The sequence below is a fragment of the Rhinolophus sinicus genome, linkage group LG14 (assembly GCF_036562045.2).
Source record: "Rhinolophus sinicus isolate RSC01 linkage group LG14, ASM3656204v1, whole genome shotgun sequence".
NCBI lineage: Eukaryota > Metazoa > Chordata > Mammalia > Chiroptera > Rhinolophidae > Rhinolophus > Rhinolophus sinicus.
Window position 1 is genome coordinate 2,107,596 of NC_133763.1, and position 63,282 is coordinate 2,170,877.

Sequence of the window (63,282 nt, forward strand, 5' to 3'; positions counted from 1 at the left end):
TATATTGATTGATTTTTATATGTTGAAACAACCTTGCATCCTAGAATAAATCCTACTTAGTCATGGAATATAATCCTTTTTCTTTTTAATGTTGTTGGATTCCATTTACTAGTAACTCAATGAACCAATACTTTCCAAATGGCAAAAGATAATATTACAAAATCATGCCTGGGTAAACAACCTATTTAAAGTACAAGATAGGCCATTTATTTTAATGTAACAAAGTGTGAAAAACTTATAAGTATACTTTTAGATTCTACATTTAAGCTAATCTTTAAAAATCTGTTGAGTTTAAGGGTAATATTAAAAAGTAACCATAATTATATGAAAAGGCTATTAAAATGTGGACAGTTCTGTTTTAACATGTTTTGAAAGGTACCACATGCATTATCGTATTTATTCATTCCTTAATCATTTAACTGTGTAAAACAATGCTACCAATTTTATTAGATTCCTATCTGTCTTTTAAATTAGATTCCTACTTGCTTTTTATGTGTCACTGGGAAATTTATGAGTATTCCATCCTTAACCTTATTTTCCTAACAGCCTTGTGGTCATTAACATTAAGGTAAAGTTCACCTAACATAAAATTAATTGTTTTAACCATTTTAAAGTATACAATCAAGTGCTTTTTAGTCCATTCACCGCTATGTAATTCCAGAACATTCTCACCATCTTCAAAAGAAACTCAATACCTACGAAGCAGTCACTGCCCATGGCCCCACCCCACCAGCACTGGCAATCACTAATCTGCTTTCTCTGGATTTGCCTGTTCTGGACACTTCATATAAATGGAATCATATAACATGTGGCCTTCTGGGTCTGGCTGCTTTCACTAAGCATGATGTTCTCAGGTTTGTCCATGTTGCAGCGTGTGTCAACCCTTTACTCCCTTTGATGACAGAATAATAATCTATTGTATGAATATATGACATTGTGTTTATCCACTGTTGTCCATCAGTTGATGGACATTTGGGTTGTTTCCATTCTTTGGCTATTATGAATAATTCTGTAGTAAACACTGAGTTTCTTTTTTCAGTTCTCTTGGGTTCTCTATACCTACGAGTAGGCTTGCTGGGTCACATGGTAATTCTGTTTAACTTTTGAGGATTAGCCCTATAATTGTTCTCACAACAAAATCAAGAGCCAGACCTTAACATCCCCATGTGACAAATGATGCACTGCGGTCTGGAAAGGTTAGTCACTTACTCCAGGTCACAGAGCTACAGACCGGCAAAACTTGGACTCAAAACTGGCCTGAAGACCAGAGTCTGCCATTCCAGCACTTCCCGCAATAAGAGGACTCAAAGTTGGCGCCTCCCAAACGGTATAGAAATCCAAACCATAAAAGGGGACTAGCCAAACCAAGAATGGTTGAGTCACATTCAATCTGTAAAGTGCCCAAGGACAGTTCACTGAAGAACCATCAATTTGCATGAAAAATCGATGCATGGTTTGTGACATGAAAAGAGAACAGAAGCCCCAGATCCATGCCCCTCCTTCTATACAAAACAGAAAAGGTTTTATCCAATACCTTATAAAAGTCTCTTTAGAACTTTTATTTGCAGCATATTTTAGGAAGCATGACACAAATAGGCAAGTGTGAAATAGCACAGTGGTGAAAATTCAAGATGGGTGTGTGAATTTTCATCCAGGTGCAGTGTAGTGAGGGGGTGTCACTCCTTCCCTTTGCCAGGGTGCTAATGTCACGCCACTCCTGAGGCCAGCGTCCCCCCTGGTTAGTGAAGGGAGTGATGGTCCCTGGGGACAAGGTCTCCACACAGAAGAGTCAGCTCTGCTCTGAGAGAAACTTAGTTGCACAACCACAAACAACACTTGAACTTGGCCAGACATCATTAAAGTTCACATCCCTTCATCAATAAAGGGATTATGAAAGAGAGTGCGGGTGACCTGGAACCCACAAAAAGCATCTGTTGGAAAAAAACAGCCTACTTGCCCGGGTTTAAACGAGGAGCTGTCATTCGTGGAAGTAAAGTACAGTAACCACACAATTTATCACCCAAACTGGTGCTCCTTGAGGGAGGTGTTGACAAATACTCTGGGATAAGGGGCATGAACTGGCCTCCTACACTTTAGCTATGAGCATTGTCTCTGTCAGAAGAAGACAGATGTCTAGAGTGTACACACACACACCATGTGGTGTCGCCCGCTCTCCGGGACCATTTTGGCTGAAGGAAGTCTTTCTATGTATCAGCACCAACTACAAACATGGCCGATCGTCTGGTAACAGAGATCCATGTGGACAGAGAGCAAGAGGTGTGTTCTGCTTCACCTTTTGTCCCAAGAGCATGAGCTCTGAGACAAGAAGGTGAGGATACAGACTTTGCCCTCTCTCCTGTGGTCTCCTAGCATTTTCTTCACATCTACACACTAGCACTTAGCAAGACCTGTGGCCCTTTCACACCAGCACCTCCCTCTGCCAGCACCTCCAGAATAAATCTCACATCTCCCCATCTCTGGGGCCCAGCCTTAAAGCACAGAGCTGCACAGTCTTCCGTAAATGTCAAGTGAGGTGAACGGAAGTGGTAGGATCGAGGCTCATAACCACAGGGCTTACTGCATGGGCGAACATCAAGCTTAAGAAATGAATTTTCCCTCTTGGTTATTGAAAACAAAACCGATTGAGTTTCAGGAAGAGCCTCCCATGAAAATCTGAGTGCTGGTAACCTTTGTTTCTACTTTGCTTTCCTTTCATATGCAAATGTGAGAGTGGAAGTAAAATAGACCTTTTTAGGTTTGCTCCAACATTAACAAAGGCTGAAAAGCAGCTCTGGCTTGGCGGGTACACGCTGGTCCCTGCAGGGCCTTCTTGGTTACTTCGGCTCTGTTCCACCCACAGGCCAGCAGCGTTACCAGGCTATTTCTGTGCCCGCTGAGCAGAAACCATGGCAGTGTTTCCTAAGATGACCGGAATGGTAAATATTCTTTTTGAACTTGTTCTGCCTGCCATACCTTTCTTTCTTCTCAGCCACCATGGAATCAGAGTGCTAAATAAAGAGCTTACATGTGGCTTTCAGCAGCCAAATCCACTGTTTATTTCAACTCCAGGAATATTCTTTGGCTAGAGGCTCTGGGAGTGCATGGGCTGGTAGCTCACCTACGACAGATAACGACACACTTGCAGGATGGTCTGTGGACAGGATTCCACTGGCGCTGGGATGCATTCTTTTTAGGACACATATACCTGTGTTTTTGAGAACAACTATGGGAGAGTTGAGGCATCATGTTGTTTTTGGAATGAGGTGGGATATAAATAAACAGAAAACCATGCAGAGTTCCATCTCAGATATTTGTTTACAAGGAACAATCTGATGCCTCCAATCCATCCCCCTCATTGCTGCCAGCGTTATTTTCCTAAAGGGAGACACTGACCCTCTCGCTGCGACACCCGCCAATTCTCTCCTGTCCATCAGTTCACATTTCTTACCTCCATTTCCCAGGCCTGGGACACAGTTCTCACCACTCTGTGACATGCTCTTTCCAGTACTATACAGTGACATAGACTAATGACAAATGTGGCCCCAATTCCCTCCCCTCCACACTCTGTTACGTGCTGGGAGGCATCGACCAATGTCCCCACTCCATCGATCTGCACTGGCCTGTGACTGGCTTTGCCTTGGGGAATGTGATGGTGTGCTTGTCCCACGTACAGTGCTCAGGAGACCTGCATGCTTCTGCTCTCTCTTAGAACTCTGCTTCTGCCCTGAAAACCAGCTCAGACCAGTTTGGTGAAAGACAAGATTTCACACAGAGCAAAAACAAGTCGTGCCAGCTGAGGCCATCGCAGACCAGCCAGCTCCCAGCCACAAGCCAGTTGATCACAGATGCATGAGTGAACCCTGCTCAGATGGGCAAAATGCCACCATGTCCATGAATGCCACCCAGTTATCCACAGATTCATGATACGTAGTAAATGAGGGTTGTCTACACCACTGGATTGGGGGTGATTTGTTACACAGCTTTAGTGTGGCCAAAGATAACTGATACTCAACCCAACAGTCTTTAAAAAACATTCCTTCACTGTTTTTTAAAGATGCTGTTTTCTCTGCTTAGACTAAGTCTCAATTCGGTCCATCATCATTAATACGTCACCCACATTCCTCACCATTCATGTCCCTCGTCAGCCAGAGACAATCCTATTTACTTTTCAACGTGCCCCTGCCAAACTCAACAGTGGGGTGAAGGATGGAAATCTCCCTTCTCTCGTACCTCTCAAACTTACTCACTCGCTCCTCATGTTTCTTAGTACTTTGCAACTATCCATTTACCAGTGGTCATGTTACACTGCGTTTATTCTTTTTTGTCTCCTTTACTAGAATGTAAGCTCCTTGAGAGGAGAGACCATGCCATTCCCTTTACGGCAGCCCGGGCCCTAAGTCAAGACTACACGTTTTAGTTGCACATCTGTATTAATTTTCTACTAAGAGTTTGTTTCTTATCAGTGAATCTCTACATTCATAAAATAAAGATATGGAAATATGACACAATGCAAGTGAGGACCATATTTAAGTTTCTTTTCCGTCATGTATTAGCACTCAGCCCAGCATTGAGAAAACAAAAAGCAGGCCCTAATTCAACCTATAAAAGAGATGGGTTAAGGGCTTCATAAAGATCTATGGGATAGGTAACCCCCAAGTGATCAAATTGACCAAATTCTGACTTCATTCAAAAACCAGAAAGTATATTCTTATTAGAGTGAGGAGTACATTGAAGGAGGAGGATATGGGGGAAAAGGGTGGGGAAGGGTTCATCGTATAGTAATTCTGTCTTGGCAAACGTGTTTGATTACTACCGTGTTTCTCCGCAAATAAGGCCTAGCCAGGCAATCAGCTCTAATGTGTCTTTTGGAGCAAAAATTAATATAAGATCCAGTATTATATTATATTATATTATATTATATTATATTATATTATATTATATTATATTATATTATATTATATTATATTATATTATATTATATTATATTATATTATATTATATTATAGTAAAGACCCAGTCTTATATCATAGCAAAATAAGACTGGGTCTTATATTAATTTTTGCTCCAAAAGACGCAGTAGAGGTGATTGTCTTGTTAGGTCTTATTTTTGGGAAACACGGTATATACTCACAGAGCACAGTTTTGACCAGGAGAGATGACTTGATAAGTTCACGAAGTGGACTGAATTTGTTTGAATGTCACAATGTGCTCGCTCCTTTTTCATGGCACCCATGTTAAGCAAGTGCTTTTGGGTGCATGGAATAAAGACAAAGACTCCATCAAGACAGCTCAAGTGATGGCGGATGGTTGTAAAGACATGAAGGGAAGGCCAACCGGATCCTTATTTGAAACACTCTGAGGGCAGGAACCCCTGGACAGCAGCGTCACAGAGCAGGGACCCGGGAGGGAGACGACCATGTGACCTGTCCGGCCCACTGGAGGAGCCCACGTGTTCTGCCCTCAGCTCCAGTCTAGCATCCTGGTACTGTCCTCTCCTACCTACTCCACCTTCCCTGCCCCGAGACCTCTGCTCACACCCACGTCACATGCTCAAGACCCTGGCCTGCCTCCCTCGTGGCCTTTCTCAGATGGCCCGTCAGCTTCTGCTCCCCCGTCCGAGTATTGTCCAGCTTCACATTCCTGAATTCCAATTGCTGAGAGAAAGAGCTGATTTTTGGCTAGGGCTTCCCACAGCAGGTCTCCCAGCAGCGATGGGTCAGCCCTGAGACTGGCTACCTCAGTCCCCTGCAAAGAGATGCTGTGCCAGCATAACATCAAAGAATGACACGTCTCCTCTGGGGTCTTAACTGGTCATCATTAGCTTAGACTTTGTTTCAAAGAGAAGAACAGGAACAAAATTTTAAGATTGTTAACTTTAAACAAAAATGGACTTTTTTTTTTTTTACAGCAATTTTAGGTTCACAGCAAAATTGAGCAGAAAGTAGAGTCCCATGTGTCCTCTGCCCCAGACACAAAGTCTCTCTCACTATCCACGTCCCTCTCCAAAGTGGTACATTTGTAATAATCAACGAAACTTGACAGCTCATTTCTTCTCAGGGCTGAGTACTAGTCCATTGCCTGGATGGCCCACAGTTTACCCATCACCTACCGAAGGGCATCTTGGTAGCCTCTGAATTTTGGCAATTCTGAATAAAGCTGCTATGAACATCTGTGTGCAGACTTTTGTGTAGACGTGTTTTCAATTCATCTGGGTAAATACCAAGGCATTGCTAGGTCATATATAAGAGTATGCTTAGTTTTGTAAAAAACTACCAAACCGTCTTCCAGTTGGTGGGCTTTGAAACTTTCTCCTCTCAAAGTGATGACACTGTCTTCTCTGAAGCACGGCATTCACAATCATGTAAAATGACTCCGCTGTGCTCTTGTCAGTCTATGCAAATCCTCTTCCACTGCCATTCTTGCTCTTTCTCTTGTTCTTCACAGCAATCTCGCTGTCTCCATACCTTGCCCACCACCATCAACCACGCAAGAGTGACTTCACAGAAAACGAGGATATCGGGCTCCACCCTCTTTGACTACTTGGCCCTTCCTAGCTGCAAAGTTATCTGTCCCCGTCCATCTTTTTGTCACACACACAAAAAGACTAAATGTAACCCACTGCTAGATTCTACACCCTGTGCTGGAACTTTAAAACATGATAGTATTTAAGCCTCACAAGTGTCCCCTGCAGTTGGTGCTTATCACCACTGTTTTACAGATAAAGGAACTAGACCTGAGATGTTGGAGACTGGTTCACGCCATCATGGTGGGACCCATTCCTCTGGAAGGTGACTTACCTTCGCACAGCAGGGTCCTAATAATTAATACCTGCCAACACGTTATCAGCGCATGACACAAATAAAGTAACTAACAATGTAAAGTTATACACACAGAAGAGGGCATTGCTCTGACAATATTACCTTAGATTGTGTTAGCTCATCATTTACCTTCCAATGGATTTGGCTGGCCTTTTTTCACCTGTCTCTCTTTGGTCAGAAGCAAACTCAGCGTTATATAAATATACGATCACATTTCCCACAAGACAAGGTGGTCAGAGAAAGCCAGGGGTGATGATATGATACTGGACATTAAATAAGCCTGAAGCCAGACTTAAATTTCAAGTGGAGCCATGTCTCCTCTGAGACAAATGGCATCATGGCCCATAGGGCTTTTTAGACTCTGGGTTCAGTCCTGAATCCTGAGTGATGGCTCCAAATGGCCACTTAGAAGTCCAAGACCAGAAAGAGCTTCTCTGAATTCTAGAGTCATGGCACTGAATCTAAGACCACAATTGATGGATTGTGCGTTTGCTGACTTGGCCATTTTCGCAATGATGATTTAGGGTGATCAACTTTCCACTCTTCCTTTCCTCTGAGATTTATGGAGAATATTTTTATTTGGGGAGAGTTTCCTCACTTAAAGAGAAATGACGCCTAGCTTTAGTGCCACTGACCTCAGGACTGGTTCAGAAACACACCACAGAGTTTAATATTTTTTCCATGATAATCATATTAAAAGTATCGCAACCAAAAAAATGTAGAATAAATTGCCCCTAATATATTCATAACTAATTCTAAACTAAAGTGAAAGCTGAATACAGAATTTACAAATTATCTAAATTCTGTGTCTCCCTATTGTTTTTATTTGGCTATTATCCAGTTACTCAAAACTGCACAAAGAATGAAGAAATAGGGGGGGAAATTTTGCATATGCTTTTCAAAAAGAAAAGAACTTGAAATTAAGATGACTGCATTCCAGTTAGTTCTGCATTAAAATTTTCATCTTTGTTCTTTATTCCTGTTACCCTCTGGTAAAGGAGCTTAGAGGGGTTTCTTTCTTTTAGTATATATCTAAGTTTGTGTTCTAAAATTTAAATCAAGTCATATAAAGATGGATTTCAGTGGGCACACAGTTTCCCTTTACAAAATTAAAAAAAATGAAATGACAAAAAATATAGAGAAATCATTGGAATGATTCAGAATTCTTATTTTCATTTTTGGTGATAAGATCAGTAATCTACCTAATTTGTCACAAAGGAGATTTCAGTCTGTACATGAGTAAGTAAATTTGGAACTACACTTTCACCCCTTTGCTGACACCTAGTTACTTGGCCTTGAACCCTTGCCCTTGGAGTTCTGCCTCAGTTCCAGGCCATTGCGTGGCCATCATGCCTGAGTACAGCAGTTGTCTATGGCTTTCAAACATTGCCCAGGTCAGATTCTCTCTGCCCCGCTACGCGTCCCCTCCAGTGACCTTCAGCCAGCCTGGTCCTGGCATTTACATAAGAACAGGATATTCAAACAACCCTGAGCATGTTTGAAGTTGACGCTCAGTGCCCAGTTACTTCGGGCACTTTGTAGAACTGCTCCATCTTTAAAGTGTCAGACAGGTGTCATGGACAGACCATCCAAGAGTGTCAGGAGCCATTCAAGTATTATTTGCAAAGTCAAAGCCCTTTAGTGATGTTATTCATGGAACACAATCCCCAAGCTTGCAGGTCATCTGGTCCAACTCTCTCTAATTCAAGAATCCCTTCTCCATCATTTGTGGATGGAAGGAAGAGAGGGAAGAGCATGGAATTCGTGGAATCAGAAGACCTGGGCCTGAGTCCTGACTCCAGCTCATTCAACTCTTATGTCGCCTTTGATCTTGGGCAAAGTGCAAACCATCAGAAGCTCAATTACAAGTAGGTGGGTACATAGTAGGTGCTTAGTAAGTAATCCTGACTGAGTGAGCATGACCATCTCTCAGAGTGGCACTTGCAGTTTCCAAGTCATTCTCTTCATCTCAGCTAGGCTCTCCGACACTCGGTGCTGTGTGTCTGGGATTCCCTTAGGATCTCTCTCACCATTTCACTTGATTAACTTGTACCTGTCTAAGGAAAGCTCTCCTGTTGAGAGCCCTCCACCACAGCCGCCTGTAGTCTAAGGAACCACTTTTAACCCACCTGTGCTTATGTCCATCACTGAACCGACTGTGGTGCAATCATGTCTCCACGTACATCTGCCTGCTACTCTGTGAGTTCCCTGAGGATCAGGACTGTGTTTTATCCCTTCAGTCCCATACAAGTGTGTGACTAATGACATGGCTGAGTCCCGTTTGAAAAGCCCATCAGGCTTGAGTGACTTTCCAGGTATTGCACGTTGCTTCCTGCACAACCCAGCTCAGCTTTGTGATACCTGTAAAGCTCTAAGCTCTACCCTCATGATTGTAATTCAATCCTATACCATGTTAAGCCCCTGTGGAACCAAGGCCAGAGTCTCCACAGTGCTTCCAAGATTCAGGATGCTGCTAACAGCATCACCTCTCCTGCCTGAGGGCTAACCTTACTGTGGTACCCACCCGTGTGCTCTCCTGGGAGAAGTCTGCTGACCTCCCAACACTCAAACCATTCCTCCCCTCTCTGCTCTTCCCCATCCCCTCCTCATTTGTCAGTACCCACCTCAGACTCTCCTATCCTAACCATCTCTACTCCTCTTGTCCTGCAACAGACTACCAGGCAAGTTAAATTGCCCCAGCCCCTCGGATATTTAGACAGACATCTAATATGTGCATACATCTGACTGGAGTGGCCTGTCATGCACTGACTACCTGCAACTGTTGGACTTGCCATCAGCCTGCTTCCATGTATCCCACACCGCATATTTATCCAGGTGATATCTGGTCCAGAAAAGGGAAATATTGGGACATTAACACCTACTCCAAGTGGCCATCTCCCCTGGGGCGCCCCCTTGTGGCAAGTGGCAACTGCTCCCCTATTTCCTGTAGAGTCCCACAAGGAACGCACAAGGGGTTCTAATTTCTCCCCACCATCCTCAGCACTTGTTATTTTCTGGGGTTTTTTGTTTTGTTTTGCTTTGCTTTTAATAATAGCCGTCGAGTGGGTGTGAAGTGTATATTTTTTCAAAGAGGGCCCCGAAACGTGGGTCTCCCCTGGAGTTCAACAGTTCCTTGGTGCAGAACTGAAAGTCCACATCGGAGCGCTGCTGCTCGGAAATTCCCTGTGTGCAATTATGGTCTTATCAGTATAGTAAACTCCCGACTGTTCTCTTTGTCTAATGCTCACTCATGCTCAGCAAGTGATTTCATGGTCTCGTAAAGCTGTAAGTCAAAGAAAGTCTCTGGATATTGCTTTAGACAAATATCTGTATTAAATGGATTCTCTCTACTGCTGACAAGATCGTGGTGCCCCAAAGGGTAAGAGTGAATTGATGGCCTGTGTTTTAGGGTGCTGCCTTCTCCGGGCTGGTTTCTGCTTGGGTGTGCTTCAGAGAACATTCAAGCCTGCAATATTTGGGATCCTGTTCCTTGGTGGGCCTTAGGGTTCATAGAAAGTCTAAAACTGTACCTGAAATGTGTGCGTGCGTGCGTGCGTGCGTGTGTGTGTGTGTGTGTGTCTGAGAATACATGCGTTTTCAAGGGACACAGCACAACTTCTATCAGAATCTCAGAGGAGTCCATGACTGAAAAAGAATTAAGAATGACAGATCTGGAAGGCTGGAGGCACCAGAGCCATTATTAAGCTAGAGTTTTCAGTTTGGGAAAAGAAATAGATTTTTTAAGAAATACAAATTGTGATATAAGTTCAGGACTTAGGCATGCCAGAAGCCCAATTACTAACACGAAGCTACAGAGTCAGCTAAGCAGCTCTAAGTGTCACTGAGCCTGGCAGGAGAATTGAAATCTCCTTTAAAGCCCCTCTGCCTGACACTGGGTTGAGCCAGGGCCTGTGGCTCAATCTTAGGGGTGGCAGTAACGTCCTAACAGCTGGGGCTACACCAAGAGGCACGGGGGTCACTGTACTGAGTCACTGTGTACATGGGGGTCACATCTCCCATGTGAGATGCAGACACCAAAGCTGACAGGAGAACCAGGACGTCTAATTAAAAATTCCCAAAGGACCTGGAATAACGTGAAAACAGGAAAGTAACCTCAAAGATCCATTTAAACACAACAAATGTGCCATGTCTGCTTGCACTTATTTTTGTGTCTTGCCCGGATAAAATAAAATTTTAAATTATGCCCCTTCCCTAGAAGACAGAAAAAAAAAAATCCTGACAAAAGATAAGAAATAAATATTGTCTAAGAAAAGAAAGAAAACCCAAGACCCAAATGAAAAACAGTTTATCTGGTCATATTGTAGAGAGAGGATTTATCATTTTCAAAAAGTTGAAGTGGCTTTCCATTTAGTCTGTATAAATAAAAAGCATTTCTACTTTTATAAGCATGCCCAGTCAGGAGGAACTGAGAGATGGTTACTGAGTTCCGCACTATAGAAATGCACTAGGATATTTCACTCCCTAGCTACAATAAAATCGCCCAAGGTCACCACAAGGATCCCATTTCCTGTATTCAAACAATTTTTAAAAAATAGAAAAAAATGTAAATAAATTTAGAGATTTTTAAAGAACCTCTGAGTTTGGTTTTTGTTGTTGTTGTTGTTTTTGTCCTGGGAGGGAATTTCTAAGTCTGGAGGGCTTTCATTTGGATTCCTCTGAGTTTCCCTGTCCCCATGACAACCACTGTCACCACCATTCTTGTCCCCAGAAGTGTGAACAAGCCTGAACAAAGCCTACTTCTATTTAGTCCCCTTGAAGAGCTGCGATAGGCTAGGATTTTCAAGCAGAAGAGAAAACAATGCAAATAAACACAGAACACACAAAGCAGAGCTCCTGATGGGCTTATAAGTTACAGATTTTACATACAACCATCCCTAGAGCAGTCTCCACCCCTCTGTACACCATCCAGTCCTAAGGAAGTGGTGCCGCTTCACACATATAGTCAGGACGCCTTCCCTTTCAGTTCCCAGCCTGGTTGCAAAGGGTCAGTGCACATTACTCCCCGCCACACAGGAAATGGACACCTTAACCTCTATGCAGCCAAAGCCCAGAGGTCGTAACTCAGATGGTCATATGTAGTTGGCTACTTTACTGAACAGTAATCCTACCCTCTATATACAGACTATAGCAATTTCTTAACCTTAAGGAAACACAACTTCTAATCAATAAGAAATAGATTAATGTGAGTAACAAGTGGGTGGTGGATGGAGGCCATTGAGATCAATCCATCATCATGCCAGGGTGCCCATTTATTTCCCTTTCAAGTAAAGAATGAGAGTATGCTTTAAAAAAATAAATAAACACAGCTCATTTTTTCCCTGTTAAGCATAATTCATGCAACATCTCAAGTTTGAGTACCTATGTCATGCGAGGGACCCTCAGAAACTGCTCTGGCCAAAAATCTCTCCTTCGCTAGTCTGTACTAGCCGGTGACTTTCCATGGATGGAAAAACCTCCCTTCATTCATGGCCCTTTGAGTTTAAAATTGCCATATAAAACACAGATGTGACTGAAAGACATTAACATATTAAACCATTTCCTGCCATTAATTCACTGATGCTACTTGGTTTCAAAATGGCTAACTAGCCAAGGTTAGACAAACTTGGGTAAGGGTTTTTTGGGTCACAATTTCATCATTTTATATGCAAAATCAGAACCCTATTAGGCTGTTGCTCTGCAATTCCCTTTTTACCCTTAAAATATCATAACAGCCGTGGCCTAGTATCGTTATTTCATCCATCCATTTTGAAATGCCTGCTCTTATAAACTCTGATTCAATTAGCATCTTTGTACATACATTTCAAATTGCTCTTGTTACTTTTTCAGTAGCCATGACTTGCAAAAATGATAATTTGGGGCCCAATTCTACGTCCATTAATAATTCAAGTAAGTACTATAAACAAATGCTTATAGCACATTGTGTCTCCATAAATCGTATTGTCAATGTTCTGAATTTTGCCCCCATCCCTATGGTTCCTCATTGCTTTGGTTTTCATTTTCCTTCACGATGGTCCTCTAGAGCATCTTTCACACTCTATTGGCCACACTAAAAAGCCACCTTTTGGAGGCAAAGGGGAGAAGGTGACCTCTCTATGTTCCACATGAGAAAAGACACAGAGGGCTTCTCCCCTCCTCAACTGTGTGGATTAACGAGTTCTGCTCAAAGCTGCAATTCTTCCCCGGAGTTGCTAGAAGCAGGCTGCCCGCTGGACACTGGCCCTGCCCATTCTACTGGCTGAATCCTGCCAGCAGGGGCCTAGCAAGGATAGAGGGTCAAGCCCGTTCAGTCAGATTGTCGCCTTTCCCAGTCTCTCGTGTTTTCTTTGTCTGTGTGCCCCGAGATGATGGCCACCGTTGTTCTCCATGAATTTAAGAATAAATGGACAAGTCCAGACTATATCAAAGGGAAAAGGGAGGAAGTTTTTTGCTTTAACTATTACAAGTGGATTGGGACAGAGCTGGTTGGGATGAATGGCGGAGGGATGGAGACCACTGTGGGTGGCGAGGCCACCGTGGGCAGCAGCGACAAGAGGAGGGATGTGCTAGGGACTATGTGCTCGCCAGCACACCTCATTATCAAGGGCCTTGGAGGAATTCAGTCACGGCTTTTACATCACAGACCAGTTATTCAAGGCGAAACCTGTTATTTTGTGAAAGAATTAGAAGAAAAACGTGGCCTTTGAGAATTGCGAGTTCTTGAAAATTTGAGGAACATGATCCATGAAAGAAATGAACACACTCTTCCCAAATGTAGAGAAACAATGCAAGACAATTTAAACCAAGTTCTCCACAGATGGCAAGCAGCTACTGACTCAGTCTGTAGACTTCAAGAGCAGGAGAAGGAACGGAAAAAGATTTATAATGACCGTTTACTAGCTAATGAAAAACAGTGTATCATCCAGTGGGAGGGTTTCATGAAAGAATAACACAACAAACAGGCTGAAATGGATGAAGAGCGCAGAACAGCTATGAAGAGGCTTAAAGAACAATATGCCGAAATGGAGAAGGTCCTAGCAAAATTTTCAACCTTGTGAGAACTTGAACCACAGCAACCGTGTTTCCCCTAAAATAAGACCTAGCTGGACCATCAGCTCTAATGCATCTTTTGGAGCAAAATTAATATAAGACCCGGTATTATATTATATTATATTATATTATATTATATTATATTATACCCGGTCTTATATTATAGTAAAATAAGACCGGGTCTTATATTAATTTTTGCTCCAAAAGATGTATTAGAGCTGATGGTCCAGCTAGGTCTTATTTTCGGGGCAATGGAGAATGACAAACTGATGAGAAAACATTGACTTCCCCCAAAAAACGATTCCCACCAAACCATTTAGCTTCTGTTTCAAGCTTAGCAGTATATTCAGTGGCACTCATATCAGAAGAAAGGAACTTCTACTGGAGTCTTCATTAAATGTTTAACAGCAGAAGAGTGCTATATTTTTTCAGTTTTAAGTGCCTACATATGATGATTTGAACAGAGAGGAGTAGGAGGAAAAATCAGATAAATATACTCTTGGTTAATCAGAACTGGTCTTCTTTTCCATTGGTTGTCTCAGAGAACTGTAGCATAGAGTTCTTAGAGAGGGAAATAATGCATTCTTGTATAGCACTAATACTAGTTTATTATTGTGGCTTAGAAGGCAGAGGAAATACCTGTCTGTCATAGCCTCCCTGGCTATTGGAAGAATGTCTAAAGTGTTATTCCATGAGTAATGTAGACCAAAACAACTGTTCTCAGAGCAGAGATCACATCTGAGAGGGGAGAGAGTCAGAACCTTGTCTGCTACGGCAAAGACAGCCTTGGTTTTAGAGCTGTCTGTTGGGAAAGGTTACAGATTTCTCAGTGCTGCAGAATGCTATGTTTCACGGGATGACAACACAGACTTGTGAAGTTTTGTGGCCTTCGGCACTTAATGTTGTCAGCTTTTAGAAGTGGGCTTAGAAGGGAAAGCTTACCAAAAATATAGTTGACTTAGCCTTTCCAAGAACCATAATCTTGCCCATAGTATTTACCTCATTTTTGTATCTGTTTTGCTGGGGGTAAGCTTTGTAAGATAAATAACGTCTATACATGGTTAACTGTGTAGTGAGTAGTCAGCAAAATCTGCCGAGGAGTCCCTCTGGAACCATGTAAAGATTGTGGTTCTGAATATACCCAAGTATTTGCCCACATGGTGAATGATCCATGTTAAATATAAATCCTTTTTAGTGTTTAACGTCTATTCTCATAAGCAGGTGTATTATGATGAAACGTGTACCAATTCTGTCATCACTGTGATTTTTAAAAATCTGCACTGAACCCTCTAATTGAGGAAGTAAGCTGATTTTTTATTTGCCACAAATGAAGCAAAATCAAATGCAATAATTTCAAGAGATTTATGGCAAATGAATTTGATGTATGGATAAATCTTTCAAATATTTTTTTATTGCTCTTCAGTAAAGAAAGGTACAAGAAAGAAAATACCCAACTCCCTCATGTTATCTCAGTGTTGCTAGTGCAGAACACGGACAATGCTTGCTTGTGTGAATTTATGGCTGACTGTCAAAGCTTCATTCGTGGCTGCATGTTGAAAATGTGATTAAAGTTAATAGAGGAGATGAAAAAATATATATTAGAAGTGGATCAACCTCTTTATAGATTCATTTACCACAAGCAGAATCTACTAAGTGATCTGCCAATTCTCCTAAATGCCAATCTTCAAGTGAGAGTCCTGTGTTTGGATGGTGACAGAACCCGGAGACATGACCGCCATATTTGGCTTCCCGGCCTGCAATGTGAGAAATTCCTTTTACCATAATAATATTAGAGAGGCTCTATCCAGCCAAGCAGGGTTCACTTTCTTAAGTCATAAAGGTTTATCGGGTCGGGCAAAGTTGCAGAATCATTTAATCTCACCTTTCATCATTCATTATGGTGGAGCAGAAGCTATCGACCTCCAGATTTATGTGCCTGTAATTTTTTCATATCGCTCTGAAATGAGGCGCCTGTCTGTTTACTCCGCAGATAATCCTGTGTTTCAGGAATATGGAAGTAATCCTTTCTCATAGCTGATGTAATATATTATATCTCAATTCAGACATCTTCCCCATTTTATAGATTGATGGTGATCTAACTAATCATCCTGCTTCCTACAGCCCAGCTCATCTCTGAAGCCAGAGTCTACCTCCTAAGCCCCATCTGCCCCTCCACTTCCCCATCTCAGCTTGAAACTCTGAGCTGGTGGATTTTCTCATCCATCCCTTGGCCGTAGCGGGAGGGCAGAGGGCTGCCTTCAGACCCAAGTAGCAGCTGCTGCTGCCAGTAAAAGGAGCAGAAGTTGAGCACCCACCCCTCCCCAGCCTCCAGCAGCCCTCTCTCCACATGCCCCTCGGCTGGCACTGCCAGTGGCTAATGCTCAGGCTAATTCGATACTCCCAGCTCCATCACAGTTCATGATCTACTCAACATTGAAACTTATTTATTCTCTAGTTAAGAAGGTTCAGGTTTCTGGTACTAAGATTAGACCCAAGTCTTAGGTAAAGGTATCTCTTTCCTGAAACTGGTGTACTAAGATTCTGGTACATTTTCCAGAGATGAGAGGTTTCACAGCTTAGTGTGCATTAGAGCTGTCTTACTTGATTGAAGATTCAATCAAGTGTGGTCTTACTCTTGTGGGATCAGATTGCTTATTCACAGCACCACCAACTTCCCAAGTAAATAAATGAACAAATTCAAGTCACTTGTTTACCCATTTCGACACTTTCTTATGATACTCCTCGTATTCAAACCTTGCTTCTATTTTTGCATATACTTGTCTCTCCACTAGATGATAAGATTCTAGGAATGCTCCACTGTCCTTACCAGATAATCTTACCATTTAATGGAGAGACAAGTATATGCAAAAATATAAGTAAGGTTTGAATATGAGGTGTATCATAAGAAAGATGCAAAACAAATTCTCTGGCCACACAGAGATCTCTTCCAACTTGGGAGAGTATAGATTCCATGAAAGACTCATTAAGGAAATACTTATCATCTGAGATGCACTTTGAGTAACACGTAGATTTTTCACAAGTAGGTGTGCGTATTTAAATGGGAATCTGGGTGTCCCCATGACAGAGTATGGGGCAAAGACTGTCAGTGGAGAGAGACACAGAATAAGTTTGGGGATAACATACAGCCCTGTTTTCCTGAAACATAAATGATATCAAGGGAACTAGCAAGATCTAAGGCTGGGAACGTGGATTTGAGGCCCTTGAGTACGAGGCAGTGGTTTTCACCTTTTACTCAAAGCAGTGGGAAACTGCTGAAAGTTAATGGACCGATGGTGTTGGGTTTAAGACGGGGCATAGGAAGACCCCGAGCTCACTTCTCCCACAGATACAACAAATGTACAGCTGCCTATGGAATAATTCTCCTCTGAAACGGATCTGAGCGCTAGATGAACATCGCCCCCACAACAAACTATAGAAGAGATGCATCGAGATGGGCAGGAAAGCAGAGACAGGATATAGCCTAGGACCCTACCCTAGGTGCGGTGACCCACAACCAGGAGGGATAAAACCAATACAGAACTCTCCCTTGAGGAGTGAAGGGGCTGTGCCCCACATCAGGCACCCCAACGCTTGGGTCCAGCGGAAAGATAAACAACCCAAATGCCTGATTTTGACAATCCATGGGGAGCAAGTCCAGGAGAGCCCCAGCTCTGCAGGTAAGGGGGAGCTGCTCTTAGGGCTCATGCACAGACAGACCCATCCTCCCTGAGGTCAAGCACAAGAGCAGCAGATTGGAAACACCTAAACCGTAAGTCAGGCAGACATACTTGCTAATCTTCCTGTGACTGCCGGGGAGACAGGAACCCGCAGGCATTCTCTGGGGATGGAAGTGCTGGCAGGGGCCATTTTTGCAATTCCCTTATAACTGGCTGGTAACTAAGCGGGCTGATGCCATTTTGGGTGCCCTCCCTCTAGCCTACTGCCACGGGAAAGCATTCTCCACCCACCCCACCCTGCACCAGGCTCAGTGAGCTCCCCGATCCCGCCCACACCACATCGCAGCCATGCCGCAATTGGCTAGGGGAGCACACCATGTCCTGTCCCCGTACAGCAGCCATGCCACAAGCAAGCAGGACGAACAAACACCCTGCACTCACCAAACCCAGCAGGAGAATGGACAAACATGACGATCACTTCAACGGACAGATAGAAAATGTAGTCAAGTACCGAGCAGAAGGTGTAATTGAGCTGACAAGTACACTAGCGGGCTTCACCAGCAGACTGGGTGACGTACAAATGAGTGAACTGGGGGACAAAACAACGGAACATACCAAGACAGAGCAGCCAAATAAAACAAGAATTTTAAAAAGTGATGGTGCCCTAAGGGACGTCTGGGACAACAGCAAGTGGAATGACATTTATATTATAAGGGTCCCAGAAAGAGAAGAGAGAGCGAATGTGCCATAAAAGTTATTCTAAGGAGTAATGGCTGAAAATTACCCGAATCTGGGAAAAGAAACAGATAGCCAGTCCCAGGAAACCCCTAAGAGTTCCAGGGGCCCACACCTCCGATTGGCTATTGGTACCCGCTCTCTGGGGGATACCACTCTGCCTCTGAGGCCCAGCTCTCAGTTTGGGGGGTGGGTTGTTTTGATTTTCATGGGAGAGGGTATATTTCCTGGAGAGATCAATTGCCTCTTGCATGACCAACATTTTCTCCAAAGATGTGACCTGTCCAGCACTGGTGTCTCTACAAAAGAGAAACGAGGTGGAAGAGGATATTCCTGTGAAGTTGGGAAAGTAGATGGAATTAAAGTATATTGAGGAGGAAGAATTGTTCATGTTGCTTGTGATTGGATAGGTAGGTTTCATGAAAGGAAATTTTCAGAGGACTTCCAGAGTTCCTCCCCAAGGAGTAGGGACGATGGTGATGGTGGTGCCACTTACAGAGGGCGTCCTGGGAGGAAGAGTTGTCGGAGCTGGGAGACAAGTTACGTCTTGGATGTGTTAACTCTGCTAGCTTCTGCTTTCATTCTCAAAAAGCGTTCATGTTGAATGCCAAGACCAATACTTAATTTTTACCACGTAGATTGATGAGAAAATGTCAGTAGTGTCTTTAGAACACACACATGCCCGTGTTCAGAGAACACTGGTATTTTACCTTATAAGTAAAATCTGGTTGGCTTGATTTTCTATTTAAAACATGAAGAGTTAGTGAATATTTCAAGCAAGTAGGGTTAAAGGAGATAAAAGAATGTAAAATCTCATATTTTTAAATCTTTCTGGAAGGATTGATAGAAAATGGGCTATAAAATTTGTCCCCAAAGACTGGCTGACAAGGACTTAAAGGGGCTAAAACTGTTCTTTCTGTAGCTTTATCTTCTTGTTTTGCTTTTTAATTTCTTTTTTTAACCAAATGCTACAACCAGGAAACATAATCTGTGTAGAACATCAGTACATGCTCTGCACGTTCCTCCAAGAAATGTAGTCTCCTCATTGGCACATCATCTGCACCAGCTGTGTTTGCCTTAGGACTCGGTTTTCAGAGAATCTGGACGTCCCAGGATGTCTGAAGGAGACCAGAGCTCAGAGATAACGGTCTGTGCCCACATTTTCATAGGCTGTGGTGGGATGTGCTTTGCTGTGGCCCCATCCCCCCCACTAAGTTGTCAGCAAGATGTGGGGTGCCATTGCTAGCAGTTTCCATGGGTTCTTGCACAGATGAAGAGGAACAGGAAACAACCCTTGACCAAACTGGTCTTCTGTTTCTCCAGCGTCCCTTTCTGCACAGGGAAGTAGGGGTGGCGGGTTGGGGGTGGGGGGTTGTTCTACTGGTTTCGTCTGGACTCACTCAAGCAGCCTGTTTAACCAGAAGCCAGCAGAAGGCTAAATTCAGCTGGGACTATGGGATAATCCAGCCTTGCTCTCCCAGTGGTATTTCCTTTTGGTGGAGGCAGGAGCCAGGTGGGGCTTTTCCCCCTGGCTCACCTGTGTTCTCAACAAGCATGTATGAAGCCTCTGTTTGTGCTGTTTGTTGATGCCCCATTGATCAAAAAAGTCACATGGTCAAACCCACAGTCAGTATGTAAGGGGGCTCCATGAGGGCAGGATTCCAGGAGGCAGGATCCATTGGGGGGCATTAGTGTGACCCAATCCAGGGGATTGATTTGATTTCCCAGAATGCACCAAGCTTTTTTTTTTTTTTTTGCCTTTGCATAGTCTGTGCCTTTATTCATTCAACCAATATTTAGAAACCCCCCGGTACTGGACAAAATGCTCAGGGCTCTTTCCTTCTAGTGGGGGGAAGCACACAATTAGCAAGTGCAGAAATAAACATGGTAATTTAAGATGGTGAGAAGAGCTCTGAAGAAATAAATCGGGGTAGTGGGTAGAAACCTCCTGGCAAGGTGGAGAAGCGAAGTTACGTGAGGTCAGGAAGGTCTTCTGAGGAGATGACACTGGAGCCCAAGTCTGAATGATGAGAAGGAGCCAGCCATGTGGCCTGAGAGGTGGTGTGTTCCAGGCGGAAGGCACAGCTCAAGCACCCCATCCACTGCTCTCACTGACCGGCCGCTCCGCTGTCTTCTTTGCACAGTCCGTGGCTTCTCATCTTGGCCTCACGGTCACTTCTTTGTATCAGCTTTCTCTGTCCACCCAACCTAGAGTGGTCCATCCTGCTCTCACCACCTACTTTACTCGTTTAGAGAACTTACCATGGTGTTTAGTGATTTGCTTATGGTTTACTTGTTTACGTCCCCGATAAACTCTAGTGCCCGTGAAGATAGGGCTGGGTTTGGATGTTTCTTGAATATTTTCACTGAACTATGATTATTCAACATTCAAAAATAATTGCTAAATGAATGAATGAGGGAATTCACAGCGGTACTCCACCAGCTGAACGTGTGATCACAAGACGAGCTGACGGCTATCCTCTCTCAAGGCTGGGATGGACCCTGCAGGCATCCTTGCAATTTCTCTGACTCTACGCTTAGGTCAGCACTGCCCTGTCCAGCCCAACAGGATTCAATAAACTTAAATCCCAGAGAGAAAGCTTTCGGATCTTGGTCCTTTTTCCTTAGGGGACTCTCCTGGGATTATTATACAAAATTCCTACCTCTTTCTCCTGCTACCTTCACATTCTTCATGAAAAACAAAATGATTTAATTCTATTTCATTACGCATAATTCCATTTCAACCACTTTCCATGAACAGTGATAGCAGTTGTCAATCCCAGTGTGCTTACCGGGTACCAGACACCTGACGCCTATCATCACTAACCCTCGCTGCAATCCTGTGAGGAAGGAATTCTTTCCTTCATTTTTCAGGTGAGAAAGCAGAGGCGTCCAGAAATCAAGCAACTTCCACAATGCCGTCCAAGGAGGTAAGTGGGGTGTCAGGGCTTCAGGCCCACCAGTCTAGAGCTGCCGCTCTTCCTGCCACCCACACGGCTATTGTGTTGACCCACTCAGCATTTCCAACTCTGAAATCCAAAACTTTCTACAAGCCAAAAGCTCTTTCACAAAAACCTGACCTGACTTGACCTGAACTCATTTGTGAGCAAAGCCTGGGGGGAAGGGGGGATGCAAAGCTCTTTATAGTACTAGTTGATTCCACTTCATATGACAATGTATACATTCTGCTGGAAAAAAAAATAGTAATGTGTTAAATTACAGGAGATCTCCAGCCCCTCCACAACGGCCTTACTTACATAATACCAGCCTTTTATAGGACCTGAAAAGTCCTGAGTTCTGAAGCACATGTGGCCCCAGAGGTTCAGATGAGCGACTGGGAATCCGTAATAAGTTGTTCGTGAATGACTATGGTTCACAAAGCTTTTTAAGAGCTGGAGAAATTTTATTTTATTTTGCTGTCGTGCATAAAAAAAATAATTTAGGGGATTTTTTTTTTCCCATGTGCCTGATTTTTTTTTTTTACTTTTCTACAAAGCAGTTTCATTTCCTGATTCCAGGGTATTGACCATACTTAATCCCAAGGGAAGTTTTGGGTTATTTTTTCATGAGAAAGACATTCAGTTTTAAAGAAAATGGAAAAAGGGGAAAGCACTTTTAAGAGGCATGGAGATTTATTTCTGTTAAATTAACTTTTAAATTTTAATTCCCTAAAGTAATGGCTTAGAAGAACTTTAAAGTGAAGGTACTAAATGGATCCAACTATTAAGATGTATTAAAAAATGATTAAATATTGGAAACCATAAGAAAATAATTATAAGAGTGCCTTGCATTTACATATCAATTAGTTCACTAAACATTTCCAACATGGGTGGGTGTTGTGTGGGAGGTTCCCACACCACCAGGCACTGCGCCCACACCAGGGGGGTGTCCTGCAATTCAGCTTGTTGACTGGCCAAAATAACTCTCCAGAAAATCCACCAAAAGAGCAGTTTATTCAGGAACAGAAAACAAAACAAAACCACCACAACAGTGTAAAACGCACACCTCTGTCCAGAGCTCCAACGGGCGGCACATGTGCAAAATGCAAGAGAGAACCTCCCCAAGCTGGCCTCTCTCTATATATGAATTCCTCCCCTGGAGGTTACCATAAAGTTTTAACAGGAAGTCAGGACTAGAGAGTTAACAAGGGGCCCAGCTCCGCCCAGAGTCCTCCCAGCTCCATGGTTAGTCACCTTAAGATGCCAGTTCACTTTGATCAAACTCAATTCCGACACCATCTATCTGCAGATAGCGCCAGATCCCACAGGTTAAAGGTTCAGTCTCACAAGACTGTCCCCACCAGGTGCCAGTCGCAAGCCCAAGTTGTATATCACCTGTGCTTCTGACTCACTCACTATAGATGATGGGAGGTTGCCACGACCCCCTTTTCGGGTTCAGTTTATCTGCTAGAGTGCTCACAGAACTCAGAAACATTTTACTTACTAGATCACTGGTTTATTAGACAGGATAGAATTAGGAACAGCCAGATGGAGGAGACGTACAAGGCAAGGCATGAGGGAAGGTGTGAGAGGCTTCCATGCCCTCTCTAGACCTCATTCTCCCCAAATCTCCACATGTCCACCAACTCAGAAGCTCTCTGAACACCATCCTTTTGGAGTTTTATGGAGGCTTTCTTACATCGTCATGACCGATTAAGTCATTGTCCTGGCGATTCATCTCCAATCCCTCTCCCCTCCCCACAGGTCCAACCCTCTAGTCACAGGGTTGGTTCTCTTGGCAACCAGCCCCCATCCTTAGGTGGGGGTCCAAATATTACCTCATTAACATAACAAAAGACACCTTTACTGCGCTCGGTACTTAGAAAAATTCCAAGCATTTTAGGAGCTCTGTGCCAGAAAAGGGATAAAGACCAAATATATATTTCTTATTATAAATCCCAGTATCACACTACCTTACAAGGCAGATTTCTTCTCTATTGTCTCAGTGACTCCCCTGGGCCACTCTAACTTGAATCTGCCCTTGCTAATATACACATAATCCTTCTCCTACAAGCTCTTTTCTTTCTTTGGCTTCCTAAGTATGTGGGGAAGCAGATGCTTTTTAAAAAGAACCCTGAAAGTGGAAAATTGTCTCAATAAGATTTTTGTCTGAGCACCTGCACCAGAAGCAAAAGTGGAATTCACCAAAACGTGGTATTCTGGGGGTATCAGAAAGATGACTTGCCATCTGTCCATCTTTCTCATTAAAGTAAGCTGCCACCTTCACTAATTCTGTGTGTGTTTTCCCTCACGTTAAAAAAAAAAAAATACATGCACATATCACCGTCCCCTCCACGTAAGGATCGCTATTAGAATCTTAGTAAGACACAGGTGAGACATTGAAAAGAACCAACAGCTATGCGTTTATAAGGCAGTATATCCTCACACCTTTTCCTTTATCCAATAGTGCTCCTCTCGGTCAGAGAAATATGCCGTGAATTTCAACGTTGTGTATAATGCCCAGAAATGATTGAAAGCCCACACGGAAAGGGGCTGGGGGAGGGGGGGTGTGTGGTGGCTAAAGAAGCAGTGGCCATCCATACAGCAGAATACTGTGAAGTCTCCCAAAAGCGTTCTTTATATACTGATATGGCTGTATTTCAACAGGTGAAAGGGGGAAAGTAAGAGCCCAAAAGTCTTTCTAGCATTTGTATTTTTAAAACAAGAAATGCATGCACTTATTGTCATGCTGTGCATCAAACACCTAGAGAAGAGTGTGAAAGAAATTCATGGCTTGGTTCTCTCCGGGGAAAGAAGATGGCAGAAAGATTCTTTTGTTTTGTACCCTGTTATACCTTTGAATTTAGAGCCCAATGAACAGATCACCCATGAAAAGTGCAAGTTATAAATGAAAACACCATAAATGATGGAGGGACTCCTCGCGCCACCGCGCCCCAGGCCAGCAGAGTCAGTGCGCAGCCTCACGCTGATTTGCCAACTGTGCACATAATGGCTCCTGCTCTTCTTACTTTCAGTTCATTCTTGTTTAGGTTTTTCCTTACGTTTCAGCCACTGGAGAGCACACAGCACCCTTTACTCCTGCCTCATGGGGGCCTGTGCTGTCCCCCTGCGCTTGGGTTCTTCCTAAACTCTCAGCCTCTGGTCCAAGTGGTCATCTGCGCCTGAATTCAACTAATGGTCAGTATTATGTCACAGAACAGGGTGGGACCAGAAGACCCTGGACTAGAAGCAGGGCTGGGCTGGCGGGCAGCAGTCAGGGTCTGTACTAGAAGCCTACCCACGCCAAAGTCAAGGTCAGAGTCCAGCAGGGAGGCCTGGCTGAGGTCCAGAGAGCAAAGCTGCTCAGATGGCGCCGGACAGGACTGACCCTGGGGCTCAGGTTTATGTTTGCCATTCAACCTGGGCACTAGAAGCAGAGGTCAACTTCCAGAAAAGATGGGTTCACAGATGTGCACCCCAGAATGAACAAGGATGTACCCCCTGGACTGGCCTTAAGCACTTTTCAGGCTGAGGACAAATAAGAGAGAGAGACAGGATCCTGCAAGGGCGCTTGAAATGTAGTGGGGTCAATGGGACTCTTGTGCTTTTACATTCAGTAAGTCTAGCCCCAATTTTATCCCCTAAGAAGCCATGGGTCACTGTGACCTCCACAAACTTTTATGGCTATTCCCTGCAGTAGGTTGAATGACTTTGGGGGCCGTCCTGATGGTTCAGGAGGCAGGCGGGTGACACCGGTGGCAGTGTGTGAGCAACTGTGTCACAAGATAAAGCCACGGTTCATTTGAACAACCAGAAGCTGTGGGGCCTCAGGCATTGCCCAAATGCCACGGCACCATTTGTTTTGTTCCTTGTTCTTATTATGATGAAGGGATTAAGCTGTGCTCGATTTAGCTTCATCTGGACACAAGTGCTTGTCAGGAGCAGCGTTTCCATCCCCCAGAATGTAGTGGCAGTGCTCAAAATCCCCAGGCACGTCACTGATTTACGACCTTTACATTGGCTCAGCAGCAGCCTGCCAAGGGACAAGCTTTCTCGGGTCCCACCTCCAGGTTCCTCGCAGAGGGAGGGAAGAAGGCTGGCTTTTCAAGCTCACTTTGGAAGAGGCAAGAGGAAGGAGACTGAATGCAGAACATAAATCAGTTGCTTTAGGCAGGACACCTGCCCCGTCAGTCTCAGCTCCATCCAAATGGAAAAACTGGTGGTCTAGGATTACCCTCGGGCCGCCCGTGGTCATGGCCCTGAAAGGTCATGTCTATTACCACTGGCATTTCTCCCCCCTGGGCTGTTTTCTGCGTGGATGTCATGCTCATCTCATGCAGAAGGCATGTTCTTTATGTCACACCATTGCTGCTAATATTTGATCTGCTAAAAGACACCCTAGCTTTCTTTTTTTCTAATGTTGTCTCACTGCTAACTGACGATTCCTTTTTTCCTCTCCACTCCAGCTTTGTGTTTTAAGGACTTGAGTCCTTAAGCAAAGTTTTATTTGCCTCCTCTTAAAGTTAAAAGGATCCTTTTAAAACTATTATAGTAACCAAAGTATATGGCACTGTCAGCCCCATACGCAGAAGTGGTCGATGCTCTTTCGGAAGAAGCCGCTGGCCTTTCTGAATCATATCATGTTCAGCACCAAGCGATTTGGCACTACATGTGTAATATCAGAAGTTGGGGTGGGGAGGGCTCGAAACACAATCTTAACCAAAACACAAAATCAAGATAGAAAAGTGTAGCGACAGCTGGTGCCAGCTGCAAGCACCCCACAGTAGAATCGCATCCAGCTCCGCAGGGGGTCTGGGAGAACTTCTGGAGCCTGGGGCAGGAGCACAAAAGACCACTGTGAGAACGGCAGACATGAACCCGGCTAGCGAGCCGCCCAGGAACTACCAACAGAAGGACTAGATAACATTGCCCGGAATTGACCTTCCCCAGACCAAATCATTGCGTACAATCGGCTCTCTTTGTTCTGGGACATTCACATTCAGGGTCATTGCGAGGGGAGTGTGGGGTGTGGCTCGCTCTTGAAGGACCCCTTTGGACTCCGTGGGTCTCCATTTTAAAAGCATTATTGGCATGAACCTGGGAAGTGTTTTTCCTGGAGTTCTTTCTCACCAGACTGGTTCCGGCTGCCTCCTGGGTGATGATGGAAAACTAAGGCGCTTGCCAACATGTCATTCTCCCATTTTGTAATCCTCAGGCAATGGCACAGAGGTTATATGGCGCTTTCCCAACCAATTAAAGGCAGCGTCTAGGGCAGTCTTAAAGGATTTAGGGATATTCCTGGAATGTCCAAGTATTGCATACAGAGAAACTCTACCCCAGGGCCATATAAACTAGGTGTAAGGGGATGTGGTCAGGAGGCTTGCACTCAACTCTTTTCACTCTAAATCCTGGAGTTTTGAAACCCAAGGCCTTTCAAGTCCCAGTTGAGAATCATTGCCTAAGTAGCCTCTCCAAAGTTTTTTTGATTCCAGAAGTTAAAGGAGCTAAGAAACCCCAGGAGAAGACCCTGAGCACTGTTCCTATGTGTGTTGTTGCTAACGGAAGTACTATCTTACCAGAGATCTTTAAGAATCCTTAAAATTCTTCACTTACTTATAGCCAAACCCACCTCAGAGATCAGCTCAGTACAAGATACAGTTAGGGAGCTCTCGCTTGAAGCAACTTGGGGGAAAAAAATTGAAAAACAGAGGAAACTCAGCATCAGACACATGACTTCTACTAACTACATTAATTACCCAAGTGATTGTTTATCTAAGAGGAGAGGATCAGGAAGGACTTCCATTCAGACCTTGCTATTTTGCCTTTGGTTCAGCAAACAGGAATCTTTTCTGAAATCTTATTGTGGGAAGTCTAGTAGAAATGTATTTTTCCCCTCCAGCCTTAGAAATAGGAGGGAGGGAGATCTATGATGTCCTATCCTGTGGTTTGAGCCTTTACCTCAAGGAGTGGAAGAAATAAAGCAGATTTTTGTGGCATTATGTGTTACCGGCTACACTGGAAACAAAGACTTTAGATCATGTGGTGTTTGGTTTTTCTGCAGAAATGCTGGAAGGGTGGGCCCTGAAAAGGCCTCAGGGGTGTGTGTGATGGGCCTGTGGGCTTGGACAGGCTGGCTGTGGACACCGCACCAACCACTCTTTCAGGAGAGACCATGGCCCATGTCACATCTGGGCCTCCAGGGACAAAACCAGGGCCTGTGTGTGCCAGCAGTATGGGGTGTCTTTTAGGGAGACTGCAGTAACTGTATTGGGGGAATAACTCACCCTATCACTGAACTCTTGTAATAATGAAACAAGAAGTGATAAAAGAAAAGTTATTATTACTTTGACCCAGTTTGAAGACCTAACATGCTGACACTTATATCTGACCTTAAGTTCTTCACCTGTGAAAGCCTCTTTCTACATTTTCAAATAGGAATACTGATGTTTGTTCTACAGACTCCTTAAAAGCTATAAATAAGATCATGTGAGTAAAAGCCCCCATTTGATGGGGGCTATTCTGAAACAATGCCTTTCTAGAAAAGCATCTGCAATCATTCCATTGACTCCTTACCCATTTCCTAGAGAAAGCTTTAGAAAGGGTTAGGTCCCATTTTCTCAAGGCTGATTAGGCAATGCACTCCATCCATCAAAGTCTTGGAAGTTCTGTCACAGCCCTGTGTCCTTCGTTCCCACCCACTTAACCACAGTCCACACAGTTTTCAATTACTACTTGTGTACTCACTCAGTAAAAAGACCAGCTATCTACCAGGGTACATCTGCTGTGTACTTTCATCTCTAATTGTCCTAAAAAACTCTTCATGGTGAGTATTATTAGCAACCCGGTTCACAAGAAAGAAATAGCCTCACTCAGAGAAATGGGGGTGGACAGGTAAAGAATTTTCTAGCTAAAGCTAACACCTGAAAATAGCTGTGAAGCAAAAGAAAGTCTACAGAGGCGGATGGAGCCCTGTGGGTCTGGCTTTATCCCATGAGGTGTCTGTGTTTACTGTCAGTGATCAATGACAAGGATGTGTCAGGACCTTTTGTGTGCTCTGCCCTTGAGTATTGTGTCATTCTGCAAACCCTGGTTCAATTGATGCTCCAGCCACATTTCCTTGAGAGGCCCTGGGACAAGGATCCGTTAAGAGTGAATTAAAATGACACCCTCCTGCGGGCAGCAATGGATCGTTCCACTGTGAAAGGCATCTGGATACTGTGTCTGCCTTTAATTAATTCTGGCTCTGACCTCAGCATTTGATTTAAAAAGCTACTGCACAGCACGTCAGCAACCATCTGTTTAGCACGTTGACCCAATAGATAAAAGAGCAGCGGAAAAAAAAAAAAATGTCAGAAAGAACTTCTTCTCTGGAGCTGGGGACGCGTAAAAGCATTGAAGGATTTAAGGAATCTGATGGGGGAAGGACTAATTTAGTAAAACAGCAAGTATTTTTTGAAGCAGCGGTGAAAATTCGGTATGCTTCCGAAAGGAAAAGGCATGTGAAGTGATGACATTCAGAGTCTTTAAAAAGTGTGTGTAAAAATGTCCAAATGTGTTTTTAAAATGTCACCTGAGAATGTTTGTTAAAAATACAGCTTCCCAGGCCTGCCATGCAGAGATTTTGATTCAACAAGTATTACGTCTGTACATCATTACTTCAGAATAAAGAATTGCAGTTTTTGCAATGGGTTTTAACTTTTTAAGCTGCAATTACTTTTGCACCAACCTAATATTTGTTCGTAGAACCTACTGCATACTATGTAAGACGCTTCCAGGCATCCCACTCAGGACCTGACACCTTCAAAGCTGGCTGCGTAGCACAGTAAGTTAACACTGGAAGGGTTATAATTTACGATACAGGATGCTAGAAATAATTCTGTACTTGCGAAATGAGTAGGATCAAGAGGAGTAACGGACCAGAAAGAGCTCGCTCTTGCAAGAACAAGATGCAAGGTCCGCTGCTGCAGTAGGTACGTGTGGGCCCCACGGGACCCAACTGCAAAGATGACCATCCTGATGCCATCAAAACCTACTTGGAGTGAGTCCTTCATGACAGGCACTGGTGTGGGAGCCTCCTTTGCAGCCAGCCAGCCTCTGAAACCGCAGACAAGTCACAGGACTCTGTTTTGTACCTGTTTTGCTAATAACAAAGGGACATCTGGGGAGTTTGGTTGAACTGGAGTGTAGTCTGCTTTCATTGAAACATATTTTGGGGTAATTAGATTGTGGAGGGAGATTCACATAGCATCTAAAAAGGCTACCTGTACTTTTAATACTAGAAGAGCTTGATAATTGCTAGCCATCCAAATCGGCTTAGGTCATTTCACACCAGTGAAGGGTTGGGTAACACACACACGTGCATTTTAATTCCCACACGTGAATTGGACACAGGTGATCTACAGACTACATATTAAGAAACATTCACCTGCAAATGCGTTTTAGAAATCTAGTCTTGGATAAAGAGTTTGAGAGCTAACAAAATTATTAGGGGAGTCAGCAGAATCTTTTTTCAATCTTAAGATAACTTTTAGGTAGATGGACCCAAAAAAGGTTGCATGAAAGATGTTATAGCAAAGTAAACAATACGACCGACCTTCACCTCCCTTAGTATTTACACTTGAGAACTTATCTCTTTTCATAGTTACATGCAGGATTCAGTTTAATCTGTGGCAAGTAGATTTCTGTTATGCAATTGTTTGAATTTCTGGTCACATGCAATCACTTGAATTATTGTATTTTATTGAATCATGTATTTACCTCAGAGTTAAAATCAAACTTTTTTTGAGGGCAGAGGAGGCTGCAGTTGATAATTTACATGTGTGCTGTATTTTATGATTTACAAAGCATTATGCATGTTATTTTATTTTAGATGAAAAGTATTGCATAATAATGTCATCCCTTATAGAAGGGCTCATCAGTTCCCCCAAATAGTCATGGAAGATAAGATACAAATAGTATTTTGGTCAGTTTAAAAAATAAATATAAGAATTATATAAGCTGCTCAGTTTACCCATTCATGCAGTAGAAGAAATTCCTAACCATTGGCTTAAAAGTTCACAAGCCTTACTCTCAGTGTTTCAGTATATCTTTCCAACCAGCAATTTCAATAAGCATGACAGTCAACTAGATATATTTAAAATGTAATGCTTTCAAAAACATGAAATTGTAAGAAACTGTGAATGCCTCTATGCTGTGATTTAAAAATAGTTACCTATGTAGAGTTGACTTGGTTGTCAATAAAACAATACTCATTGGTGGATTAAAAATTGCCTTCAAAAATAGAACTAGAATGTTCTAAGACAGGAAATATAAAGTTGAAAATGTTTCTTTAATTACAGTAATAAAAGCCGGAAGAGTTATGGATTTTTATGGATGTCAGAAAGTTCAAACCACATTTCAAGAGTTAAGTTTTGACACTTACGAAGTGTCAAAAAATTTGACACTTACAAAGACCAACTTTCTCACTCTCTGGGCAATGAGTGACAAACACAGGTGGGTCAGCTCATTCCTCCCATGAATAGAACCCAGAGGGAAAGTTTCTCTCCCTCTAGTTCCAAATGCAAACATGAGTTCACCTCCAGCACAGCTCATTCGCATGCCCAACTTTGGTGTGTCACACACGACACACAGCTGAGTTCCGGACAGTGCATGAGTTCAGGTGGGGCCTTGCCGAGCAGTCGGCCATCCTAAGTCTTTATAACAATATAACCGTTGAAGTTAAAGGTGACTGTTCAATCATTCTCTCTACAAGTATTCATTGGGCACTGCTGTTTTCCACGTGTAAGTCAAGTGAACACTTGTTAAGAAAAAAGAGAAACAGTCAGGGTCCTATCGTCGTGGAGGTGTCATTTTAGAGATGGTTACAGACATTGAGCAAGTAAACAAACAAATGTCAGGAAGCAACAAAAGCTATGAAAGAAATAAGACAATGGAGTGAGTGCAAAGAGGGGGCCTATGTTAGATGGGAGGTCAGGAAAGTTGTCTCTGAAGAGGTGATATTTGAGCCCGGGAAAGATCTGGATACAGAGCAATCCAGATGAAGGGGACAGTAAGTGCAAAGGTATCAAAATGGGAACAAACTTGGTATGAACGGAGACAAAAACATCCACTGGAAAGAAGGAAGGTGGTAAGACATCTCGTTACAAGTGAAGAGAAAGACCAACTTGGAGGAAATGAGAGCTGTGAAACCCAGGCAAGCCATCCTGCCACTGAGATTGATTCATTGGAGTTTCCAGCTGTCTTCACTGCGGAAATGGCCAGGCTAATATCACCATTCTCCATGACCCACTTCTCCACCAGAAATAAGCTTTACCTGGCCGCCCTAAACAATACCACTGCTGGAGGGAAATTAGGGAGTAATGTGAGAGTCATGACGAATTTAACAGTTAAAAATGACCATTGGTTTTCTCATTCTGTATTTCCTTATTTTAGAGAAAACATGGACCCCAGAGAACTCCCCCACCCCCTGACCCCTGTAACTGTGGAACTCTAAGCATTGGGGAACGGCTATTACCTTTCATAAGTTTGTTTCAGTGGCATTTAGCAGCTAACTAGCTATAACTAGCCACGATAGGCATAGCATTCTTTTACACATTCAATTCCTTCTGTACCAAAGAGTTATTTTTTAATTGCAAATGTACATTTGAAACCCACAATCATTTATTCGCCTCCCGAGGAGTTTATGTTTTTAATTTTAAAATACTAAAGTGGGCATCAGAGGGAAATGTTCATTTAAGAAACTGGAAAAGAAAGTTCAAATAGGACATGCTAAGATTTTAAAAATATAATTGAAAATTGGTTCAACATGGTTTTTAATTTTGTAGCACACTGAGGAAGTGCAGCTTTTTTGAAAAACATTTAGGACACTAAAAGTACTTAGGGCACTAGAAATGTTCTGCAAAGTTAATTGATGCTAAGAATTAAATGGAATAAGCTATTCACTACCTTGAAAGCAAATTTTTTTTAAACAACCTGCTAAAGATATAGTAGAGATGAGGATGTAAGCATGGGCTTTGGAGGTAACTAGAAATGGATTCAAACCCTGCTTTGTCACCTCGCGTTCTCTGAGCCTCAGTTTTTCCTCTTTAAAAGTGGGGTGACACTCACCTGACCCTCAGGTCAGCTGTGAGCAGTGGGTTAGGTCTTTATCGTAAAGTCCCTGACAAGTGGAAATTACCCCATAAACAATCATTTCTTTTCTGGCCTACCCCCCACTCCCAGCGTAGTGCATGGACTCCCATATGTGAAAACAGTCCAAAGACCACAGCCCTGGGCCAGGAGACTGGGAGGGGGCCGCGGGCGCAAGGGACGTGAGTGCAAAACGAGACCTCTTACATTTAGTGTCCACGTCAGGCTGAAAGAGGCCAAGCTTGTAGGTAGAAAAAGAGAGATAAAAGTAGACAGGCCCGGCGTTAGGACTCAAACCACGTGCTCATTACATTTCACACCCTCTCTAGAGTTTTCTGCTGGTGGTTGGGCGTACACAGACACACCCTGGGCACAAACGCAATAAAGGGTCGGAGTCGTTCAGGTTCAAAGCAATTTTGTGCCTCCCGCTTTTGTCCCATAGGAATGTGAAAGCATTCCTGTAATGAATAGATCGTCATGTGATCAGAACGGGGTTGTCTTTGATTTTTTCGAATATGTTGGCTTAAAGTTACTTTTACCAAAGTATCCAATGTCAGGAGGCACATTGTCTGGCAAAGACTTGCTCCCTCCTATCGGTCCACGAGCTTCCAGCCACCTGGGACTGGAGGTCTGGAATAAGCCTGAGGATCAAGCGGGACAATTGGTCATCTGGAGCCAGACCACACCAGATCCACTAATCCAGTCCTCCCAGAAAACAGAGTCAGCTGGCGGTCAGTGGGCATTTGTTGACAGTGGGAGGTTAAGAAAGAGCATGAGCTTTGGGATTAGACAGATCTAGCTTTAAACCCTGGGCTTATGGGATATCAGCCACTACTTACACACTTTGTAACCCTGACGAGGTGTCTTCACCTCCATAGAGTCTCAATTTCTTCTTATGCAGAGAACACATTTTAACACTGAACTGGTTCTTGCGAGAATTAAATGCATTAATGCTTGTAACATTTTCAGCATAGCATTTGAGACATACGAGGCCCTCAATCAACGGAACCTTAAAATAAATTTTCCCATTTAAGTTTAGTAGTTCCTTCTGCCTGAGAAAGCGTGGAGCAGAAGGTGTGGCCTCTTCCCGCTCTGTCCATGAGCCATTGTCACTTTGCCTCCAAAGGCAGCTGACCCTCACTAGGGACAATGTGTCTGGTCAGCCTTGCCGAAAACTGCACGTGAGCCCCCTCTCTCTTCAGACAGTTCCCGAGTGGGACAGGAGGTACAACCAGCACGGCACCGTGGGAATTTACTCTCTGGTTCTACTTCTTTTGTGCGCGGTGAGAGCTTTGGCCACGTGGACTGTGGGGAGCCATGGTTTCTTGCAACCCTGAACCTTGCAGACTGGCTCGGTTTCTGCCCCCATAACATTGTCTCTGCCTTATCTGAGAAGCGCCTAACGGCTGCTGAGGAATGTGGTGAAAACGGCCAGTTCCCAGACACAGAAAACTAAGGGCTTTCTAGACAAATAGTAGATTCTGTCTCCTTGAAATATTTACTTTTGTGAGTTTCAGTGACCTTGTATCTTCTATGTCAAAGTAAGGTTGAAGCTGGAAAGATTTACTTTCACTGAGATAATGCATATCTTCTTCGTTTAACTGCACGTACTCAAATTGTATATATTGGTTAGAGATAATAAACTCAGGGCTTCAGAATGACTGAAGACCGGCCGCATTAGCATTTGTGTGTGTCTTTTATTTCATTCCCACTCCCCCATTCAGGTACTGATCGACTCGTGGCGGCTGGCCCGTCACACTTGGCGCCCGAACAGGGACCTGAATACGGGGGTAACAGTGAGGAACACCACGTGGCAAGGGCCCAGCTCGTAGAGAGCTTATCAGTGGATGCGTGGTGAGTAAGGCACAATACCCCTCGGTCGAATGAGTGTGTGAGTGAGTGATAGCTCCACGACTTCGTGTTACGGAGCTTGATTGGGCCCTAATCTGCGATTCCGGTTCTGTCATACGGCATAACGGCGACTGGACTTCTGTCTACCTGTCCGGGGAATTATACCGGAGCGCCTTAGCCAAGACAGATTTGGCTCCGCGAGGGGCACGGCCAGACGGGCATCAGAGTGTTTTCTTTGTTTGAAAGAAGGGCCGAGTTAGGGTGAAGGATGGGTCACGCTAGCAGCAAGGACCTGTATGTTAGAGGACTTAAGAAATTGCTTGCCGCCCGTGGCAGTCGGGTGAGCAGAGAACAGTTAGATAAGTTTTTAGAATTTGTAAAAGAAGTTTGTCCATGGTTTCCAGAAGAAGGCACTGTCAGTCTGGAAACTTGGGAGAAAGTGGGAGAGCAGTTACAAGATTATTATGCTGCCCACGGACCTCAGCAGATCCCTGTAGAAACATTCGGGTTGTGGACCTTGATTAGAGATTGTTTAGATCTCAGGCGTAAGAGCTGTAAGCTAGAGAAAGTAAAACAAGCTGGCAATGAAGAAATTCTTTCATCTGCCGCTTCTCTGGCAGAGAGAGAAAAGGGGGAGGAAGCCAAACCCACAGAAGAATTTTTTAAAGATACAGAGCCTATTTATTATGAACCTCCGGTCGAGGACTGGGAAGATTTAGACTCTCAGGATCAGGAAGACTCAGAGGATGAAGCAGCCAAACATAATAGGAACATATACCCTCCTTTGGTGGCTATGGCTCAAGAAGGCAGACAACCTGCAGGCACTACACTTTCTCTTGCAGATCAGATAAAGATGATTCAGGGACAGTTGATTGAACTTAAAGTTGCTGTGGACAAAGGAAATTGTCCTCGGGTCCCCAGATTCCTTTTAGAGAACAATGGAATCCTCGGGGCAAAGATCCCCCAGAGTTATTCCTTTGCACCACCTCCTGAGGAGCTCTGTATGTGGGGTCCTCCGTTGCAGCCCCAGTTTGGGACATGCCTACTAAGCCTCCGAATTATGTTAAGCCAGGATCAGACTCTAATGTGCGTTCCCTCTTCAAATGGCTTGTGAGGAAGCTCACAAGCAGGGGGAATCCACAGAACAATTTGGAGTATATCCTCTTTTTGACAGGATTGACCAGGAAGGAAATAGGTTTAGAGAATGGAGGCCAATTCAATGGAAACAATTAAAAGAGTTAAAAGAGGCTTGTGTACAGTACGGCCCTATTGCCCCTTTCACCTTAGCAATTCTGGATGCTTTGTCTAATGAAGCTACTCCTCCAGAGGATTGGAAGCATATTGCTCATGCTTGCCTTTCCGGGGGCGATTATCTTTTGTGGAAATCTGAGTTTTATGAAAATTGCAAGAAGAAAGCTAATCAGAATGCCTTAGGACAAATTCCCATCACTTTTGACATGTTAGCAGGAGAAGGCATATATGCTGAATTAAGGAATCAGATGGACTTTGTGGCAGGAGCTTATGTTCAGACCACTGCTGCAGCAAAAGATGCCTGGCGTATGCTGCCAGATACTTCCAAAGAGGATCATGTTTCTCAGATAAGGCAAGGACCCGATGAGCCCTTTCAAGATTTTGTATCTCGCCTCTGTACAGCTGCAGGGCGGATTTTTGGGTCATCAATGGCCACTCAGTCCTTTATAACACAGCTTGCCTATGAGAATGCTAATTCTGCATGTCAAGCTGTTATTAGACCATTCAGAAAAAAGGGAACCTTATCTGATTATATTCGCTTGTGCTCTGATGTAGGTTCCTCTTTTACACAGGGCATAGCCATAGCGGCTGCTATTCAGGGAAAGCCTATGAAAGAAATACTGTATCAACAAGCAAGATTTAATGCAGGAAGTCGCTCTGGAGCTTGTTTTACTTGTGGCAAAAAGGGACATCGAGCTGCTCAATGCCCTCATAAAGGGGAATCTGAGAACTCGGCTGCTCCTGTGAGAAAGCCTCCAGATGTGTGTCCTAAATGCAGGAGAGGAAAACATTGGGCCAATGAATGCAGATCCAAGACAGATAAAGATGGAAAGCCCATCCAGGGAAACTGGGTGAGGGGCCAGCCCCAGGCCCCGAATCAACAATGCTATGGGGCACTGCAGATCCCAGCGCAGATGCAGGGACAAAGAGGGAACGAGCCTCTGAGAGGAAATACATCACAGATTTATTTCAGGCCACCTCAGGTAGCGCAGGATTGGACCTGTGTTCCACCACCAACATTGTACTAACTCCCGAGATGGGAATGCAAGCATTGCCCACAGGAATCTTTGGGCCACTACCACCAGAAACTGTAGGTTTATTATTAGGAAGAAGCAGTGCCACTATGAAAGGGATTCAGGTTTTCCCGGGAGTTATTGATGAGGATTTTACCGGAGAAATTAAAATCATGACTCATTCACCCTTGAATGTTTCAGTCATACCTGCTGGAACTCGCATAGCTCAGCTAATTATTTTGCCTCGTGTAAAAATAAGAAAAAATAGGCAAAATCAGGAACGTGGAGACCGAGGATTCGGTTCCTCTGATGTTTATTGGGTTCAGGAAATAAAAGAGATCGACCTGTTTTGCAGCTTAAAATTAATGGAAAAGGTTTTCAGGGACTTTTGGATACTGGCGCTGATGTCTCCTGCATATCTGCACAACACTGGCCATCTAACTGGCCGATGCAAAACACTATTACAGATTTGCAGGGCATAGGACAATCTCATTCCCCTAAGCAAAGCAGTAATTTGTTGTCATGGCAGGATGAGGACGGACATCAAGGGACTTTCCAGCCATATATTATTCCCGGCCTGCCTGTTAATTTGTGGGGACGAGATATTATGAGTAATATGGGAGTCTATCTTTATAGCCCAAGCACTCAAGTAACTCAGCAAATGTTTGATCAAGGGCTTCTCCCAGGACAAGGCTTAGGCATTAAGGGACAGGGACGTCAGGAACCTATTTCGCCTAACCCTAATTTACAAAGAACAGGTCTGGGATATTTTCCCCAGGGGTCATAGATTTACCTGTACTCCACCAAAAAACTGCAGAAGCAATAACTTGGAAATCTGATACGCCTGTGTGGATAGATCAATGGCCCCTTACTCAAGAAAAAATATTAGCCGCTCAAGCGCTAGTACAGGAGCAGCTTGATAAAGGCCATGTAATTGAATCTACGTCACCCTGGAATTCACCCATTTTTGTAATTAAGAAAAAATCAGGGAAATGGAGATTATTGCAAGATTTGAGAAAAGTAAATGAAACTATGGAAGTTATGGGTGCTCTCCAGCCAGGGTTACCTCATCCTTCTGCTATTCCAAAGGATACTTATAAAATAGTGCTAGATTTGAAAGACTGCTTTTATAATATACCACTCCATCCCCAAGATTGTAAGAGATTTGCCTTTAGCATTCCTAGTCCAAACTTCCAGGAACCTGTAAGAAGGTATCAATGGAGAGTCCTTCCCCAAGGTATGGCCAATAGCCCTACCTTGTGTCAGAAGTTTGTTAGTAAAGCAATTGATAACACCAGAAAACAGTTTCCTTCTGTGTATATCATTCATTATATGGATGACATCTTATTGGCTTGTAAAAAAGAAGGAATGTTGTTAGCTTGCTTTGCAGATATGAAAAAGAACCTTCTAGCCTCAGGTCTTATTATTGCACCTGAAAAAGTGCAAAGAAGTGAGCCTTATTCTTACTTGGGATGGCACTTATTTGCTCAGTATTTCACTCCCCAGAAAATAGAGCTTAGGAAAGATCATCTTAAATCTCTTAATGATTTTCAAAAGCTGTTGGGAAATATTAATTGGCTACGTCCTTCTTTGGGATTAACTACTGGAGATCTTAAACCACTGTTTGAAATTTTAAAAGGAGATTCTGATCCAACCTCCTCCAGGTCTCTTACTGAGCCTGCAAGGAAGGCTCTTTCTAAGGTTGAGAAAGCCATTCAGCAACAGCATGTTTCCTTTTTAGATTATTCTAAACCTCTATATGTGTATGTTCTGGACACCAAGCATACACCCACAGCAGTGTTATGGCAAGAAGGGCCACTTAGATGGATACACCTCCATGTGGCTGCACAAAAGAATCTTACTCCTTATTATGAATTTGTGGCCAGTTTAATTCAGGAGAGCCGCCTAGAAGCTCGAAAATATTATGGAAAAGAGCCAGATTTTATTATTATCCCTTTTACAAAAACACAAATTCAAGGCCTGATGCAGTTTACAAACAGTTTTCCTATTGCATTGGCTCATTTTGTGGGAACTTTGGATAATCATTATCCCAAGCATAAATTGCTTCAATTTTTTCAACATCATGATCCAATTTTTCCTTCAATAGTGTCACATACTCCTCTTCCTGCTGTACCTAATATTTTTACTGATGGATCTAGCAATGGTGTAGCTGTTTATGCGCTCGATGAAAAAGTCATTAAAAGAGTACAGACACCTCCTGCCTCAGCTCAGATAGTTGAGCTTGCGGCAGTTCATATGGTATTGCTTGACTTTGCTTCTCAGTCTTTTAATTTATTCTCTGACAGCCATTATGTGGTTCGTGCCATCAGGAATTTAGAAACGGTACCTTTTATTAGCACCAGTAATCCTGTTATTCAGGACCTGTTTCTTCAGATACAACAGGCCATTCAGTTACGCTGTAAGAAATTTTACATTGGCCATATTAGAGCTCATTCTAATCTTCCAGGTCCTTTAGCCTCAGGAAATCAAATTGCAGACTCTGCTACTCAGCTCATTGCCTTGACTCAAATAGAAAAGGCACAAAAGGCTCATAGTCTCCATCATCAAAATAGCCAGAGCTTGAGACTGCAGTATAAAATAACCAGAGAAGCAGCACGTCAGATAGTAAAACAGTGTCCGGATTGTTCACATCTCCAACCTGTGCCTCATTATGGAGTCAACCCTCGAGGCCTGCGTCCTAATGACTTATGGCAAATGGATGTGACTCATATACCTGAATTTGGAAAGTTAAAATATGTTCATGTCTCTATTGATACCTTCTCCGGATTCGTTGTGGCCACGGCTCAGACTGGAGAAGCAACGTCACATGTAATCAGACATTGTCTTGCTGCATTTGCCATGATTGGAACCCCTAAAAAACTTAAAACAGATAATGGCTCAGGTTATACCAGCAAAAAATTTTTTCTATTTTGCCAGCAATTTTCGATCAATCATGTTACTGGCATTCCTTACAATCCCCAAGGACAAGGGATTGTTGAGCGCACTCATGGTACATTGAAAGTTAATTTGCATAAAATAAAAAAGGGGGAGTTATATCCCCTGACGCTTCATAATTATCTGTCTCATTCTCTCTTTATTCAAAATTTCTTGACCTTGGATGCCCATGGTAAAAGTGCTGCGGAACGCTTTTGGCATCCTTCTACTGCCCCTCAGGCTTTAGTCAAATGGAAAGATCCACTTACGGGCTCTTGGCAAGGCCCAGAACCAGTCCTCATATGGGGACGAGGACATGTATGTATTTTTCCACAGGATGCAGAAGGCCCTCGGTGGCTGCCAGAACGATTGGTGCGACATGTGGACCCTCTACCTACTGATGAGGCTGATAGTCTTCAGCAATGCAGAAGATGACCAGACGTATTGGGCCTATGTACCTGATCCACCAATCCTCCACCCCGCAGTGTGGGACGGTCCTGAGATTCCAGTCTATGTTAATGACACCCATGTCTTAGGACTGCCCTCTGATGGACACATGAAACAGCATTTGGAGAAGAAGTTCACTTATAATGGTATAGGAATAGGTTTGCCTATTTGTATTGCAAAAAATAGGTCTACATCTGGGTGCTTGCGCAGTTCTCCTGTCACTATGCACATTAATGACTCTTTAGTTGGATGGACTATTCGTCTTAACATGCTAGGCGATTGGTCAGGAGGACGCAGAATAAATCTGCCCGTCCCTCCATCGCGTCCATCTTGCAATAAAAGATTGAAATTAAATACTGAGACTGTCCCATGGAGAGCCTGTCCTGGCAATGATCCTGTTCGTTATGACATCCCCGGGACAAACAGATATATCATTGACTGGTCAAGAAGTAACCGGTCAGGATGGGCCAGAGAACTGACTTCTGGACTTTGGACTTCTGATACGCAGTATCAGCAAAATTCACTATGGAGGCTTATGGGAGCAATGGATAAGGTTGAAACCAGGCTCTCTCTGCCCATGAGGATTTTGGAAGACGGAACTAGGGATTGGACTATTGTTGCTGAGACTGTTAATGTATCTGCTTGTGTTCCTTCTCCTTATGCACTGTTGATTGGAAATGTTAATGTACACTTTGTAGGAAATCAATTTCATGTATCCTGTAGCAATTGTTCTTTAGCAAATTGTATTTCTTGGGTACCATCAGGAACTCATGTTATGATACTTAAACAACCATCTTTTGTTATGCTTCCTGTTAATATTTCTGGACCTTGGTATGCTGAAAGAAGTTTGCAGATTTTCAAAGAAATTGAGTATGCTTTGAGTAGACAAAAGCGGTTTATTGGACTTCTAATTACAAGAATTATGGCTTTGGTTACTATTATTGCAACTGCTGCTACAGCAGCTGTGGCTCTTTCTCAGACTATTCAAAATGCTCATTATGTTAATACTCTTTCAAAAAATGTTACTTTGGCTTTAGGGACCCAAGAAGCTATTGATGAGAAATTAGAGCAAAAACTGAATGCCCTTTATGATACAGTTCAGTATATGGGAAATGTCATTCAAGGTATGAAAGTTAAATCTCATTTAGAATGTCATTCAGAATATCATTGGATATGTGTCACTTCTAAAAAGTATAATAGTAGTCAATATGATTGGAATCGGGTTCGTTTACATCTTCAAGGAATTTGGCATAATGCTAATTTGTCTTTAGATATGCTTCAGCTTCATGATAAAGTTCAAAGTATGAGAGAAGCTGAACCCTTAAAATTTGATGCAGCTCAGGCTGCCTCTGAGTTTGTTGATGTTCTTAGGAGTGTTTTGCCCTCTATGCCTTATATTACCCATTCTGTTATAATATTTCTTACATTGGGCATCTGTGTCTGCTTGGTTCTGTGCCTACTCCCTATCCTCATCAGATGTTTCATCAGCAGGATGTTAGACTTACGAGCTGACATCCATCAGCTTGAGCTCAAGGCGAAGCCTTAAGTCTTTCTCCCCCATGCATTTAGAGGGGCGGGTTAGTCAACGACGGGCAAATACTTGGGAGCCGCTTCAACACCTAAGACAGGGCTTGTATTAATAAAATATGAGTACCAATGACGGGTAAGTTGAGGCAGGCGTCCTGGGATGCCTAAGTCAGGCACCGTCACCTCGCCATCCTGGCTGGATGGACTTTGCTTTTATAAAATAAAAAAGGGGGAGATGTGGGGAGCCATGGTTTCTTGCAACCCTGAACCTTGCAGACTGGCTCGGTTTCTGCCCCCATAACATTGTCTCTGCCTTATCTGAGAAGCGCCTAACGGCTGCTGAGGAATGTGGTGAAACCGGCCAGTTCCCAGACACAGAAAACTAAGGGCTTTCTAGACAAATAGTAGATTCTGTCTCCTTGAAATATTTACTTTTGTGAGTTTCAGTGACCTTGTATCTTCTATGTCAAAGTAAGGTTGAAGCTGGAAAGATTTACTTTCACTGAGATAATGCATATCTTCTTCGTTTAACTGCACGTACTCAAACTGTATATATTGGTTAGAGATAATAAACTCAGGGCTTCAGAATGACTGAAGACCGGCCGCATTAGCATTTGTGTGTGTCTTTTATTTCATTCCCACTCCCCCATTCAGGTACTGATCGACTCGTGGCGGCTGGCCCGTCACAGTGGACCCAGCCAGGGTCCATTTGGAAAGGTTGCATGAAGTCCAATAAAGCACAACAGCAACCAAAAAAAGTCATTTTAAGTTCAACTTGGTTTAGAAATAAAAGATTCAGCGCTTTTAAAGAACAAAGGGAGCATTCTGTAACGTTAGAGTCTCTTCAGAAGCTCAAGAAGGGATCCCAGATGTTTCCCACCGGGCCCAGCCGACAGAGAATCTCACCAGAGGGAACGGAAAGGGCAGAGCAGCCTGTACAGAGAAGCCACTGAAGAGCAGCTGTCATTAGGACTCAATTTCTTGGGGCCTGAGGGACCTGCGGCCTGAACTTCTTTACTCGAGGAGACAGCAGCCAAGAAATTGCTCACACTGGGAACGCACACAGTTGTGTAACAGGATCAGACCCGTTTCACCGAGCACCTCTTGGTATGACTCTTCGAGCTGTCCATCTTTTCTTGGTACGAAGGCACCCACTGTGCAATTCGAAGTATTAAAGCAATATATTCAGATTAATTCACACTGCAACAAAGGCAGTGGGAGTGCCATTACATTGCTGGATAGCCTGGAGACAGAAGCACGACTTACTTCACCAGACCCACGCGTGCACACAGCCTCTCCCCGTGTCCCAGATCCCTCCCGACTTCACTCGGCATCTCCATTTCCACTAGCACAGCTTCGTTAAGGTCATCATTGTTTCCCCTGGTATGACTCTCACCCTAATTGGTGCCTCTGCCTCCGTTCTTGCCCTTCTCCAACTGGGCTCCACGGTCAGCATTCAATATAAACAAGTTCCTCCCCTGTAAGTGTCTCCCTTGTTTCAGGATAAGCTTCAAATGGCTCTTAAGACCTCTGGGATGTGTCCCAGCATATCTCTCCTGCCTCAGCTCCCACCACTCTGCTCAAGCCTCCTATGTTCTAGACATGTCTGCATTTCCCTGATCGGGCTACACCACCAACTACCCCAGGGCCTTTGCACATGCTCTTGGCAGCACGCCCCATGGTGCTCTATCTCCAAGACTCACCGCGACACCTGCCTCATCTGAAAACTTCCTCGGTCCCATAGGTAGTGCTGTAGTCACACAGTATCACCCTCAGACCCAAGCAAGACGAACCCTGGGCTCGGCCCTGCACTTAGGAGGGACTCATGTATCACAAATGAACATGAGTAAGTTTATGAAAGGACACCTCTTTCAGGACCTGGTGCTCAGCAGACTGGCACAGCAAGACTCACGACCCTACACATCTGCTCTATGACGAACGTGACTCAGGCTCCAAGGACTCACTGCCCCATGTCTCTGGCCCTAAGTCCCCAAGGCAAAAGGCAACCGCAGCTGAGCGACTCAGAGGTCTGTGGGTTGTGCCACTGCCAGTGCTGGAGACGACATTGCTGCAGAGTCGGGGGGATTTCAGCCATAACAGCGTAGGCAAGAAAAAGGCCACAGAAACCACTCTTCAGACAGCAGATACGCAATAGATTCTTGCAAAACAAACCACCAGTCCCAGCAGAGCCAAGCGCCATTTTCTGGTTTGTCTGTGTGCTCAGATTTACGGTCCCACAGCCACTCACGAATGAGCAAGTATTTACAGAAAGTTGCAAGGTGGCAGCTAAGGAACATTTGGCAACTCTAAGCAATTGACATTACTCTTCAATTTGTGTGTAAGTAGAAAAAAACTGATTTAGCAATTTCAGCTTTAGCTAATTAAATTTTTTTAGTTAATGTTTTATTTTATATTTTATTCTTAATAGATGACTTTGAATACTTTTTTAAAATATGAAAATAATTTAAATTTTAAATTTTATACATTTGTTTTCATCTGTAATTCGATGATTATATGTTCAAATTCTATATACTTTGAACACAAGTATACAGACACTAGGTTATAATTGCTAATAGTATAAAATTATGTGAAAATCTTGATTGTAAAATCATAACTAGTTATTTTGATAAACTTAAAGTCAGAAAAACATATTTGTGGAATAAATTAATTTTATTTACGAATTACGTTTATTTTATGTGATTACTCACTCAAACATTGCCAGCCCTTCAACAGAATGCCATCAATATTTCATTTCACTCGGCTTTGCTATCGTGCCAACTTTTAGTAACAAGAAATTCATAGATTTACACCTACTTTCAATTTTGTCCTTATAAAAACAGCTTTGTAAAACTTGATTTACAGTGTTCAGATATTTGGACAGACGGGACATGGGTCTCTGTGTGTGCCACTGCCCCAGCCCCAAGAGTGGTCTTCGCTGAAGCGCTGTCCCCACTGTGCGTCTACAGCCACTGTGCGTCTGCCATCTATGGAGAGACAGCCTTGCGTTAGAATTATTTGTTCACAAATTTTTCTTCGCCACTAAACTAAGACCTCCTCTTCAGAACCCAAGTGCCTGGGATGTGTAACACATGCTAGGAGCCAAGCAAATTGGTTAAATTTGTGTATTAACATTAATAAAACAAGGCGTGTTGTCGACAGGCACACATCCTCGAGCCTAATTGCCGGGGTCGCAATCCCAACTCTGATTTTTTCTCTTAACCTGGAGTGCTTATCTTAACCTCTCGGCCCCTTGGTTTTCTCATCTATAAAACAGAAATAATAAGAGTGTCTACTTCATATGGCTGTTATTAGGATTGAAGTATTAAATGAAATAATACATAAGTGAATATTTGCAAAGATTAGAGTTGTGGATACACATTATGTGCTACGCAAATCCCTGAGTGAAGTCAGATAACGTGCTTAGGTTTCACTAGAAACCTTATTTAAGTTTTCTTACATTGTCATAAAAAGATTTCAAGGGAAAAGGTGTTTCGAGTCTAAACAACAGAAGTTTATTGCTAAATGTGAATAAAAGCCATGAGCTTAAATATTAGCCCTTAGAAACATAACACACTCCTACATGACCTTGGGTGTTGAAGTGTTTTATGAGCACTATTGTATTTATTCTGTGGGAAAAGATGTATGTGAGAATTACGAATACCTTCCTGGTGTAAAAGTGAAATGAAACTACTTCTGTCATTTCTGGAGCTGAGACAACGATTTTAATGATCCCTCCCAGGAAAAATCAGAATTATCCTGGCACTGCAAATGCACATTACTAAGTGACTTCACGGGATCTGAGAGCGTTGTCACTGTGTTACAAACTTTGCATGAGACATCATTATCTACCCTTGAAGACTTTATCATCGAATAGGGCAATAAAATTGACAGGCACACGTTTCATAAAGTGTACCTGCTAGCAGGGCCAGAAATGGGAGGGATTTCGCTTATAAACCCCAGGGGGTTGCATAATTCTGTGTTCGCCCTGGCAGGCTGAACCAAAGAGGAGAGTCAGAGACACGTACCTAGAAGTTGATGAAGTGGCACTGGAGGGGTCACACGTGAAAGAAGAGGAAGCCATTTGCCCTAGTGAAGCGAGATCACTGCACACAAGTGGATGTGGTCCAGAGGGCAACGTCACACTAGAAGGGCCACAGATTGGTACTTAGACTGGTAGTATTACCTACAGAACAAGTGAGGAGGGCAGCTGGACCGATGGAAGGGACAGATGATCTCAGTGCCTGGAATGTCACGTCTCCTTCCTGCCACAGGCTGTCGTTTTCGGCTTCCCTGAGCACACTTCATCCCATGTATACATTCCCCACATAGTCCGTAAGAACTCATTTGCTGCACATAGTGACTGGTGAGCCTAGACCCCCGAGAGGTCCTTAGAGAAAGAGCAAGAGCAATCGATGCCGTTCTCCCCAGCACTCACCACACTTGTAATTACTGACCGGTGCTCGAGATTTCCGTGAGATCAGGGATCTTATGTCACTGCACATTCCAACTGCCTGACACATAGTAGCTGCTTGATAAATATTTGTTTATAGATTCAGAAAATTCCTATGTCGATGAGGTATGTTTGTTTTGCTTTTGTTCTGAGTGAAATTTTGTTGTTCTTGGGGTAGGAAAAAAAACACCAACAGATATGTGGAAATATACAGAAAATGTCTGCCAGCATCCTATGATAGATAATACACTGGTTTTCCTTATCAACTTCCAAAATCCCAGATGAAATAAATCCTCTTAAAGGAATATAACCAGCAAGAAGATGACGGATTGAAGGTAGGCAGTCGGGGAGGAGGGAAAACCGTTTGGCTGACAGACAGGCCGCCCTCTGACCTCATTTTCTCATGTGCAAATGGCAAAATATTTTTGAGACAATAATGATTTTTGAAGAATATTCTAAAGTACTAGACAATAAAGAGCCTGATGCAGAGTCCACATTCACCACGTTTGTTCAATCTATTGAGTAGAAATATTGTCTTTTAGAAGAGATATTTCTAGAACAAGAGAAAGTTGTCTTGAATTTGATGAGAACAAGGGTATAGAAAACTTTAAGAGCCCATTTAGAAGACTTTGCTAGGAAACTCCCCAAAGCTACCAGAAGAAAGGTTTTTAGTCATTTTCCAGTTTAGTGGGGTGAAGATATTCTTTCCTTGAACACTCTTCACTTGATTGAGGAAAGAACTTAACCCTTGTCTGAACATAGTTTCAATGTGTAAATGTCTTTCTGCATCTGAGGTTTTGAGATTTGTTGTATTTCCCTTCGGGGTCTTGTGAGTGGGAGACTGTGGAAAAACAGACTTAGAGACCAAACACCAGCTCAACCCAACCACTTTCAGGGACATTTCAGAAGTAACTTCAAAAATTAATTTAAAAAATTTCCACATTTTCCTCTGTGGTGCGCCATTTTGAAAATTCCAACTTGGCATTTTATTTAGATCTTAGAGCTGAACATACAGATCAACTAGGGACAGTGAGCTCAGCTGCCACTGCTGTTTGCATGGATGGTGATTACATCAGCTGGTCCTGTGAATCCCCAGGACACCCGTAGACTACGCGAGCCAAGGAGGTCAAGTGTCAGTGTGGAAAAAGACGATTTGGACATTTTCTTAACAACATTTCATTCTCTGCTGAAATGAACTCTGAGCAAATGCCTTTATGGTGCATAGACGTCACCACAGATATAGCACCACTTGCTCATGTCCCAAACATGCTAGTCACACATAAGAACGGATTCTATCGGCGAGAGCGAAATTCTTATCCAGCAACATTTTATTGCTGTTGTTGTTGTGTGTGTTTTGTTTTAAGGAGGGTGCAGCTCACAGTGGCTCATGTGGGGATCGAACCGGCAACCTTGGTGTTATTAGCACTACGCTCTAACCACCTGAGCTAACCGGCCACCCTCCTAGCAAAGTGTTTAAAAGCTGGTCGTCACCACACTGAGCTCTGGGTTTGGGTGGGTGTGCCTTGTTCAGTGCTCTGGTGTGGAAACTTTGCCCTCATAATCCCGAGCTAAAAAAAAAAAAAGACACAGAACACAAAAGGCATCTGACAGTGGGAACTGACAACAGTGTTTTTTTCTGTGACCACGTAGGAAGGCTCATCACTGCTGAGCCATCTCCACTTCCACTCTCCAGGACGGCATTGGCGGCCTGTGGGATTGTACGCTGCTCATTTCTCCAGGAAGAATTTAGGACTCTTTTTCTTTTTAAGGATGCCCAGCACATCATGCTATCTTCTGAATGTGAGGCATGACGCTGTGGGGGCAGCAGAGGCAGCCCCTTCCTACACAGAGGGGTGACGTCGCCACCCTCTGGCCTTTTCCAGGATGTGGAGTTGTAATACAGGTTCATTGCATAAAAAGTATAAAATGCAAATAATCCTAGTGGGTGAATGAAATTTATCCATAATGCTATTACCCAAAGACCACTACGAAGATTTTGGTATTTAATCTTCCAGATATATAAACCTGGGGTGAGGGTGGGGGGATGGGAAGAAAGAGGGAAGGAGGGAGGAAGGGAGAGACAGAGAAACAGATTGAGAGATAGAGAGAGAGAATCAGATTGAGATAGAGAATAGAGATAAAGATAGATAGATAGACAGATGATAGATAGATAGATAGATGATAGGTACGTTCTACAAATTGAGACTTCATTCTTTTGTGATTTGCTTGTTTCATATGTCAATAATTTATGAACATTCTTCCATGTCAATTAATACATTTCTAGAAGGCGACCTTTAATGACAAAACAGTATTCTAGTAAGCGGGTATGCCATAATTTATTTATTAACCCCTTACAGTTAGATGTTTGCATTGTTGTCAATATTTTTGTGACACGCAATTTTCAGTTCATCATCTTGCACAATATGCACATAAATATTGGCATGCTGCCTTAATTTTTTTTTAGTGTAAATTTGATGAAAGGGGATGCATATTCTCACGCTTTCTCCTGAAAGGCAGACCTGGTATCATAAGGACTGAGGAGGGCAGCCACCATTGCTCAGGTACCGTCAACCAAATACAGGCTCTAATATTTTGACAGAGAGAATCTCCTTAGGAAAAAAATAACACAAGATTTCGCTGTCCTTCAAGAGAGACTTTAGCTGTCCTAGATCTCACAGACTGTCCTAGCGCCCACAGCAGATTCACTGGGTCACCGTACTGTGGACTTGTGTCTGATCGTCTGTGGCCGCTGAAGGTGGCTTGGGGAAGTGGGTTTCACATCTTTAACGGTTTCAGGATCTATCTCCCTGTCCCAGGAGTAAAAAGGGGCACCCCATCCTTCCTGAAATGGGATTTAGGGAATCCAGGTCCCTGCTTGCTCTTCCCGCAATGAAGCCTCAAGTCAGAGCATGACAACTTTGGGCCATGGCTCTTCCAGTTGCGGCCTGTGTTCACAGTGTGTAGCTGCTTGCTCTCTCATTTTCTCCATCCCCTTTCCTCCATGAATACACCATGTCTTCTCTCTCCTACGTACTTTTTATAATCCTTTATTACATATGTTTCACCTTATATACACACTCCTTTCTCTCCCTCCTTATGTACCACACACCTTTCCCTATTGCACGGCCTTCATTCCTGCTGCTACAGTTATCCTCTGTGCCTGAGCCTCTTCCTGCAACGCCTGGCTTTTCCTAAGAAAGGCCCAGAGCTGGGACGCTGGAGACACGGGGAAACTCGGGAAGTGTCTGTGCACACCTGAGAATGCTTTCAGCTGCACAGCACGGAGGGAAATTGGAGGATAAAACATCATGGAAAGACAACTTAAACGGTTTTCATTCATTGCCATCAAATTTTTCAGCAACTGCTTTAAGCTTAAAAGCTCATTGACACAAAACCACAATGAGATAGCACATCACACCTACCAGGACGGTGTTGGTGAGGATGGGGAGAAATTGGAACCCTTTGCACACGGTGGGGTTGTAAAAGGATGTAGCCACTGTGGAAAACAGTTTGGTGGTACTGCAAAATGCTAAATATAAAACAACCATATGACCCAGCAATTCCACTCCTAAGTATATATATCCATATATATATCCAACAGAGTTGAAAGCAAGGACTTGAACAGGTTTGTGTACATGAATATTCATACCATGTTTCCCCGAAAATAAGACCAGGTCTTATATTAATTTTTGCTCCAAAAGACACATTAGGGCTTATGTTCAGGGGATGTGATCCTGAAAAATCATGCTAGGACTTATTTTCCAGTTAGGTTTTATTTTTGGGGAAACATGGTAGCTGCATCATTCATAGTCACTGAAAGGTGGAAACAACCCAAGTGCCCATCAATAATAAATGGTTAAACAAAATGTGGTTTATACATGCAATGAAATGTTATCCATAAAAAAATGAAGTTCTAATATATGCTACAACATGGATGAACCTTGAAAAAAATGATGTTAAGTAAACAAATCAGACACAAAAGGACATATACTGTATGACTCTATTTATGTGAAGTATCTAAAATAGACAAAGTCATAAAAACAGAAAGTAGAAGAGAGGTTACCAGGGGTGGGGAGGAGGGAAAATGGGAGTTATTGCTTAACGGGTACAGAGTTTCTATTTGGGATGATGAAAATGCTTTGGAAATGCTGCTTATGGTTGCACAACATTAGAAATGTAATGAGTGCTGCTGAGTCTTACATTTAAAAATGGTTAAAATAGCAAATTTTGTTTTATACTTTTTATCACAGGTCTGAAAAATCTGCAATGCAATATACCAAAAAGCATTGAATTGTATACTTTAAGGGGGTGAATTTTATGATATGAGAATTATATCTCAATAAAGCCGTTTTTTGAAAAGCTCACCTATAAAAATCCTCCCTCTGCATCTGAATTATTATGGTTGGAAAAAGGCACAAATAAATTTGAAATATATAATACTTTTGGAATTATGTTTCAGTGGACAATTTCCCTTTTCCTACTTAACAGTTCCTAAAAGAACAGAAAAATGCCTTATCTGCACTGTGTTATATTTTGACTATATATTTTTTTTTACAAGAGTACACATTCTGAGATAACTGCTTAATTCACATTATTTGAATAGAACATTAGCTGATACTAATGGTTTCCATCAGAGCTGGGCTTCCTGCCGTGAAAACGGTAAAAACCACTGTCAATGAAGCTAGGCAAACATCAGCTAACTTGAGGCTGAAATAACTCCAGTTTAAAAAAAAAAATTAATATGTTTAAAAACAGTTTGGGGAAAATAATATATATCCATTTTTGCTCCATAGGTGGAAGACAAAAGCTACCTTTTAAAGGAAATCTGTATCGTGTTTCATTACTCAAGGATAACAAGGTGAGGAAGAAAATAACCCTCTTATGGTGCAAAATGAGTGAGAATTTGCCTGGTATCATGGAGCTTTCAGTCCTTCCTCCCCCACCTACTGGGTGGACCATTCAGCCTCTCAATTGTAGTCTCCTGTAACTGCTTACCTGCAGTTTTTCTTGTGTCAGAAGATGAATAATACAAATCAGGGTGGTTGTGAAGATCAAATGAAATGTTTTATAAAGTGTTCAGTAAATGTTCATTTTCAGAAATGAACTAGAAACACCAAGTTGGCTCAGGAGGACGCGTCTGACCTGTCCCAGGTTCCCAGGTGGGGGCTGAGGTCTCATTTTCTCCTCATTCCCCAGGACGATTAACTGCCTCCACCTGAGCCACACCACTGACTGGAAGCTGCCTGCCCACAGCTCTCCTCCTAAACCCCAGGGAGCTGTGCGCTGCCCTCTCCCACACGGCAGACTCTTCTTGTCAGAATGCCTTCCCGTACAACTTTTCTATTGCTGCCATAACAAATCACCACAAACATAGTGGCTTAAAACAACACAAATGTATTATCTTATCGTTCTCTTGGTCTAAAATTCTACATGGCTCTCATTGAGGGAAAATCAAATTATCAGGGCTGATCCTTTGTTGTTTTTGGCAGCTTTAGGAGTGACTCTGTTTCTTTAACTTTTCAGCCTTGGCTCATGTCCCTTTCCTCCATCGTTAAAGCACACAAACAGATGGCCACAGGCACAGGAAAAGGTGCCCAACATCACTCGCCATCAGGGAACTGCAAATCAAAAGAGATACGATGAGACAGCACCTCACACCTGTCAGCATGGCGGTCATGCAGAGACAAGCAGAGATCCAAGACGGCAGAGCAGATCAACACTGGGCTACGTCCTTCCGTGAACACATTAAAATTACACCTAAACTGTAGAACAATCAACCTGGAGAACCATCTGAAGTCTAGCCAAACAGAAGTCCTAAGCCTGACAATGTAAAGAAGAAGCTATGTTGAGACGGATGGGAGGAGTGGAGACGCGAAACGGGCCCCACACCTGCGTGTGGTGGTTGAGAACCAGGAGGGACATCTTGGCCGTGGAGGTTCCCCCTGGGGGAGCGACGGACCCCAGCCCCACACCAGGCTCCCCGGCCCATAGCACTGGTGCTGGGAAGAGGAGCGCCCACAACAACTGGCCGTGAAAGACAGTGGGGATTCCGACCCTCCAGGCGGCATGGAAGGCAGTGGGAAACCAGACATTCTCTTAAACGGCCCGCGCACAGACTCACTTGCTCACAGGCACTCACCTTGGGCTCCAGCGAAGGGACGGTGACTTGGGGAGGCGTCAAAGGCACACGAGGAGCAGAGTAAGGTGCATGGCTTAGGGAAGAAGGCTGGAGGACAGTCAGCATTTTCCCTGTGTGGGATCCTTCTCCCATGCAGCTGGCAGGCGGCTGCCATCTTGAATGTGTTGAGCCCTCCCCCACATGGATATATCTGAATCTGATTGGCTGCCATATCTATCAACAATTACTTTCAATGTAAATGGATTAAATGCTCCAAAAGACATAGGAGGGCTAAATAGGTAAGAAAACAAGACCCTTACATATGCTGCCTACAAGAGACCCACTTCAGATTGAAAATACACACACAGAAAGTAAAGGGATGGAAAAAGATATTTCACGAAAATGGAAATAAAAAAACAAAATAAGTTGGAGTAGCAATACTTATTCCAGACAAAATAGACTTTTAAACAAAGGCTATAACAAGAGACCCAGTTATCCCACTTCAGGGTATTTATTCGAAGAAATTCAAAACGCTACTTTAAGGGGATTTGTGCATCCATATGTTCATTGCAGCACTGTTTACAAAGGCCAAGATGTGGGCAGCCTGAGTGTCCGTTGCTGGCAGAATGGATAAAGAGGAGGTGGCCCATGTATACAATGGAATATTGCTCGGCCATGGCAGGGAATGGGTTCTCACTATCTGTGGTGTCATGGATGGACCTGGAGGGTGTTGTGCTGAGTGGAGTATGTCAGACAGAGAAAGACAGATGCAATGTGATTCCACTTACATGTGGAATCTAAAGAACAATATTAACAAACAAAACAGAAACAAACTCATAGATATAGAAAACATATTGATGGTTACCAGATGGGAGGGTGCTTGGGTGTGTGGGTGAAAAAAGGGGAAGGGATTAAGAAGTACAAATTCGTTGTTACAAAGTAGTTATGGGGATGTAGGGTGTAGCATAAGGAATATAGTCAATATATTATAATAACTATGTGTGGTGTCAGATGGGTACTAGATTTGTGGGGGTGATAGATGGGAGGGGGTTGGGGGGCAGGGTGAAAAGGTGAGGGGATTAAGAAGAACAAATTGGTAGTTACAAAATAGTCATGGGGATGTAAAGTAAAGCACAGGGAATATAGTCAACAATATGGTAATAACTACATATATTACCAGGTGGGTAATAGTCAGGGGGATCACTTCTTAAATTATACAAATGTCTCACCACTATGCTGTGCACTTGAAGTAATACAAAATAATATTGAATGTCAGATGTAATTGAAAATTTTAAAAAGGGGGAAAGGTGAAGGGGAATAAGAGGTCCAAATTTCCAGGTATAAAACAAATGAGTCATGGGGATGTAATGTACAGCACAGGGAATGTAGTCAATAACATTGTGACAGCGTGGGACGGTGTCAGATGGTTGCTGAACTCATCATGGTGATCACTTCTTTAGGGATATAAATGTTGAATAACTATGGTGTACCCCTGAAACTAATATATTATATGTTAGCTATATTTTTAATAAAAATCTTTTCAAAAGACAAGCGTTGGAGAGGCTGTGGGGGAAAAGGAACCCACATACACTGTTGGTGGGAATGCAAATTGGTACAGTCACTGTGGAAAACAATATAGAGGTTTCTCAAAAATTTAAAACTAGAACTACCTTATGATCTGGCAATCCAGCTTCTGGGTATATTTCCAAGGAAATGAAATTGGTATCTCAAAGAGATATCTGCATGTCTATGTTTATTACAGCTTTATTCATAATACCCAAGATGTGGAAGAACATAAGTGTCCATTGATGAATGAATGAAGAAAATGTGTAAATATGGCCTATATATGTGTGTATATATTTACACATACATATATGTATATATATCAAATGTTATTTAACCATAAACAGAAGGAAATTCTGCCATTTGTGACCACATGGATGAACCCAAAGGACATTATGCCGGGTAGAATAGGCCAGATACAGAAAGACCAATGTGCATATGCCGTCACGCATATGTGGCATCTAACAAGGGCCCGTTCACAGAAGCAGCGCTGAACAGTGGTTGCCAGAGACGGAGGGGTGGGGGATGGGGGGTGTTGGTCGAAGGTACAAACCTTCAGTTATAAAATCAATAAGTTCTGGGGACCTGATATACAGTACGGTTAACAATAGCCAGTCATAATGTGTTATACACTTGACATTTGCTAAGAAAGTAGATCTTAGGTGTTCTCACCTCACACACACACACACACACACAGAAAAGGTAACCCTGTGAGGTAACAGGTGTGTTAATTAACTTGCCTGCGGTAATCACTTCATCGCGGATATGTATGTTAAATCATCATGTTGTACATCTTAAAAAATCACGCTGTACAATTAAATATATATAATTTGTATTTGTCAACCATGCCTCAATAAAGCTGGGGGGAAACAGAAAAATACATTTTTTAATTAAAACAAAAAAAGGTGCACAGCGTAGCACCTCTCAGACCCTGCTTCTGTTGAGACCTCGCTTTCTCTCACTACAATCAGGAGTGGTTCTCTGCCTCGAGGATTTATGTGGTTAGCCTGGGCCCACCGGGGGAACTGGGATACTCTCCGTTCTCCAAGTCTGTACCTTTATTCACATTTGTGACGTTCCTATTACCGTGGGAGTAACTTAGTCACAGCTTCTGCAGAGTAGGACCGGGCATCTTTCAAGGTCATTACTTGGCCTACCACAGTTTTGAGCAGTTCAAGGGTCTTTAATAAAAATGAGTACATACGCCTACTGCGATGACCCACTGAGCGTGCTTCTCCCTACACCCATCCCACAAAGCCCTCTGGTCTCAGACCCCATGCCTCGTCCTCCTAAGCCTTGGCATGACTCATAGTCTTTAATCATTAAGTCAGAGTCCGCTTTTCCGTCATCACCCAGGACAATTTTACAGACTCCTGCATCGCAGATCGACAGACTCAATTTCCAATGTGCCTATAACTCTTTTCTGTAAAGTGGTAGCAAAAGGCATCAAAATTTTTTTTTTCCCAAGAAGTTGTCCTTTGGGGAAAATGACAAGGAAGAGAAGAAAGACAATACAGTAAAATAGTTGAAAACCAGACCCAGGAAGACTGGTGACCTCTGACCTGTACCAAGTCAGTTGACTATCTCCAGTTGTCCCTTTGCACGTCACAGTTCATTAATAAGGGTGCTCCCTGTCCCACTGGGCTGGACTCGAGGAAAGCCACAGCAAGCCCTCGCTTCTAGCCTGTGACGTGGGCTGGTACTGGCGTCACAGTCTGGGGCAGGACCCTTCTGCTTACCTGTTAAGCTGCTCCATCTTCTCACTTTATGCGACGATGGCCAAGGATGTCGTGGTGACACCCTGGTGAGACCGTGGCTTTGCAGCTCGCACACTGGCTTCCTGGGGCAGCAGAGTGTGACAGGCTGTGGCAGTAGAGGGTGGCCACCTGTGGCACGAGAGGGACCCTCTGTGTCCCCAGCACGTGCAACGCCAACACCCAGGATTGGGGTCGTGCTGGTAAAGAGAAGCTACTCTTAAACATCTTCTTTGAGTAGTACAGACCACAAATTACATGTAAGTTATATATTTTTGCTACTCACACTCTTAAAATGCCCTTATCCAGTCTAATTTCATGGAGGAAAAAAACACCCAAGCTTAAGAACGTTTTTCTGTCATACAAAATAAATGGATGGCTATAATTCACACTCACCTGCCCATCTCCCCCACGAGACGGTCACCCCTCAGGTCAGGCACAAGGTCTATTCGCCTTTGGACACTGGCATCCATCACAAGGCCTGGCAGAGCGGGGACTCAGTAAAGGACGGTGAATAGATAAATAACAAATCTTACTTTTTATTCACTTACCAGTGGTTATCACCTACTTATAACTAAATGCATTTGTTCAAATATGTTAAACGAGCACCTACTATGTCTGACGCTGTGTTAGTTTTCAGGATCAAAACAGGAAGTAGATATGCCCCTGGCCCCCAGGGAGCTGCAACCGCCCGGCCTGGAGAGGGAGAGGCAGCTGCCAGCTTAAGGTGGGCAGTGAACAAAGTGTGTGGGAGCCAGGGCAACACTCTGCTCAGCCCTGTGGACAGAGACGCCCGGGGGGTTCCGAGAGGAGGCTGCTGGGCTAGAGGACAAAGGGGCGGAGAAAGGGAATTGGATGCAAAAGGAGGACGTGTGAGCAAGAGAAGAGGGACAGCAGGGCTGGCGCAGGGAAGGGCAAGGTGGTCGGAGAGACAGGCTCTGATGGGCGGCCTGGTGGAGGCCGGAAAGGTGCTGGGGGCGCTGGGCGCTGGGACTCCCGAGTGTTTGGGCCCCGCTCTGCTGGCAGCACCCTCACCAATGTGTGTGGCCAGGGCGGAGCACCGCAGCTCTGTGCCTTAGCGAGACGATGAGTTCAGGGGTGAGGCAGCTGCACTGAAGGCTAGAGCACCGGGCAGTGTGGCCTGAGCAGGGCTGGCTGGGGCCTGGGGGCCGAGTCCCTGCCCAGGAAACCGTCGGGGTGCACAGCTCCTCGGTTCTCGGACCCACGAATGGGTGAGGTCAGGCATTCCGTGGCCCCACCAGGCCAATCCCTACTGCAGGTCCCATGCAACCAAAATTTAAATTGAAATTTTTAATGCAAATAAAGCCAACAAACATATGGCGTTTTCCAGTTAAAAGCCCGGCTTCCCCTTGAACACATATCGAATAAAGAAAGATGTTCTTTCTTTGCTTGTTCCGAGCTTAGTGTTGGCATCTGTGTGACACCACAGACCAAATGTCTCTGCTTTATGAGCAGAGATTAACACCACCGAGCAGTGTGTGACATTCCTCAGCCATGTGCCACTGCCCTGCCATCGTGATGTCATATGGAGGTGAGGAAACGGGACAATTGCTTCTGTCCCCTGATGAGCTTGCAGGCGGAAATACCAGCTGGAGGGTTTGCAAGTGTCACTGAAGACAATAAATGCTGCTTTGGGCTCACATGCAGCCTGGACCCTTCATATTATGAAGTGCGATGGCAGTTACTGCGACTCTGTGATTTGCAAGCATGGAGGGACATCCCGTGTATCTGGTTCCTTCAGTTTTCCACTGCATTATCCAGCGTATCAAACGTAAAACAAACGATCAAAACTTTGTAAGAACAAGATGCACTGGAGAGTCATTTTTTTAAGCCCTGAAAGGCCACTTGGTCACAGTCGTTACTGGTGTGGGACTGAGAATCTGAGGGGTGTTTTCTTGTCTTTGATGTGATGTTTTAAAACCACTACCTGTGTGCGCTAAATACATTAGCATTTCCCCACAGAGCCGTCAGTGAGCAGCACTATGGAATTCTCTCCTCTCCAAGTTCAGAGGCAAGATGTCTTCTGGGAAAGTCCCATCCCTCGAGGAGGATGGCCACGTACCATTCCAGGAGCTCCAGCGTCTCCCACCTTCTCGACGGTCCCTGAATAACCCTTTGTAAGTGGCTCCTGACGTTCTTCCTCACGGGTTCAGAGTGACACAGCTTTCTCAGCTGCTTTCCGGCCACCACCGACCACAGCGCCTCAGGGAGCTGGCACTACCACCCGTCTGGCCCGGCCGCAATCAACATCCCGCGTGAGGCCCAGCCTGCCTTTTAAGCTAGGTTGATCCAAATACACTCATGTATGGGGCTACTTTTTGTGTTGTTTGGGCTTCCGTTTGGTTTTTTGCTGTTGTTTTGTCAAAGCTGTTACCCTTGGTAAGCGGAGGTTAACTCACTGTGACACTGTCCTCGAGAGCCGACTTGGACTGGGCGGCTTGGCAAAGCTACTTAAAACGTATGCAAATGTCCATGCCCTCGGGGCCTAACTCAGTAGCGGGAAATGTGGTGAGGACACAAGGACATGGGGGGAAACAGCGTATGTACAAAGGTGTTCATATCAACATGGTAGCAACAAAACATGGAACCAACCTACATGTTCAACAACAGAAGGCTGTAAGTTACCCTATTATTAGTAGTGTTTAAACTCGAGCAGTGGGGTCCCGCCCTCAGTGAAACATTAGACATAAGCTAAACGTGCATTTGAGTTCAAATACTTGACTTCGAAAGAGCAGCAGAAGCACAGGGCAGGGGTCCACCTGTGCTCCCAACCCCTCCACTCTGCAGGGCCCCAAGTCCACTCCGAGAAATTCACAGAGCACTGTGGAGATAGTGTCAAAACTAGCTTTTCTGTTGTCACTAAAAGAAAGTGAGTAGCCCCATCAAAAAAACCCTTGCGAGACTGACAGGGTGGGTAGATAGCCAGAAATTAGCAGGAAAAGGAGACCCCTAGCCCCAGTCAGAAAGGCCCTGGCTGCAGCCCCTACTTGGGTCCAGACCTCTTGCAGCTGCCCTCACTGGCCCGGCAGGACTCCAGGCTCGCACGTCCCCCTAAATCAAGGGATGTGTTGTTAGAAGCCAGAGAAGGAAGGAAGACATTCTGCTCATCAGAGTATGCATCCTGCTTATCAGGACCATGTTAGTGAGCTTCTCAAGCAAATCATAAAAAGAAATTGGACAGAAACTGCCTTGAGAAGCCAAAGGGAGGACTGGGCAGCTCAGCAGGAGAGAGAGATAACGAGAAAGCAGAGGGGAGGCAGTGCTACCCACAGAAATCAAAGCCTTCGTACAACGTGAGGAGAGGCTTCCCCGTCCTGGGGTCGTCTGCCCCACATCGTAGAGTGTATCTGCCTTTGCTAAGAAAACGTACCACCCGGCACCTGCACTGAATTCTGTCCCTCGAGAAGACAAGACCAGAGGAAATCATCACAACTGGGTAACAAGACTGTTTCCATAGTCGTGATAAATGCGCTGAGTGGAACTCACGCACACGTACACACACGACACATGTGCGTGCACACACACACGCTACCTATATGCCCATGAGTGCATAAAGTGTGTATCACCAAGATTAGAAAGATGGTGGCTAGATGATCGTAGCTGGTGTCATCTCACAAGGCTGGTCTAGAAACATACTTCCGCTGGATGGACGGTTCTGACTGCATCTCCATCCCTGACAGATTGTCTCCTTCGCACAATAACATGCGCCGAGGAGGCCAGGCCCTGTGACTTGAAGTGACTCATGTCGTCTAAGAGGTGCAACACATGTGTCATTATCATCGACACTATTATCACTCTTTTTCTGTGGATTAGGAAAGTGAGACCCTGAGAAGATAAGAGGCTTGCCCGTGCTCACAAGCCATCCCTTTCCTCCTCCTTCCTCCTGATGACAATCAGCGCTTCCTGCAGGGCCACTGCTTCTACCCTCAGATCCAAAATCATGCAGAAAGAAGCGCTCATATTAGGGCTCGGAGACTCCCCTCTCCCCTGCCTCCCATCCCGTGCACCCCCTCCCCCCGCAGGGGCAGCGACCCGGCCCAGTGGAATCTGCACTGTGCACAGAGGGCTGGGGACACCCGGAGCAGGTGGCAGGATGCTCCCAGCGGGCCGGTCGCCCGGAGACGCACCTGGGCAGGGGAGGGAGGGAGAACAGCAGAGGAGGCATCATGGGACACCAAGTGTGAGCGGGCTTGACTGCACCTGGAGCTCAAACGAGACGCGCCTTGGGAAGCTTAGGAGGGAAGCAGGAGGGGACTGGACCCGGCCCAGCCGAGGAGAACGAGCCTGGTTATGCGCTGAAGGCCCTTGGGGTCCCGCCTCCCGCTGGCCAGGCCACGCCCCGCAGAGCAAACCGGCTTTACTTTTCCGACAGCGCCACCTGGCGGTTAACAGACGAACAACCCCCTGCGGGCTAACGCCTTTTCACACCTGCCTTTTTCACCTTTTAGGGAGGTGACGCTCGGTTTTCCTCTTAAAGGTTCCTGATTCCTGTTAAAATACTCTTTTTCTTTCACATCATATTCTCCCTTTGAATTACTGACCATTTACCGCGAGAACACGCTTCTCTTCGTTCTCCCCATCGTCTCTGCTTCCTTTCTCTCGGCGTGTCCACCACCCTCGTGTTGTTCCGGAAGGTACGGGGTCCAGGGTTAAGTGACCTGAGTTTGGAAGTTTGGCATCCATTACATGTTGAGTGACAGTCTTCGAGTGAGTCAACGTTTGACAGTAAGAGTTACACCTTTGAACACTGCACGGCAACTTTTAGAAGACTTTCAAAGCCCTAAAGCACTACTGAAAATAGTTTGTGAACATATATGTGTGCACACATTGTATTAACTCACATATGAAAGCCTGCAATCTCTTTTTAAAGGTTGCTAAGGAACGCTGCCCTGTCTGTATTGTACCAAAGCTTATATATAAGTCTATACCCCATCTTCTACAGAAGGAAAAAAATTCACCCAGGAAATTAAGATTATACTGTGAACCTCTATGATATTTTATTTTTTGCTGAAACATACTTGACTTATAACATTGTGTAAGTTTAAGGTGTACAACGCATTGACTTGCTATATTTACCTATTGCAATATGATTGCCACCGTAGGCTTAGCTCTTGTCACGTCACGTAATTCTCATTTCCTTTGTGGTGAGAACATTTAAGGTCTAGTCTCTTAGCAACTTTGAAGTTTATTAACAGTATTGTTGATTATAGTCACTAAGCCAGGCATTAGATCTCCAGACCTTACGCATCTTCTGGTTACAAGTTTGGACCCTTTGACCAACTATGTTATTTTAAATGTGCATGAAAAAATATTCAGTAAGTATTGATTGATACGTGTCATGTGCTATGCACTATTTAGATGCTAGACATACTGGATAACAAAATAAAATCCTTGTTCTTAAGAAGGTCTCCTCCTGGTAGGAGCAGCAGACAGGTGACATTAGAAATAAGTACCATTAGGTTTTGTTGTTGTGCTATGTGCTATGAAAGAACAGTGAAACAAGGGAAGGAGGGAGAGTGTTGGGTCGATGTGAGACGCTGTGTGGGGGCTGCAGTGTGGTGGATGGGACGGCAGCAGAGCATGGGGACAGAGGCCACAGATGCACAGGTCACACAGCCATCCTAAGGACTTTGCATTTTTTTCTGTGATAGGAAGTCGCTGAAGCATGGAGCTCAGTAGAATGAAGCAGTCTGGCTGCCGTGCAGAATGGACAAGCAGACAAGAGCCGGGCGGGCAGAGCAGCTGGGAGCCAGGGTTTAGGAGGAGAGGCCACAGGCAGGCCCCGCTGACTGACTCATGTGGCTTCAGAGACGCGGTGAGAGTGACTGCGAGTCTTGATCGGCTGTTGGTGCCGTTTACTGAGATGAGACTCTTGGAGGGCTGGGCAAGGGGACGGCATGTGACATTGAGGGGTCAGTGAGAGTGTGTTGGTGGTGAGGTGTCTGTCACATGCCACGGAGCTATTGGATATATGAGTTAGAAGTTCTGGGAAGGGGCTGGGGCTGCAGATTTAATATGGGTATCATCAATATACTAAATGTTGTTTAGAGTCATGGGGACAGAAAAAAATCACCCAGAGAAGAAGTGAAGGAGAGACAGAAGGACAGACTGGAAAGCAACAGATGGAGAGGAGGGAGGAAACCAGGAGATGTGTCTCAGGAGAAGAGCAAAGGGGTCAAGACGTGTGTGTGTGTGTGTGTGTGTGTGTGTGTGTGTGTGTGTGTGTGTGTGTTGTGTGTGTGTGTGTATTCAGCTCCAGGTCTAGTAAATCATTTAATTCATGATTAGGCACATACTATTTCTCTGAGTCTGTGCCAAGACGAAAGGGGAATAAAGGAAGGTGGGGGAGAAGCAGCACAGGCAACCTTGGGCTTGGATTTACGACTTAACTGCAGAGTGTTCTCGTGGGAGCTCACCCAGAGGAAATTATGACAGAGCAATAGCTGTGACTACATTTTACCAAGTCATCTGAATGGTACTATCTGACCTGGTGGTAAATCGACACATCTCCAGTGAACGTTTATCAGTTCTAGGGACTGATTCAAGCATTAATCTATTCCAGAGCACTAGAACGTGGTAGGTATACCTGAGTTCTTTCTTTCATTAAAAAAAAAATAAAATCAAATGGAATGTGTCCTCATAACCTTTTCAACCTTGCTAATTTTTAACAAGGATACATTTTCATCACCTATGACAAGGAGTGTTTGCTTATCACAGGAAGTATAGCCTCATAATCAAGAAAACAGACAGGGCTCTCTGCTTCCTCGTTTCCGTCATGTTGGTTGGGAAGCCAGACTCAGCTTTGCTTTTCCTTAATAGAATCTGTTTAGTAAAAGCATAATTGGGGCTAGAATTTCCAAATCTTGTGATGAGTGAGCAAAGTCAGCGAAAAGGGTGCTTCTGGGAAGCTCCAAACACAAGAGAAGCTTTCATTGTTGGAGGAGGGAGTGCTTCAAGCCAGTGTTTGTCTAGGCTCCGATTTCTAAAGGGAAAAATACAGAGAGCGTATCGACTACAGAGCAAATCAAAGGAGCCAGTCGATGTGGGTTTAGCATTGTTGTCTCACTGCCTGACATCAGGGTGTCCAAGCGGCAGATGGAGAAACCCTACACAGCATGGTCCCCACACCAAGAGAAAGGGCTCTGCTGGGGGGGACCCTTGGGATCAGGGCTGCAGGAGTTTCAGAAATCCCAAAGCTTTTTATTACCTAACAACCCTGAAAAGTGTCATCCAAAGTCTTTCTACACCTGCAACACCTCTACTTAGCCAGGGATGGTGACTAGTCTGACTCCCGTTCATCACTGTCAACGCCCCCATTGCATCTGTAGCCCTGATTTTGTCCTCTGCTTCTCATCTGTATCAAAAGCAAAGCTTTCCTAGAAGAAAATGCCCATGAAAATAAAACAGGATGAAACGACGAAACAGGTATGCTTTCTTATTTTCTTTGTCTTCTTTTTTATCCATTCAGTAAGTAGACAGGAACAATGTCATTTCCACTCTGTGGGGACTATTCTGGGACCTTCCCAATCAAACTTGAGAATAATAATAATAATAATAATAATAATAATAATGGTTTAAAATTCTATACACCAGCCAACAAGCTCTAAGAGTTGGGCTTTATAATCTGGACATTATGGATGAGAGCAGGCACATGAAAACTTCCCTTAAGGGGCAGAATAGAATGGCCTTTAGATGTGAAAGTCCTATTGGAGTGGATGTGTTGACATGTCCAAAGAATGGATGGGCCGACTAGGGAAAAGGCTGATTTGTCGCAGAAGAAGAGAAAGCTGAACGCCACACACGTCCGTGTCCTGCAAGGACACAGTGGGAAGGACGCAGCCTCAGCACAGCCTTTGTTCCGATGGCCCGGCCGACCGTGCATAACCCCGCCCCGATCTCAAGGATGTGGAACAAATCCAAACTGAGGGACCTTCAATGGCATCGCCGGCCTATCATCTTCACAAGGGTGAGGTCATGAAAAGCAAAGAAAGACGGAGGGGTGGTGCGTCC

General features: G+C 44.0%; 1 protein-coding gene and 1 long non-coding RNA gene across 2 annotated transcripts; one reads left to right on the plus strand and one right to left on the minus strand.

Annotated features, from left to right (window-relative positions):
• The first annotated feature begins 13,306 nt into the window (after positions 1-13,306).
• Positions 13,307-13,715, plus strand: LOC109444720 (biogenesis of lysosome-related organelles complex 1 subunit 5). Its single transcript, XM_019726302.2, has 2 exons — positions 13,307-13,511; positions 13,633-13,715. The coding sequence occupies exons 1-2, from the start codon at positions 13,307-13,309 to the stop codon at positions 13,713-13,715; spliced, it is 288 nt and encodes a 95-aa protein (XP_019581861.2).
• Positions 13,716-54,312: 40,597 nt separating this feature from the next.
• On the minus strand, positions 54,313-59,912 carry LOC141568561 (uncharacterized). Its single transcript, XR_012491715.1, has 3 exons — positions 59,400-59,912; positions 55,648-55,732; positions 54,313-55,451 (listed from the first exon to the last, which is right to left on the minus strand). It is a non-coding gene; the product is annotated as an uncharacterized LOC141568561 (long non-coding RNA).
• Positions 59,913-63,282: the final 3,370 nt, after the last annotated feature.

Excerpts from the sequence above, each read along its gene's own strand:
- LOC109444720 (XM_019726302.2), top strand. The coding sequence starts at position 13,307 with ATGAATGGCGGAGGGATGGAGACCACTGTGGGTGGCGAGGCCACCGTG. Across the intron at positions 13,512-13,632 it reads GAAAGAATTAGAAGAAAAAC|ATGGCAAGCAGCTACTGACT; the intron begins GTGGCCTTTGAG and ends AGTTCTCCACAG.